Consider the following 69285-nt stretch of genomic DNA (forward strand, 5'->3'; position numbering starts at 1 on the left):
AACGTACACAACTACATACTCTCTCGCGCGCGCACGAGTATTGGTGGCTCGCACTTAAGTTCTCACTAGTATTGGTGCGTGCCACGTAGTACTCATGCGCTTGGCTTTGATTATTTGTGCGGTGCAGGTGCAAATGACGAACGTGACACGGCTGTGCGTGACCAAGAGCATCCCGACGGTGAACGGGCAGTTCCCGGGGCCGAAGCTGGTCGTGCGGGAAGGCGACCGTCTCGTGGTCAAGGTTCACAACCACATCAACTACAATGTCTCGTTCCACTGGTAAGCAAGATCGTATCATCGTCAGGACGACGTCGACATAGCAGCACTCTGCCGCCGGCGTCTCCACTGGCCTGCGTGCGTGCGTGGAACATGGTACATGCATGTGATCGATCGATGTACTCATGTACGTATTATTGCAGGCACGGCGTCCGGCAGCTGCGCAACGGGTGGGCGGACGGGCCGGCGTACATCACGCAGTGCCCGATCCAGGGCGGGCAGAGCTACGTGTACGACTTCACCATCACGGGGCAGCGCGGGACGCTGTGGTGGCACGCGCACTTCTCCTGGCTGCGCGTGCACCTCTACGGCCCGCTCGTCATCCTCCCCAAGCGCGGCGAGGGCTACCCGTTCCCGCGCCCCTACAAGGAGGTGCCCATCCTCTTCGGTCGGTAACGTAACGCCTCTCTGCTCGCTGGGCTAGTCTGCATCAATCCCTCACTCTGGAGGAGTGATCCGAGGCGTCTGGACGGGGAAACCTTTTGGTAATGTGTGAATTCTTTGCAGGTGAATGGTTCAATGCGGACACCGAGGCCGTCATCAACCAGGCCCTGCAAACTGGCGGCGGCCCAAACGTCTCCGATGCCTACACCTTCAATGGGCTTCCAGGCCCGACATATAACTGCTCCTCTAAAGGTAACATTTCCTTTCTTCAGAAGGACTAAATTAGGCCCATTGCTTTTACTTCTATTTACATGTTGTTTTTTTTTAAAAAAAAAAAGTAATGGGATGAAGATCAAGAAAGCCTTATGATTTTTGCATCAAAAACAGACACGTACAAGCTGAAGGTAAAGCCCGGGAGGACGTACATGCTCCGGCTCATCAACTCCGCGCTCAACGACGAGCTCTTCTTCGGCATCGCAAACCACACGCTCACCGTCGTCGAGGCGGACGCCAACTACGTCAAGCCATTCACCGTGAACACGCTCGTCATCTCGCCGGGGCAGACCATGAACGTGCTCCTGACGACGCCTCCAAACCCGGCCTCCCCGGCCTACGCCATGGCGATCGCGCCCTACACCAACACGCAGGGCACGTTCGACAACACCACCGCGGCCGCCGTCCTCGAGTACGCCCCGACGACGACGACGCTGCCGCCCTTGCCCCTGCCGGCCCTGCCGCTGTACAACGACACCGGCGCGGTGACCAACTTCTCGCGCAACTTCCGCAGCCTGAACAGCGCGCAGTACCCGGCGCAAGTGCCGGCGGCGGTGGACCGGCACCTGCTCTTCACCGTGGGGCTCGGCACGGACCCGTGCCCGTCCAACCAGACGTGCCAGGGCCCCAACGGCACCAAGTTCGCGGCGTCCATCAACAACAACTCCTTCTTCCGGCCCCGGACCGCGCTCCTCGAGGCGCACTACCAGCGCCGCTACGCCGGCGTGCTCCTCGCCGACTTCCCCACCACCCCGCCGCACCCCTTCAACTACACGGGGACCCCGCCCAACAACACGTTCGTGCAGCACGGCACCCGGGTGGTGCCGCTCAGGTTCAACACCTCCGTGGAGCTGGTGCTGCAGGGCACCAGCATCCAGGGCGCCGAGAGCCACCCGCTGCACTTGCACGGCTACGACTTCTTCGTCGTCGGACAGGGGTTCGGCAACTTCGACCCGGTGAACGACCCGCCCAACTACAACCTCGCCGACCCCGTGGAGCGGAACACCATCAGCGTGCCCACCGCCGGCTGGGTCGCCGTCCGCTTCCTCGCCGACAACCCGGGTAATCTTTACGCCTGTGGACGATCCGTCTGACATGCTGCATGCTCGCACCTGTGCTGACTTTGGTTGCGTCGTCTGGCAGGGGTGTGGCTGATGCATTGCCACTTCGACGTGCACCTGAGCTGGGGCCTGTCCATGGCGTGGCTTGTCAACGACGGCCCGCTGCCGAATCAGAAGATGTTGCCCCCGCCATCCGATCTTCCAAAATGCTGATGACTGATCGTTCATCATCCGAGGGGGGGTAGATGGGCATTTAACAAGGTTTTGGTGCACGTCTGCGTACTTTCTTACGATGTTTGAAACAATTTGGTCTGGGATATTTAATTGCAGTGTGCCGATTTTTGGCAAGTGCTTGGGATTTTGCGGTCCGCTTACAAATCCCTCTTTTGAAACATAATAAAATGTAACAATGTTTGTTCTCCTGTTAATCTTTTCTTAACCCCTTTCTGAACATTCAGCACTGGTGTGCTCACATTTTTTTTTAGATATATATAAGGTATGGTGTGTTCACATGGTCAAATACAAACGATGTCGGTATGTCATGAGTTGTGTTACTAATCCTAGTGTTATTTTTTTATGTCTCTGTATTGAATATCTGAATCCATCTGGCAAAAAAAGTTTGATGCCAGTATACCCGGCCGTATATTATATTTGTTACCTACCACAATGGGACTAACTGAACAATTGGAGTACATGAACATCATGCTGCCATTGCCAATGCCAGTCTACCATTTTATTACTTTTTTTTTCACGATCGGACCATTCACCCGTATTTCATTAAGAGAGAAAACGTTTACAGAGAGTTGACAAAGCAAGCCGGCGAGTAGCCAGCTTGAAACCAGAAGGAACCTAGCTACTGAGGAACAACAAGCAGAGATTACAAAGCATTGTTTAAAAGCGACAGTTGAGGCAAGACAGAGAGTGAGACGAAGCCAGCCCCGACCCAGTCTTGCGCTTCACACAGGAGCTTTGAGAGTAGTTCCTGGACATTACAGGCTTCCTGGTTGAACGTCCTTGCATTCCTTTCCTTCCATAGGATCCAAGCGACAAGCAACACCAAGCAGTCAAATGCCGGTCGGAGATCACCTAGAAGGGCTATCCTGTTGCGCAGCCACCAATCGATTAGCCAGGTGTTCGTCACCGGTACTAGCGCAGAGACGCCCAGGGGCGCAAGAACTGCAAACCAAAGCTCCCTGGCCAGTACACAGCCGGCTAGTAGGTGATCACAGGTTTCAGCTTCTTGACCGCAGAGGGCACAAGTATCATCAGGCTGCAAACCATGTCTTTTCCGTCGATCGGCCGTCCAAAGCCTTCGGTGAACCGCCAGCCAGAAGAAGAACTTGACACGAGTTGGGGCCTCCGTCTTCCAAAGTTCTTTAGCTCCAGGCAGTGACGAGGAGCCTACAAAGAAGGCCCTGTAGGCTGACGATGCGGAGTATGCTCCGTCTGCGTTCCAGGACCAAATGAAGCGATCCGCCCGAAGCGGCTCTAGAACAACACCGCGCAGGACGTTCCAGACTCTGAGGTACTTGCACAGCACTTGCACCGTTGGCGCACCTGTAATATCCCTTATCCAACGATCCTGGAGAAGGCCATCCCGGACTGACCTTTTCTTCCCGGACGCCGAGATGGCCGCGAAGAGGTTCGGAGCGTAGCTGCAGAGAGGACCGACCGCAGTCCAGGAGTCCGTCCAGAGACGCGTGGAAATCCCATCGCCAACGGCCACCCGCATGCTGGCGGATGCCATGGCCGCGACCTCCTTCTCGACCCTGGACGGGAGCTTCAACCAGGTTGCCTGCGTAGATGTCTTTGCCAGCCACTCCCAACGAAGGCGTAGCGCAAAACCGAAGAATCTGAGGTCCAAGACCCCTAGACCTCCCAAGTCTTTTGGCCTGCACACGATCGGCCAAGCCACTTTACACTTGCCACCTGCTACGGTTGAAGTCCCGGCCCACAGGAAAGCACGACGACGCTTGTCTATCTGGTCCATGGCCCACGCAGACAAACAGCAGGCGATGCTTGTGTGCACAGGTATAGCCGAGAGCGTCACCTTGGTCAGCAGTACCCGGCCAGCATTTGTCAGCATGCCTGCCTTCCAGGTTGGTATTCTTGCCGCAATCGCGTCTACCAGCGGCTGTTCATCCCATAGCTTAGCTCGACAAGCTGTAGCATGGGACCATTAACTAACACACACCTTGTCTTGTTGCGCATGGCGGTACAGAAACTACTGAACTTGTATATACAAAGCACCATCAGTCTATTGTCACAGTATCTATATATAAAGTAATACGTCTACTGTGATTGCCGTTAATCGCTATTGTAACAGTCCCGAACTCAGCTAAAAAAAAAACTCAGCTAAACTATGGGCATTTGGTTACCTGCACATGCCTTCATTAAATTACTTACAAAAAAACATCAGCCTAGATGCCTAATTCGTTGGATACTCACTGGACAAAACCTAATAAAACCGCGACAGTGAAAGCGTACTATTAGTACCAGTACAATTGCACAAGTAATAGATTAGGGTCCGGGGTCACATGCGATTTCCAAAGGGGAATCAGGATCGAGCAACTCAACAAACGGCGGTCTGCCTGCTCTAGTCTTCTTGACAATTTTATTTAATAATAGGATAGCATCTGACTTCGAGAGGTATGGGACAATTTATTATAATTCATCACACTACAGCGAGCAAACTAATTTTACAAAACCATCACGTAATTCAAATATGAAAAAAGAAGATGTGAAAAACACATTGTCACGTTCTCTACCCCGCTCAAAAAAAAGTGTTTCACAATAGCCAAATAGATCAACATATTGTTGCTGCACTTGTAAAAAAAGGATCTGAAACTTTTATCTCTCAAGTTATACCAATTATTAAATAAGTTTTTGGACATCATGGGGTGGACTAAGACCTAGCACCATATGAATAACTTTCTACAGCAATATATATAGTACAAGCGAACTTAAAAAAGAGGTGTTGGATTATTTCGGTAACTACAGAAGTAGTAAGTTGTATCTACGTTCCAATTTCTCTTTGCTAAATTATCTTAGAGGTTTTGAATACCTGAACCTGTCTTGCCCTGCTTTATGCGAGTTGCGAGATTGAGTCATTGAGGCCACGTCGGAGGCATCTATAGGAATCCAGAGGAACAAGTTACACACTACTCCTAGAAATGATGATGCACACACACTTGAGCTCCAAGGCAACACGACGAGCTTTGGTACGTGCAGGCGTGATCGAATAAAGCGACGATTCGATCGGACGGTTTCACCTAATTAAGCGATCGACTGTAATACATGTCAAAGTAATTAATATAAAGCTACATCCAACAAACTCCTGCGAATTCTTGTTCTTCTTGACTTGTATTTTACGGGAGATCCATGGTGCGTATGACGACGATGAGCTCCTCTCGCACGCATGGAGTTTAGAAGCAACACATGATGTGGCAGACAGAGATTTTGCTGCCGCGTCTCTTTTCGCCAATATTCAGGCACCGGCGTGGCGCGATCACACACGTGTAAACTGTTGGCGTCGCGCGGCGCGCCGCGTTGCTTGCTTTCTCGGTTCTCGCCTGCGAAAGAGTCAAAAAAGAGGGGCACGCAGAGCGCCAAACACTGCCGAGAAACACCGCCCGATCATCAGACCCTGTCGTGGATCGCAGCTGGAGCGCAAGCAAATTTTTTTTTGCTGTGCGGGTGTACAGTGGCACTGTAGAGTATGTACAGGGCGACACTGTTGCATGCTCGAGCGGATGTGTGTACTATACGCGCGTGCCGGTATCCTTCTTCCATTCGCCTCTCACGCACGCGCGCACTGTATACTCTGACCCGGAAACGTGTAGGTGTAGACCTGTCAGGTACTGTACAGTCGCTCGCACAGTGTCGTCGCCGTGCATGCAGGGCGCCGTGCCCCGGCCTTTTTCTCGCGTGCACGTACGCGCGCGTATCTTCGTGGCATTTTTCCCGTATCAGAGACGTATTTTTCCCATATCAGAGACCTGAGTTCCTGATCGGTATGACGTGAGGCGTCGCCGCGAGGAGTGACTAGTGCTGCGTCGCACAGTGTGTCCGTACGTAGGGCAGGTGGGTCAGAGAGGCAGCCACCTCCAAAAATGGCGCTGATCGGCAGGGACGAAGACAAACACGCCAGTGATGGAGACAGACACCACGTCAGGAAGCTACGGAGTAAAGCATCTCGAGTAATGCATGCATGCTCTCGGTCTCCATCGCTGCACGATCGGAATCGGAAGCAAGTAACGATTTTTTTTTTCCGAATGAAAGGAGTAGTATATCAGACAGTATTTGTCCTTGCTTCCACTGAAAAAGAAAAAGAAAAGGGAGGGAGGGGGAAAAAATCCGGCGTCCCGGGCCATGCACGTTGTATCTTTGACCGGTCCACTCAGCAAACCATCATACCCGTTTGGCCCAATCGGGGCTTTAATCAATGATCATCTCTCGGCAAGTGCCTCTGGATGCATGGATCTCTCCAGCATCACATGGCAGACAGAAGCTGTGCCCCATGCAGCAACTCTATTTCTTCTTCTTGGACCGGGGCACCGGAGCAGAAAACGGCTGATAGCTGCCGTTCCGTGCCAAAAGAAGAAGAAAAAAAACCTCAGCGCGCATGGGTGCAGAAAACGGCTGATAGCCGCCGTTGGTTCCGGTTGAGGCAGTGTACGTGTGTGCGGGTACGCTGTTGGTTTTGACCCCGACGACGACGGCGTCATGTAGCTACGAGGGCGCGAGGGCCCGCCCACGTCTCGGCCGCGCTGTGGCCAGGGTGGCCGACCGCCCGTCCATCGCCGCCTTCCCGAGGCGAAGGATGAGGAGGACTCCACTGCGCCTGTAGCCGAGCCGAGCCGAGCCGAGCGAGCGCGGCAGCTGGTGCTCCTGCTGCCGCTGCCGCTGCGGCTGGGATGGGAGCCCCAGCCCCCCCACCCCAACCGGCCGCCCGGTCCACCACCGCGCCAGTCTGCCCGCCTCGCTGCCGTGCCAGCTCGGTTCGCGCGCTACAGTGTAAAGCTGACGCCACTCGGCTCCCGCTGCGGACCGCCCCACCCCCACCTCCACGGCCCACGCATTGCGCTGCGAACAGCGAACCCCATCCCCCCACGCACGTACGGCCGCGAGCTCCGTCGTCGCGACGCACGGCACGACGGGCCGGCCGGTCGCCCGCTCGTGATCGTGATGCAGGCTTTGCGACTTGCGAGGAGGCACGGACGGGGGCGCCTCAGGGTGCCGCCGGCGCTCAAGGGAGAAGCGATCGCATGCATCGCGCTATGGTGTGGTGTGCACGGGCGGCGCGTCCGTGCGGGTGCGAGCGACCTGACCAATTAAACCTGCCTGGGCTGGGTGGCTTTACCTGTACTACTCCTACCCAATGCAGGCAAAGGTTTGGGGCTCCGCGAGCGAGCTTTTGACCTCCCGCACGGGCCACGGCGGCCCACGCACGGGGAGGGGACGGACGGCGACGGACACAGAGACATCAGCTGCTCTGCGGTTCTGCACTGCCCGTGCCCGTGCGTCTCCCCGTGTGCGTGTGGGGGCCTGGCCGCCTGAGGGGCGGCTGCCTGCTTCGTGCAATCGTGCGTGTCTGAAAGTTTGAATATCTGCATGCTGCATTGCATGCATGAACATGCCAATGCCATGCGTCTGTGGCTTCGCTAGTCAAGTTTACTGTTCAATCCCTACTTTTTTTAAAAAAAGCAAAAAAAAAAAAAATCGATTCAGTTGAGTGGTTCTTTTGTGTCAATATTGGAAGTGACCTAAATCTGCAGGCTTGTCATTTCTCCGACAGTTTGTTTGCTCCTCCAAGTCCACGTATTCGGCAAAATAATAATAATATTATTAAGAGAAGACAAGCGATATGAGAAAAATTGTCCCCATGGGAACGAGGCAGGGCAAAAGATGTAGCGGCAGCGCACCGCCGAGGTCAGGTCAGAAAGGCTGCAGAATTAGAAAATGAAAAAACGAGCGTGAACTCCGAACAGCAAAAACCCTGCATATACAACATCAAGTGGGTCCTTTTACTTGGGGGCGGGCGGCTACAGCCACGCACCAAGGCTCCACTATATAACCGGCTATGCGATTCCTCCGCATACAGCAGATCACACAGCTCACTCACTCACTCATCTCACTCTTCTACTGATAATCATCCTCGCTCTTCCCCCTGGCGAGAAGGGAAGACGCCCTCCGTCCATCCATGGAGCTCTTTGCAGCAGCCGAGGAGAAGCCGTGCAGGCTGTTCAGGAAGAGGAGCGGCGGCAAGGCCGCCATGGGCGGCGACGGCGGCAAGGGCCGATCCTTCTCCGGGCGGTGCGCGCGGCTCGTCAAGGAGCAGCGCGCGCGGTTCTACATCATGCGCCGGTGCGTCACGATGCTGGTGTGCTGGCGCGAGTACGCCTGAGTGTCCTGACGTGGGGGCACAGAGGCTGCGGCGCCGCATGCAGGATGCAAGCAAGCTGAGGAGGAGGAGCAGCAGCAGCAGCCGAGCAACGTCAAGATGCTCGATCCCCGTCTGCTCGTTTAATTAGGAATCAAGAACCTTGTGTAAAGAGAAGATTTTTTCTTCTTCTTCTTGTTTTCTGCTCTTGTAGTCTTGCTCTTTCAGCACTTGAACCTGTATTGTTGTTCCATTTGGAGCAGAGCTATGCAGGCTAACTACTAGATGATCACGGCAAGTGCTGGGCGTTTCTGCTATTCCAATGTAATGTGAGCATGTGACTATGTGATGAGCATCTAGTATACAGGAACTTAAGCTGTTTAGCTTCGTGCTGGTAACTGTGCGCCTGAGGCTCTGAGCCCATTGTCTGGCTCCTCCTCCTCGATGCCGTGCGGTGATTCCTCATCGGAGTGCGATTCCACTGTTGCTCTGCTATTTCTTTACGATTTCCCCCCTGTACGGTAATCCGTAATCCTGAAAAAGCGGCCAGAAAATTATCACCAGTTGCTACCGCTTCTCACTGCCAAATGCATGTGTCGGATCGCCGATGCTGACCCATAAGCATACGGATTGACACTGACAGGGTTTTACGGATAATTCTTACTGTAATTTATCTGGAGTTACCATAATGGCATGATGTAACAGTAGTCAAGGCCGAAGGTTGTAGGAGGAGCCAAAAGAGGAGGGAGGGAAACGGGGCGACAGACGCTGGCTGCAACACGACCATTCCCCGCGCCGGGAAGACGTTGCTGCTGGCGGACTCCCGAGGCCGGGGCGGGGTTTGCTGACGCGCTGCATAATTTACTCCCAAAACGACGCCTCCGTATCTGAGCGCTCCTGTCCCGGCTGTAGGCTATGGCCTGCACGCCACCGCTTCCTCCCACTTGGTCCAATTGCAATTGGGGCAATCCCTCTCAGCTCAGGGATCATACATTCATCTGCGCGTCTAGTAGTTACTACGATACATATACTAGCAAGCAGGCTACGACGACCGGTCCTCTACAGTCATCTACTATGAGCATCCCAAACCACTGTTCATCCATTCCAGGGCACCAGTATTAGCTGTAGTAAGCGTCATCATCGTCCATCCTTGCATCTGCAATGAGCCAATGACCTCTGTCAATTGACAGGAGAGATACAATTCTTTGGGAGGCCTAGCTCTGACCTAGTATGCCTATAGATTACGGCACCAGTTTTTGCATTGCTGCCACGCATATTCCCCTTCCCATGCTTCCTCTTCTTGCTCTGCTTCTCGCCCTTAAACAAACCTAACACGCTGCTCCTCTTACGTCGGGGCGGGTTTGCTTCAGCGATCCATCGATGCTGAAGATGCCAGGGACCCATGCCCGCTCACCCTGCCATGCTACTAACGCTTGCATCGCATTGCATTGCATGCGGCGCAGGATCATCAGCTGCACCGGCGCGCGCGCAGTGGCTGCCATGGCAGTGGTCCTGCGATCCGGGCTGTGGAGGTGGACTGGTGGAGCGCGAGTCCTCTCCTCGCTCCCTAGGTAGGCCTTTGCAGCAGGTAAACCAACCCCGGTGTAAGCCAACAGAGAGGATGCACGACGCAGGACCCCCACCTCGCGCACTGTCTCGATGCAAAAGCCCGCAGAGGCCCAGCACGGCCGCCTGCATACGGCTCCTGGATGGATGCCTCTGTGCTTTGTACCGCAAAGCCGGCCCTTCCGGAGACTTCATCCATATCCGACATGTACTGTTTCGGTGGAATGCTAAAAAAAATTAACAAAGAATTTCGAGGAGGACAGACATCAATTGCAGACCACATCATTCGTGTACGTAAACAAATAAATATTCTTGTTTTCATCGTCGTCATCAGTGCTACTATTTCAGTTTATGTGCATAAAAAACCTAGGCTTACTCAGCCATGATATGGCTTGCTGAGGCAAACTGTAGAAGTAAACGTTAGTGTTTCAATCCTGACAGACAAAAATGGTTGTGGTTTTGTACTTTTGTACAAGTTATAGTCATTGCAGGGTAGCCTAATGCTCGGTTTGTTGGCCTTCTGCACGCACGGCCCTTCTTGATGCAGAGCTAGCCGTTGCTGAGACTACGGATTTAACCGTGGATGGGGGTGCTGTTAAAGATGGTGATTAGGAAAGCAAAGGCGGACGCTGTTGCGCCTTCAGACATCCTTCCCCTTGTCGAGGGTATCTCTCTGCATCTTGCTGTAGCCAGCAGTAACCTGTGCGGCCAAGCGCTGCTGCTCCCTGATGCGAGACGATCATAGGTTTATGCAGTTCCAAAGGACTGTTGGCTTTTCATTAAAAGCACACAGATAAACGATAGTAAATCAACCATGAATACATACTGAAATGCAACCAACTCACCAGTTCATGACAATGCAAGAGTTCTACAGGTTTATCGTTAGCTGCACTACACAAGAGTAATAATGTACTTGTACCTTTTTTTTCGCGATCGGGTCATTCACCCGTTTTTCATTAAGAGGGAAACAAACAGCGAACAAACAAGAGTTCCCAGCACACTACGGCGAGGAGCCAAAGTGACCGGGAAGGGTTACAAACACCACAGCCAAAAGTTAATTACTTGTACCTTGTGTGCAGTTCATTATGAAGTTACGCTTTCAATGGGAGGTTTTCGACACTAGTCGCGATGACAGCTCCGTTTTCTAGCTTTTGTTTAGACTTTGTTTGGATGTAGTCGGATTCGCATCAATCCACATGTGTTGAGATGAATTGGAGTGGAACTTGAACTAAATTCCACCCCAATCCACTTCAACATATGTGGATTGAGGTGAATCCGACAACATCCAAAAAAGACCTTAGTTGTATTTTTTTTACAAAATGGATATTGTACCGTTTTTGTTTATATTTAACAAATATTGTGCAATCATATACTAATTAGACTTAAAATATTCGTTCTTTCAAATTAAAGGTAAACTGTACAGTTAATTATTTGTTATCTATATTTAAAGTTTTATATATGTGCCACAAAATTCGATGTGACGGAGAATCTTGAAAACTTTTAAAAAAAATTGAGAAAGTAAACAAGACCCTAATTTCAAATTGGAGAGGGGACTACCATCAAGGAACGCGATATACAGTAGCTGCCACAACCACGAAAGGGAATGCATGCTCTGATTTAAGGCATGGCCATCTCTTAAGCATTTTGTTTTGTTATCCCTCCTCGTACTGTTGTAGTTGTGCTTTGTTCGGCGATCGTGGGTCGCGTTGGTTTCTCCTTTTTTTTTTTTTTGCCTGCTTTCTCGTTTCAGGTGCGGGCAACCTTTTGGTTTCCTGTTGTTTTTACCGTTGTTGGTTCGTTGTTCTCTACTTCCTCTTAATTAATGAAATACGTGCCAGAACACGTTGGTTAAAAAATTATTGCACCGATTTGTTGAATGTTGAACACTGGAGACCTCGCGGGAATCAGATGTAAGCCACGGTATGTATATGGAGCTGCGGGATCACTAGGGACACCGTCTTACAATAATGCTTTTCGTTTTAATTTCACAGGCATTAAAATCCAAGTTCCTGAAATTGCTAGTCCAAACGTAACAGTAACATCATATTTCTTGCAGTGCAACTCTCATGCTTGAGATGGAGCTAGGGTGGCATGTATGCTGAGGAAAATCTGAATATCTATTTTTCCTTTTCGTGATAGTCAATTTCGATTTGTAGAATAGTAAAATTTGCAGGCGGTCTCAGAACTTGCATAATGATGTCATTTAGGTCCTTAAATCTCCAATTTTGATATTTGAATCCCCAAACCTGACACCAACTCTAGAATTTTGATATCTGGGACCCAAAACTTTATTTGGTGGTGATCCAAACGAACTTTGATCTGCTCTAGGCACTGGTGTGGCGCGTCAACTGTATGTTAACGTGAACCTGGCATGTGAAACCCATGTGGCAACGTCTCTGTTCTCGCTCTCAAAGCTCATCATTCATTCATTCTCCATTGCAAGCCAGACACCAGCTTTCAAACACCAAACCTGGTGAAGGCGCCTGCCATCACGATATGCTAGTGTGGCCAAGGCCGAGAGCAGATGTGTGCCAATTTTGCCCAGAGCAGATCAGAGTTCTTTTTTTCTTCCTTTTTTGTTCTTTTGTTTAGGTGTAATATGTGAATCAATTTTTTTTTTGAAACTGAATATGTGAATCAATATTAGCATCGCATAAGACAAACTTGGTTTACCTAGGCTCCAAACTCTCAAATTTTCCGCAGCTACCTCTGCACTCCCGGCCTCCCCTTCCCTCCCTACCTCTCTCTGTGCGCCTCGGCCCAGCCTGGTGCCTGCTAGCACCGGCATGCTTCTCAGCCCGACCCTACACAAAAATTGGCCCAGTAGGCCGTGCCTGCCCCGTCGGCTAGGCACGAAGCCTAGCTCGGCACGGCCCGTGGCACGCCGTGCTCTTCATGGCCCGGCCTGGTCGGGCCATGCCGTGTCGGGACGAGCCATCTATATTCAAAACTACTACTATGATTATATTTCATCCGTCAATAAAAGAATGCAATTATTAGATTCATACCGATTAAATTAACTTAAATTTAATTGAGTTTATAGTAAATAATATTAGTATTTACGTCTCTAAACAAAATTTATTTATGAAAATATAACTAATCTAATGATACTTATTTATATCATGAATTATAGCAATTTTTTATATAAATTTAGTTAAAATTTAAACTGTTTGACTTCTCAAAAAAATTACATTCCTTAGGGAATACCAGTTTTCTATAGCATTTTATCTGTTCGAAATTATGGACAGCATATATGCAAATCTGTGCGTGGCTGCGTGCCTTTACAGTAAAGGCAATTTTTTAGGGTCTACGTGCTGAGCATTGCTTATCTATACCGTTGAATATACATCGAGATGTGTGAAACAGTCGGGAGAAGTGTGAACACAGTTAAGAGAAGTGCAGCAGCACGAATCTCAGAGCACATTTAGATGATCCAGATAAATAATGCTGAACATTTTCGCAAAAAAAAAAATAATGCTGAACATGTACATGGTGCATTGCATTACTGGTAAAAAAGGCATACGCTGCTGGTCAACAGAGGTAGTACTGCTTTACGGTCTGCGCCGAGCCTCCGACTCCGAGTATTCCAGCAGGCTATTCTGGCTCTCGCTCAGGGTTCAGGCGTTGCAGGAAGTGATTCGGTAGTCCAGTCTTGCGTTGTTTACTTACAAAATATTTTGCAAAATATAAATAGTACCAATTTCGTTTGTATTTGACAAATATTATCCAATCATGGACTAACTGGGCTCAAAAGATTCGTCTCGTCAATTCTGACCAAATTGTGTAATTAGTTTTTATTTTTGTCTATATTTAATACTTTATGTATATATCTAAAGATTCGATGTGACAGAGAATATAAAAAATTTTGCAAAATTTTTTGGAAACTAAACAAGGCCAGTCCCAAAATCAAAAAGTTTTCAAGATTCCCCGTCACATCGAATCTTGCGGCACATACATGAAGCACTAAATATAAACGAAAACAAAAACTATTGAACAGTTCGCCTGTAAATCGCGAGACGAATTTTTGATCCTAATTAGTCTATGATTGGACAATATTTGCCACAAACAAACGAAAGTACTACAGTGCCAAAATCCAAAAGCTTTTCACAACTAAACAAGGCCTTGCATTGATTATACAGTAATGCTGTGCCAGACGATTACTACTCTGTAGGGTCATATTCCCAAGGTTCCTAGCCAACATGCAGAACTCCAGATTTCAGGCAAGGCGGCACAGCTAAACATAACAGCATCAGGCGAAAAATAGAAATTCAACACTTGTTGGAAACAAATAGGTGCATGGTATATGGTACACCTATATGTTCGCTTGAACTAGTACAGTGTTTTTTCTTCCACAACAAATCAACAAACAATAACATTTTTCAGCATCAACATAAGCTAAATTTCAGCGAAACGAATATCGACATGTATTTCTCAACAACTGTATACAAATAATCTTGGTTGATTGGTCCTTAACTCATTATGTACTATCTGACACAACAACACATGAGCTTTCAGGACCAAAAAAAAAAACAGTTTGGGCACAACTTTACAAAATAACAACCTTAAGTACAGTTTTCCTCGTCTCTTTTTTTCATATTTTTTTGGGTGTGTGTTAGTACAGCCTACTCTATTCTACTACACAAGCAATAATTCCTTCTTTGCTCAAGAATGTCCAAAACAGGGGAGGAAAACCTAAGTATGTCAGCATCTCTAAAAATCCTAATGACAGATGTATCTAGCAGTATCCTAAACACACTGGATTTGATGTAGCACACCCTTACAAAAGCTCAAGCATTGGAAAACACTCTCCTTTTAAGGATAGACAAACACTCTGGTTAAATGCTAAAAATCAAAACTGTGAAGAATAGCACATCTAGCACTTGTATGGGCACCTGAGTTTCTTTTGCAAATTAGCAGATACTATCCAACATGAGTGTACCCTTATGTGGTGTGCATCACATTGGTGAAGTTGATAGTGGAATGTCATATGATGTGCGGAAACGAACACCATTTCCTATGTTCCTTGATATTGGGCAGAGCCAGCACAACATGTTAGGACCTAGCACCTGTATAACAAAAATAAAAAAAATGTTGGAAGATCTGTGGTAATAATTGTTCACCTCCTGTATTTAAGCAATGAACCAAGAAACAACAATTTCAAGAGAATATATTTGTAACAGAAGCGTAATATGAAAATCCCAGTAAAGAAATGGATATGTGAAAAACAACATAAACCACACCAGATAACTAGATAAGGCATGCTACTGTCATCCTAGTCCTTTGAATAGTCAAATATTAAAGCCCAGTCCATGGGAATGGAGAAGACACGCTAGTGTTATAATCTGGGAAAGGATTTGTTTAGTTATTTACATACCAATGCACTTAGGCTGATCTCTCATTTTTTTTTTTGGCAAAAATCTTAATCATAGAAGTAAAGAATTGTTCTCACCGAAACTAGGTTCTCATAGACTCCAAGGTTATAAGGATGATGATAAATGTTTCCCGCCTTTTCAGCCAACCACGTAGCCCTAACTCCTTCATGATACTGCAAACCACCGATGTAACTACCATCAGACAAAATCTACATACAATAATATCATCAGAGACAGAGATCACATTTCTCAAACCTCGATAGTAGTCTTATTATGTAAGATGAGGTAAACATGCCAACCCAATAGGACCATGAGTGCTAACGCTAAAGGGAACAGAAGAACCCCACAAACAATCTGTGCAATATATAACATCTGTGTTATTCATACATAACTTCAGATAAAAATTCAGATGGTGATTGATTTGCTCGTAGCTGAAACATCCTTCTAGGGGTACTTACAATAGATGTTCTAGAAGAATCACTGCCTGGTTCTTCATCTTTAGGTAAATGCACAGCACCCCCTATAATGAGAACCTGGTGTAAACATCAATAACTTTATGCCCAATCTTTGAGAAGCTTTGGTTGCTCAAGAAAATCAAGGATAACACAGTACCATAGAATAGACACTTGCAATTACAGCATACAGAACAAAAACTAGGAAGATCTTGTAGTTCTCATGCCCAACACAGTTATTAATCCAAATACAGTGATGATCCTGCACAGGAAAAGTTGTTAAATGCATATTAGAATTAAGAATAAAAAATAGAGGAGTTGCACAAAACACTAGTCGGTACCATTCTTAGAACACATCTTTTGCAGACACGGCAATGGTGCGCTCGAGGAGGCTTATAATGGGAACATTTCTGGCAGTATCTCAAATCACCACCCTGCAACGTTCTGGTGTAAGTTAGCACACAGTCCCCTGTACTAGTCTGATTAAGTCACAAAGATTCATTTTTAATATTCCTGACAAAATGAAATATTAGGACGACACTGCACAAGATGAGATGGAGGATAACCAGCAATATGCAATCCGCTCAGACTCATGCGAGTTCATAAGTAGTGAGAGATAACTATTTTCCTAGTCCCACCGAATGATGCTTTTGTGCGGTCTGTTTGTAAGTCCGAGACTTCAAATGGAGTTGAGCTAAGCTATTTGGCTAAAAAACTGTCGTGTAACTGCTTTGACATTCTGGTTCTGACTGTAATACATGGATCATGGTCCCCCTAGAACTCTAAAAAAACTAGGAAATGCATGTGAAAGTGAATCCAAAAAAGAATGTACTCTTAGTTGTCCTTACACACCGAGATGTATTCTTCTGCAAAAAAACAATGCAATGAAGATACTGAACCGAAAATGGTGTGTAATCAAATTCAAGGGCAACTGCAGTACACAAATTCCAGGACCAGAATACAACTTGATGGTATATTAGAGTTAAGTATCAAACTAGCAATATAACTATGGCCACTGTAAGTACAAGAAAATGTGACTCTATTATCTTCCATATGCACTCAATTAATATGACAGTGCTTATTCAAGGAATGAGATCTTGTGCCAGGCTTAATAGGCAATATCGATATTAATTCCTTGGAGTCCTGGGAACGATTGGAGTATCGAGATTCTGAATTGACCTAGATTTATTTTATTTCTTTCCGAAGCTTACCTGATTGTTATGAGTTTTTTTTCCAAAGCAACATACTATGTCATTTCTTCTTGTAAGTCTACATATAGGACGGTACCAGGTACAGAGCCCTCATGCTTAGATCTAGACCGTAGTACCAAATTTATACATACGTACAAGAGAAGACTCCCAGTTCTCACTTGGTGTAATTTGGATACAAGTGTCACTCAATCCGAGTACCAACGGTGAATGGACAGTGCAAGGATTCAGAGCAAAGATGTTAACGCACACCTATACACAGTTCCTCACTCACCAAAACATCCCAACACCGAGGCGCTCCAATAGGTATAGGACCATTCCGTGATCCCAAATCTCGCGCGTAACTACGAACTCGCCGGACCTTGTTTGCAGGCAATGCCTGCCCGAAATCTAATCCCAAGATCTGAACTCGCAACGAAGTTTCTGATTATACACATATGACTACCATCGCACTACGTAGATCTAAACTTCGCAGCACGCGGCGGGAGCGCCCGCGAGATCTGGTGTGGTCCATGGACCAGACGGAGGGGGGCATGGGCCGCGAGTAGAGTACCTTGCGCTTGATCTCGTGGATGGGGCTCCCGGCGTCCTCGACGTCGGGCACGAAGGACGCCGGCACGCGGCCCGGGTCGCGCGATACGGCGACGGCGTAGGTAGCGACGCAGGCGGCAGCGAGCGCGGTGAAGACCGTGGCGTTGGCGAGCCCGGCCGCCGTGGAGAGCCCCAGCCACGCGGGGATCGCCAGGAACACCGTGGTGTAGTAGACATAGCCGATCGCGGCGAGCACGGAGAGTATGGGCACCGTGATGTACCCCGGGCGCCCCATCCGAGCCGCCGCCTAGTGCTCCTCTTCCGCCCGGACGGGGCGGCAGAGCATTCCGGGGGAAAGGAATCCCTGGCGGCGTCGGCCGGGAGAGGAGCCCGTCCGTCTCGCGCGGACGGTAGGCAGCGGGCACAGGCACAGCGAGCGAATTGGCTTGCTTTGTACTCCTAGTTAAGCTCGCTTGCTGCCGCGCTGGTGTTTGGCGCGGGGAGAAAAGTGCGCGGGTGGGAGAGGTGATCGCCGAGGCTGAGAGAGCGATGGGCTGAGTGCGGTGAGCTGGGGTTGGTAGCGCGTGGACGTCCGGGCGCGTGGTGCCGTGGCCGTGGCGCCGTGCGTCGTGGATGCAGTTGCGGCAGGGACGTCTGAACCTGCGTCGACGCGACGGCTGCGGCCTTGCGGCAGGGAGAGAGGAGAATGGGAGATGATATATTGATATACTCCGTAGTACATCATGACGATTGGAGTATAAAGCTACGGAGTACTGTTTGAATATACAATTATTTGTTTTATGGAATATTCTTTTATTGATTTTTTCAGTGGAATGGAATATAATTATTTATAATTACCGAGATATAGAAAGTCCAAACAGCAGACCCTACACTGCAACATGGTCCAATAAGGCCCATGTACATGTCAGTCGAGCTCACACTTTGGGCCGAATGTCGAACGGGGTAGGACGACATGATAAGCCCCAAAAAGAATCAAAGGTAGAATCCAACGCCGCGTTAATCTTTCCAAGAAAAGAATCGTTGATAGCCCTAGCTGTGAAATCTTTGGAGCAGTTGAGGAGAGTTTGAATCATATCATCTTCGAATGCACTGATGCCAATTGACTATGCTAATGCTTATGCTGAATGCTGTGAGAGAAAAACAATGTTTGTTCGTTAAAAAATACTGAGCAGGGCCAATTGCATTCTTGAACAAGGTTGGCCTACATCAAACTATCGGAATTTCCACTTGCAAGTTCACAGTCTACCGAAAATTCAAAACGTTCCAGCGACCAGCATGCAGTGCAGCATGTTCTTTGCTTTATGTTGCTGGCAATTGTGGAGGCGAAGAAATGGTGTTTTACTTCTGCAATGGGCTCACTTCTCCGCGACAGACGCTCATCTCTTGCTGTTCTGAAGCTAGAGTGCTAGACTTTGGCGTCCAAGAATGCCAAGGAAACAAAGGCACATCGCTGATGCTTGGTGCAAGATTTTTTATGACTTAAACACAAACGCTATGTAATATTTAAAGGTTTGTAAGTTCCTAAATCCCATCTTCATACCTCTCCATCTATAGCTCTCTAAAAGCACAAATTATTTTTTAGTTTCCATTGACTCCAAAGAGCAACCGAAGAGAACATATGTATGACACCATTTCTCTTTTTACTTAGCCAAAAATTTCCTATAGAATCTAAAGAACCTCCTAGATCTCTCCCAAAAACTTTTGAGAGGTCAGCCCACAACTATTTAGCAATTGCGCAATCAAAGAACAAGTGATTGACATATAGCTTGAGTTCAACTGAACCATTTCAAACATATCATGACCATCTTATACATAATGTACTTCATTGAAGCTTGTACATCTTCTACAAGTTGATATTTACATACAACACTACTTGTTCAGTAAAGTAAAGAAACACATCACTACACTAAGTTTACAGTTTACGCTAAACACCGTACATGCCACAGGCACGATCAAGGTTATGCAGGTTTTCCTTCCTTACATGAAAAAAGGATAAACATGTTCCAAACTTAGAAACGTTTGGCAGGTTAAGGTTATGGCCACTGAGGGAACAACTAACCCCCGAGCCAGAGCGGTTACGGTTCGCCAGGCCGCGTCACAGCATCAGGCCGAGCCGCTCGCTGGCGACGTCGCACTTGACAGGCGCGAGACCGACGCGGCCGCGCTCCAGGTCGTACTCGACCCACAGGTTCATCTGGTGGTGGTGCCCGATCACGTACGCCGTCAGGGGCACCATGTCCGCGTTCCCGAACGTGAGGCACCACACGCCGTCGGCTCCCCGGTGCTCGCCGGGGACCTTGTACAGCAGCCTGTCCCCGGCCACCGACATCTCCGCGCCATTGAACAGCAGAGTCACGGGCGGGAGCCTTGCCGACGGCGGCGGGCGCCCCGCGGGCACGCGGAAGCAGGTGTCGAGCGCTTCTTGGAATGCGAAGCTGGGGTCGTCGAGCGCGCGGAGGAGGGGCTTGGTTTGTTTCAAGAACTCGGCTTTGAGGGCGGAGTATGCGTCCCCGAGGAGGAAGGTGAACTGCGTGCCGGAGTCCACCATCGTCTGCCCTGCGCCGGTATGGTCCGGCGCGAGCACCGACGCCGGGATTGGCAGTGCCTTGCCGCCGACGCGGATGCCGAGGAGCTGGACGGAGTAGGCCACGCGGTCGAAGTAGGGGAGCGGCAGGGTGGGCTGATACAGTGGCGTGTAGTTGAGCGGCAGAAAGGGGAGGTCGCTGTGGCCGAGGAGCAGCACGCCGGCGTCGTCCCGGTCGGAGATGCAGTACGAGAAGCGGCGCGTGCTGGCCTGCGTCACGAAGGAGAGCGTGCCCCTGTTCATGCCCAGCAGACCGGCCGTCGCGACGCCGTCGGGGGAGGAGTCATACGCGGTGGACATGCAGCCGAACGCGGACCGCAGCGGCGGCGCCTCGCCGACGGCGAAAACGTCGGTGGCGAGCGCTCCATCGGAGGCGGACCCGTCGGCGTAGGACAGCGACACGTGGCACTGGCGCGAGGCCCCGTCGCAGGACGGCGGCGCAGGCAGGTCCCGGGAGCTGCACTGCGTGGAGCCGCAGGGCACGGCAGCGAACGTGGCCGAGGCCCTCGGGCGGAACGACTCCCCCATGGCGGCGGCAGCGCCGGCCGCGGCGCTCCCCTGGCGCCCCGTCGCACAGAGCAGCCAGGAGAGCTCGCTGCCGGTGTCGAGCACCATGGTGACGTTCTGCGGCGGCGTGCCGACGGCGAGCGAGACGGTGAGGCTGACGTTGTGGTGGAACCGCAGCTTGCTCGGCGGCCGCGGCAGCGCTCCCGCCGGCACCTGCCGCGCGCGCAGCGGGAACGCACGAGGCTTGGCGGCCGGCCTCGGCGGCTCGCCGGCGACGGACCACGGCCTCGGCACGGCGACGAGCAAGATGAGGACGCAGACGAACAGCGGAGGCGGCATGGTGGTGATTGCGACCTTGCGGCCGGGGGACTATGCGGGCATGTGATGCGAGGGTGGTGATGGGTTCTTGTGTTGGATTCGCGGGTGGGGTTTCTGTTTCGGCCGGCTCGCGGTGGATTTTATGGAGGTGGCGCGCAGCGCAGCGCAGCACAGTGGTCCGTCGAGGGGTGATGACGCGGAGACATGGGTCATGGGATGGCCGGATGGGGGCGAGGGGGGCAGCCTGCCGGGGCGAGACGCGCCACGCACGCGTCCCTCTCGCCGGGACGAAGCGGCCGCGTCCTTCTGCCTGTCGTCTTGTGGTTTCGGTACTGGCGAGCGCCAGCCGGGGCTAGTCACGGATATTTTTGTAGTAGCTTCCTGCCACTCTGCATTTTTCTGCAACACAGGTTTTTACCGCTCCAAGCTACTGTAAAGAGTACAAACGTCACGATAAAAGTCTACACGTGCCACAGAACATCTTCTTGCAACAGTAGGTCATTTGTCAATTCGGTGCCCCGTGCCAAGCATTGGTGCTGATTGATGAATATGGCGTGTGTTGTGCATGCGGACGCAGCATAGTGTCCTGGTGCACTGCGAGCTCGACAGGTATGGTCGTAAGGTTGGTTTGCGCTCTAGACGAACCGTACTCCGCTTAAACCCGACACGTTAGACTCACACTCACTTTGGTGGTCTTTCCGCACGGCCGGAACTTTGGCCTATTTTGCGCCGAAAACAAGCACCTTTTGCTAAAAGCACTTCGACTAATGTAGTACATCCCATGATTAATTCGCCGTAGGTACGTATTGTCCGGTACAAAAAAAAAATGAAAAGATAAGCCTTTGGCCGGTGGCATCATCGGCAATGTCATGTAAGCTCTGAGCTGAATCGACTGATCTTTTTCACCGTGAAATTGCAACAATTTCCAGTTGAAACTTGGCCGTCTACCAAGTGTCCAATCATCCCATCCGTGACAGTACGTCCATCCATCGAAGTTATGGTCTCATCTACCGCCACGACTCGGCACTCGGCAGGGATCCATGCATGGAAGCTCCCAGTGGTGGTAATAGTATACTGTATACGCGTACAGCTCGCATCAAAAGGGTGCGGTGAATGCGATGCCTGCCTTCCGTTCCAAGCAGGGGAGGCAGCGCATTCAAGCTACGTAACCAAAGCAAGTACCGCAGATTAAAGGCGAGCTCGAGCCTTTTTGCCCCGGGGACAAGTGCAAACCATTCGTTCGCCACGCCACGCGATGCGGTCTGCCCGTTTCGGCTCGCCGTCGCGCCGACCCTCGCTGGTCGCTGCTGCTCGAGTTCAACAGTTCACCGTCTCACGGTCTCACCCACTCTCACCTCTGCGGAGACTGCACGTCGGCGGCGAGCCGGCGACGGCGCGGCCTGGCCGAGCGACCGCTCCCGCTCCCGCGCTCTGCAATCTGAACTCGCGCGCGCGGCGGAAGCAATGCTCGCCACGCGCCGGTGCCGGGCGCCGCCCTAACCGGTGCAGGCCGGGAGCTTTGTTAGTAGCTACAGTAATCATGGCCCTCTATCTTACTCCTGACACTTTGATTATATTTTAATGGTCGGTGTGGTACGTGTCTTGGTTAGCTAGCGCGGGCATAAATTCGAAAAAACCAGTACCAGTACCACCACAGCACGCATACGACACTGCAATGTGCAGGGCACGAGTTAAAGAAGATTTCCTCCGCTCTGTCCTCACCACTCGCTTTGATTACTGTAAACAAAACCGCACAGAGAACGTGCACACCGGGCCGGGGTTAGAAGCACGAGTGGCCTCGGAGAAGGCGTGTTCGTTCCCCTGCTTCCATATACGGAGTACAAAAAAAAAAAAACAAAAGAAACGCCGATATCGTGCGTGGGGAACAACATGGAAGGTTGCAGCTTACACTAGGACCGAGCCCACTCGTGGCTGCACTGCACGCACCGATCCGTTGTTTCAGGAATTCAGGGTCCGCCCTGCGAGGAAGAGGAAGTTTTGCCATCCATGGACACTCCGATATACTCGTAGTGTAGGGGTAGCCGTGTAGGGGTAGCCGCAGCTGGAAACAGCGCGGCTGCAAAAAGGATACATTCCCAATTTCCCATTTACCGTCCACCTAGGCCTTCTTTAGTTCAAAATTTTTTTGAAAAATTGACACTTTAGCACTTTCGTTTGTATTTGACAAATATTATCCAATCATAGACTAACTAAGCTCAAAAGATTCGTCTCGTTAATACATGCGTCTAAAGATTCGATGTGATGAGAATCTGAAAAATTTTGTAAAATTTTTTAGGAACTAAACAAGACGATGCTACTGAATACTGATGCATGCAAATGAACTTTGAACTTTCCGAGATGATACCGATCCAGACATTCCGAGATGATACCGATCCAGACATTCAAGTAAATAGTACTAGTACTAGTCTGTACGTGACACGTCGAGCGCGCCGCCGCCCAAGTCGGCGCCCGTCCAAATGACTGGGCTTGGCCATGGTCCTGGTCCATGCCCCTGCTCCGCGGCGGCTGTTCGGTGAGGAAGACAGCGGCAGCTCTCGCGGACTGATCGGGATCACGTCGAACGTACTGGGAACTGGAATTATTAATTGGTCGGGGGTCACTAATCAACAACAAGGCCTTGTTTAGTTTCGAAAGATTTTGGATTTCGGTACCGTAGCATTTTCGTTTTTATTTGACAAATATTATTCAATCATGGACTAACTATGCTCAAAAGATTCATCTCGTGATTTACAGTCAAACTGTGTAATTAATTTTTATTTTTGTTTATATTTAATACTTCATGCATGTACCGCAAGATTTGATATGATATGAAATTTTGAAAACTTTTTGGATTTTGGAGTGAACTAAACAAGTTCCAAGCAACGAGCCAAAAGATAAGTAAGGCCCTGTTTAGTTCCTAAAAATTTTCTTTTCGTCTCGTTACATCGAATATTTAAACATATATATAAAACATTAAATATAAATAAATAATAAATAATTATACAGTTTATTTGTAATTTATGAGACGAATTTTTTAAACCTGATTAGTTTATAAATAAATATTAATTATTAAATAAAATATAAATGTTATGGTAGTTAAATCTAAAAAAATCTGTCGACTAGTAAACAAGACCTGATTACCCCTGCTGCTACTACTACTACGACAGTAGTAATATCAAACATAATATGATGAAGGTCGAGCGGCCCTCTTTGCTTCAACTTATAGTTTTATAGGCAGGCCCATCTCATCGATCGGGACTCGGACGTTGAACGATGTCGTCACTGACATGTGATGCATGCATGCGCAGTTCTTCCACGATTGTTCTGAACCGGGCCCGGAGGGGTAGGTGGAGTAGTATTGCAGCTGCACAGCGCGAACCGGCAGGCACTGCTGCTAGTCGAATGATGAGTGGAGTCATAAAAAATAGATTTTGATATTATAATATTTTTATTTATATTTAGTAATTATATATGTATGTATGTGCGGCGATATTTGATATAGCGAGAAATAAAGTTTCTATATTTTTGTTTCAAAACTAAACACACCAAGCCACGTAGTACGTCGACGGATGCGGTCATGCGGCGATGCGGATGAGCGGAAGGACTAGCCTCGATATCGAGCCAGCTCGCCTCGTCACAGCTCGACTCGTTAGTATTCTAGCTCGGCTCGGCTCGTTACACTAACGAGCTAGAACAGCAGCTCGGCTCGACTCGCTAAGTAGCTCGAGCAGCTCGTTTTGGCTCGTAAGCCAAACATTAAAAACACATTACAGCAAGATGCAACTAAGCAACAAACCAAAAAACAAAATAAACGATCCACAATTTAACTTGTAGACAAGAAACAAGCCAAGAATATATCAAATCATTCATTGATCCACAATTTATAAAGTTTAAAGGCAGTCCCACTGCACACCACAAGTCCAAGACCATTACATAATTTATCATCCATACAAAATTAATCAAAGATTGGGCTGGGCTAAGATCGCCGCATGGAGCATGGGATGCACGACCATATGACCATATGGGCCAAGCTAATTTGAGTTTTGGCTTGTGAATTTACTAGCTCATACGAGCTAACGAGCTGCTCGCGAGCTAGCTCGAGCTGGCTCGAGCTACCTTATTATAAAACAAGCTGGCTTGTTAAGAAACGAGTCGAGCTCGAGCCGAGCTATTAACGAGCGAGTCGAGCGAGCTACCGAGTTTCGAGTTTTTCGTCTAGGCTTAGGAAGGACCAAGGGGCGATGGCGGTACAGGTGTGGCGTTGGATCCGCTCGATCTATTGCACGGTTGGGAGTCGCTCTCGCGAGGGCAAGGCCCATGGCTGTCTCGGGCCGGTGGCGCTGCCCCAGGGGATTGCGAGCAATCATGGCGGGTGCGCCCGGTTACGGCTAGTTGTCGACGGAGCCAGAGGCGGCGGGCCGGAGAGGTCATAATCAAGGGATTGCAAACTGTAGATATCAGCTGGTGCAGTTCTTCAATATGCATGGCCTCTCCAACCCACCGGATTGAAGGATCAATCCTTTTACTCAGTCTTTCTTCAACCACTTAGCAGGGTCTTCTAGGATTATCAAAGTCAACAGGCATTTAAACACAACAGCCCACACTTTAGAACGTCTAGTTGCGCAGCTAGAGTAAATAAGAGGGTGATGTATTTTTCTTATATAAACATAAACTCGAGCTATAATTATGATGAAAAATTGATTTATTCAATGACGTTTAATCTTTTCGTGGGTGCATGTGCACCCACTGTCTTATATCGGCTACAGCTCTACATCGTTAGATTTTCACAATTGTTGTACTCATGTGAGCTGTGACTACTAGTGTTCTGTAATGTAAGCTCTGTAATCGGTAGATTTATCAGATGTAACGATTCTCACAGCTCATGCAGCCAATAATAAATCCGTTTGTTGTAAAAGAGACTGCCTGCGTGTGCTTTGTGCGTGCAAAAAGAGTGTGGGCATAATTTTGGCATTTTTGGAGATTAACTTTTGACGTGTGCTTGTTCAGCTGAATTGAGGCCTTGTTTAGTTTATTTCGAAATCCAAAAGTTTTTCAAGATTCTTTGCCACATCGAATCTTGCGGTACATGCATGAAGCATTAAATATAGACAAAAACAAAAATTAATCACACAGTTTGACTGTAAATCGCGAGACGAATCCTTTAACCCTAATTAGTCTATGATTGAACAATATTTACTACAAACAAACGAAAATGCTACAGTATCGAAATCCAAATTTTTTTCACATCTAAATAAGGCTGAACAAAGATGACCCGCGCCGGATGCAAGGCATTCCTTCGTCACTCATCAGCGCACAGTCTGCCGGTCATCGCTTATTCTCTCTCTTTATGAAACATTGTCATGCATGAAAAATACATGTGTGGTAAGCTATTAAATGTTAAGTAAGCTCTCATAAAACTTGTACTAAGGCTGACTTTATACACTCTGTTTTGGGTCAGCTTGGGGGGGGGTGTTCTAAAAGGATCTCCACCTGTAATATATTCCACAGATGCCGGAGAATCGGATGGTGGAAGGCTTCATTACAAATCAAAGGTTGAGGGTTGAGGAGATAGAAAGAGTGTTGCCGCGCGCATCTCCATTGCCGCAGCGTTACTCGAGGATGCGGCAGTTCCATGCTTTTGATCAATTCCTTGCATGCTGAGTTGAGTCTTGCCGCATCTGCCTCCATCCTTTGAAAGACAACATCCTTACACACTCTTGAAACCCACTGTTTTAAGGGGCAATATGCTCGAAACTCCCACATTCGTTGTTGTGGACATAGCAGAGCATCACCAACCAAACCATCTGCACGGGCGAGAAAAGGCACTAGGGCACGACTACGCCGAGGAGCCGCAGGGCACCGAGCAGGGTCAGTGGTGTTGAGGTGCAGTAGGGCGGGAATTGAGGCACCGAGCAGGGTCGGAGGCGAGCGAGGCATCAGTCAGGATAACAATAGAAGGGAAGACGAGGGGAAAACAAAAGAAGGAAGAAAAAAATGGGTAAGGATGTGAAACTGTTTTACCATTTTTTAAAAAATAACAGCTTTAGCTACATCAGTGGGGTTGCTCTTTGAGCTGGGGAAAAAATGCTCCACAAGCGAAGAAAGATGCATCAAACGGACCCTAAGATTTCAAACAACATTTGATTTTGAGGCCTTGTTCAGTTGCCGAAACGAAAAGTTTTCAACAACTGTACCACTTTCATTTGTTTATGCAAAATATTGTTCAATTATAGACAAACTAGGCTTAAAAGATTCATCTTGTGATTTAGAAAAACTGTAAAATTAGTTTTTGTTTTTTACTATATTTAATAGTTTAGGTATGTATCATAAGATTCGATGTGACCGAAAAATTTAAAAAGGTTTTGTATTTTAACACGCCTGAAATTCGGCAAGCAGAGACCGAGCATGGTAGTACTAGAGTCCAGCCGTCCAAGTTGGCGGCCTGGCGGTGGCGGGTGCTCAACAGCGCCCACGCTTGACTTCTCGCACCGCCGACCATCGCCCGTGCTCATGCCCGCGCCGGCAGGGCCGGCTCCACTGACCACAGCGGCTATTCGGAGAGGACGACACGATCGATCGAACTATCGCAGGCTGATCGGCGCGGTCCGTAGCTGACCGCGAATCAGCAATCATAACGAACTAAACGCTCCGAAATGATGATCATGCCGACCGCCGCTGACGAGCTACCAGGCGTCACGAGACACAAATGATTCGCTGGAGATAGGCCCATCATCATGAGCAACGCCATGTTTACATTTCCAAAATTTTTTTGTAAAATATGAATAATGACACTTTCGTTTGTATTTGATAAATATTGTTTAATCGTGGACTAACTAGAATCAAAAGATTCGTCTCGTCAATTTCGACCAAACTGTGTAATTAGTTTTTATTTTTATCTACATTTAATACTCCATACATGCGTCTAAAGATTCGATGTGACAGGAAATTTAAAAAATTTTGCAAAATTTTTTAGAACTAAACAATGCCCAAGCAGTTCAGCTTCAGCACGGTACCGGGCTACCGGCGAACAGGAGATACCAGCCATCGGACCCTTGTGGTTGGGTAGGTGGAGTGGAGCACGTATAGTGCTGCACAGCCGGGCACTTCTGCTACTCGACAATGCATGCAGTCCATGGACCGTCCGTCCATCCATCCGTGTTCCGTGCCATGGTCCATGTTGAAGGATGTGGATGGGCGGAAGCACGGTGCAGGTGCAGGTGCAGGTGCAGGTGCAGGTGCAGCGCTGGATCAGCTCGAATGCTCGATCTAGGCCTTGTTTAGTTCCAAAATATTTTGCAAAATGGATACTGTAGTTTTTTCGTTTGTATTTGACAAATATTGTCCAATCATGGACTAACTAGGCTCAAAAGATTTGTCTCGTCAATTCCGACCAAACTGTGCAATTAGTTTTTATTTTTGTCTATATTTAGTACTTCATGCATGTGTCTAAAGATTCGATGTGACGGGGAATCTGAAAAATTTTGCAAAACTTTTTGGAAACTAAACAAGGCCCTACACCTGCTTGCACAGCTGGCTGTCACTCTCGCGAGGCCATGGCCCCCATGGGTAGCTGCTGCGCCTGCGCATGCTGCACAGTCGGGCTGCCCCGGCCAGAAGTTTTCGATCAAGGCCTTGTTTAGTTCCGAAAAATTTTAGGAAATCGACACTGTAGCACTTTCGTTTGTATTTGACAAATATTGTCCAATTATAGACTAACTAGGCTCAAAAGATTCGTCTCGTCAATTTCGACTAAACTGTGCAATTAGTTTTTATTTTTATCTATATTTAATACTTCATGCATGCGTCTAAAGATTCGATTTGACGGGGAATGTGAAAAATTTTGCAAAATTTTCTGGGAACTAAACAAGGCCCAATCATGGAGGGCATGCGCCGCGCAGTTGCGCGTAGCTGTCGGGAGACGCAGGAAGCACCGAAGCAGCAGCGGCTCGGCTGCCCCCGGTGGCCCGGGACCCGGCGCTGAGCGCTGCCTGCGTGCGTGCGTGCGCGCGCCGTGCGCGAGCGCAACAGGTCATATCTGTACCGCACTGCACGGGGCCGGGGGCTTAATTTGGTGCCCGTCGTGGGACCTTTCGCCGTTATGATGCTGCGACGTGGCCCGAACGGCAGAGATCATCATGGTTTGGAGACAGGGGACCTGTGTGTGGCCCCTGAAAAAGATCCCATGGCCTAGTTGTACACTTGCACTAGCCGACTCGTTCGTGTCCTGATCGCCCACGGGCCAATTGCTTTCGGTGCATGGGCCTTGTTTAGTTTATAAATATTTTTAAAATTTTCTCGTCACATCAAATCTTTATGAGCCAAAATTTCAAGCCAAACAAGGCTTCACCTGTTGATCAAGCGTTAGAGCAAGTTTAATAATACAGCCCACTTGATGACTGTAAGGTTCTTTACGGCCTTTTTTCAGCCCACCCATACAATAGTTAGCTATTCACTATTAATATATGACCCACTTATCTCTCTCATAAAGTTTTTTGGTTATTGTGTCTAAGCTGGCTGTAAGCTTACAGCCTGCTTCTCCTCTCTCTCCTCCCTTCTCTCCTCCACATCAGCATTTAGTCAGCTTACAGCTCACCATAATACTTGCTCTTACCGGCATCAGTACAAGATTTCGGGCGTTGAAATGGAAGGGAAGCTACTCTGACTGTTTGTTGGGCCGAACATGCTGTTGAACAGAAGAATTTGTACTAACTGTGCTGCTATCGTTTTTGAACAAAAGCAGAACTTCAAGACACACTGTCATCAAGTCAAGATGGCCGAGTTGGTCTAAGGCGCCAGTTTCAGGTACTGGTCCGAAAGGGCATGGGTTCGAATCCCATTCTTGACAATTTTTTTCACATTTGTTTGCTCATTTATTTTTTTTCCTTTCTTTGCTCAATGCATCGCTTTGGCATTATTTTTTTCGCCTTACATGCTGAAGGCATCGCAAGAACATTTTTTAATATAATAAAGCTTACTTTGTTTAATATATATCATTTACCTCTTTTTTTTTAGTTTTTGTCTCAGTGTTCTTACTTTGCATTTTTTGCTGAATGCATCGCTGAACCTTTTGAATATAGTGAAGGTTAATTTGTTAGTATATACCATTTACCTTTTTTTTAGTTTTTTTTGGTCTCGTACAGGTCACCTTAGTGTTCTTAATGCATGGTTGAACCTTTTTAATATAATAAAGCTATTTTGTTTAATATTAATATATATGCTTGGACTTGGTAGAAGTTGAAACGTTCCTCTCTTCCTGAAACTATACACAGCAGTCGACCATGGAGAGGTTTGCAGTTTTCTTTGGCCTGGTTTAGTTTTCAAAAAATATATATATTTAATCTGTCTAAATATTTGGTACGATGGATAATAAATTTTAACAAACGCAACCAAACGAGGCCGACGTCGTCGACGCACTCAAGGGTGATGGAGCGCGGGGGAGCTGCAGCGGGTGCAGCCGGTGCCGGCGACAAGTTCGCCCTGAGCACAGGGGCGCCGGAGGCGACTGCATCCGGAGCAACAGAAAGGCTGCCGCTGGTGGCTGGTGCTACTGCTGCGCATCAGCATCACCGACACTTCTGAGTACGTAAAACATTTATCTAAGCGGCCTTGGCCCAACATATACTTCGCCCTTCCTCCTCCCAAATGATTATCCGATTCTCGGCCTGACTCGTATATGCCGGACAGTTTCTAGCCCAGCCCATTACTATATACAGCTGCTAGTGAGAGTACCAAGGCGTTGGTACGGTACAGTTTCGATTAGAAAGGCTGGATGAGTAAAACTGCCTAGGATATGGTTTAAGCCAAGGATCTCAAAGGATATGTTTTAAGCCAAGGATCTCAAAGGAATCCAATAGAATGAGATCAAGATCAAACTTAACATGGGTTGGAAACATGCAACAAATGATTGAGACTGCCCAGCAGAAACTGTGCTCATTTCAGTTTAGACTTGGCCACGATATTATGCGGTCAGGGGATTTATCTGGTGGAGCTAGTTTGTGGTGAGGCTCCTACAGATGTACTCGGTTTGAAACCCGCTAATCTGAAGGGAGAAGGGGTATTCGCTAACGAAGACTCGACACTTTTAATGATTGACCGAGGGTGCGAAAACAATAATCATTTTGTCTGAAGCGAGTGGTTGAAATGTTTTCCGGGACCCATTGTTTGACAATGATTCTTTGTTTTCTAGTTAGAATCAGAAACCATTTCTCACTTCCAAATGGAACTTTAATATGAATTTTTAGTCATAATCTTTTGTGTACAGTACGTAAAGAGTTTTGTATAGTCCAATGTTATTGTAATTTGTTTAGACCATAATTCACCTCCTCTCTAGGCCATCTAGTTATTATTTTTACTATACTTGCAAGTGAACTGGATATCTTTTTTCTATAATTTCCTATTTTATTGTCCGTTTGACTTATAAACTGGCTGATTCGATGTTCTATAGTGAGATGAATTATTTTACACTCAAATTCTAAATTATAGATCATTTTGTCTAGTCTAGACATAGTGTATATCTTAGCTCTAGCAAAGTTACATATCTAGAAAAACTAAAATAACTTATAATTTAAGATGAAGGGAATAATATCTTGATTTCCGTACAATCTTGCCTTTGTCAGTGCACTATTAGTGTAAGATAAAATCATGCGAAATAAACTAGTCCTAACAATGTACTTTTTTGTCAATAACTTTGTTAGAGCATCTAAATAGATGGTCTGAAACTCTAGATTTTTATGAATACGTTTAAGGCTACTCTACAAACTTTACTCCGTAAACTCATCATAGAGCAGCTTCACACTTCAAACACGGAGCAGAGGAGTCGAGCTACGTTTATCCTGTTTATCCTATTGCTTGTGATGTACAGGAGTATAGGAGTACAAAACTGGCAAACAGCACATGAACACGGATCACAGCCTTCCATTTCCTGGAAAACCACAAGGCGTCCCCTGATGGGCTTATCCATAATTTACCCCCCCCCAAGAATGGAAGCTTGTTGCGGTTTTTTCTTTTCATGGAGTCCTCGTCAGAGTGGCGCATGCCCGCATCTCCCCGTTCGTCGCAGCTCGCACGAGCGAATCTAGGGCCAGACACGTGGCATCCACATCCATGTGCTCGGGGTCCGCTTGGGCTCTTTTTTTACGGCGGGACCCACCTTGACCCTAATCCAAATTAAAGAGAAGACCAAGGACTACTCACCAACAGTCATGCATATTAATGGATAATCTTAAATCTTAACCCCTTCACTAAAAATGGTAAAAAAGGAGTAAATTCTGTACAGGCGTGGGGCCCGCAGGTCAGGCAGAAATAACTGCGGTGCCATCTCCTGCGCTGAAGTAATAAAAGTTTTGGAGTTATAAAACCCTAGGGGTTCTTGCGTCAGTTTACATCTCCACCGTCGGCGTCTGGATCCAACGTTTCCTGCGCCGCGGAGGCTCGTGCTTATCACTCCGCCGTCTCCTTCCTCGGGCTCGCTCCCCCTCTGCTGATTACTGTGTGCTCTCTCTCCTCTCCCCATCCTCTTCTCCGAGCAGCTCGAAGCTTCCGGCGCCTGGAATGGCGGAATCGCTGCCCGATCAGTGTCCAATCTGAGCCTGGGCGTCCCCGAATCGTGCCTCCCCGTCCCGATCTTCCAGAATCCCGAAGAAATCGGTGTTGGAATGGAGGGCTCCGCACCGATCGGGCTGCTGCTGCTCGATTCGATGGTGCTTTGGCCTGGGGCGTCGGGAGAGCCGCATCTTCTGTGACTGAGCTGTTTTTCTCGTGCTGGTTCGCGCAGGCTTGGACCGTGCAGAGCGGCGTCTTACGCCGGGAGGAGGTAACTGGGGTGCGGCGTCTGTACGGGATTTCCATTGGGGGTTTCGGCGTGTTCATTGTCTCATTCTTTGTGGTTTCTGTTCCTAGGGTTTGTTGAATGATGAGCACCAGCGCCGTGGCTATGCGTGGGGAGATTGGCGGCGGGGGCGGCGAGGGAGGGGAGGAAGAGTTGGAGGACGAGCTCGAAGCGCTGCTCAGCTCCGGCGCCGGTGGCCAGCGGCGGCGACCAGCGGACGCGGGCGAGAGGGAGAGAGAGCGTGAGCTCAGCATGTTCCGGAGCGGCTCGGCGCCGCCGACCATAGAGGGTTCTCTGAACGCCATCAGCGGCCTGCTCCGCGGTGACGGGGAGGTGGCGGTGACGGCTGCCCCGATTCCTGTTGCTGAGGCGTTGAACGGGCATAGTGACCTGCTCTCGGAGGAGGAGCTCCGGGCCGATCCAGCCTACCTGTCTTACTACTACTCTCATGGAAATCTTAACCCGAGGCTGCCACCACCGGTGCTGTCCAAGGAGGATTGGCGGTCAACCCAGCGCCTGAAATCTGGGGTGGTTGGGGGGATTGGGGACAAGAGAAAGCCTATTCAGGAGGACGCCGGACAAGGGACGGCGACTGCAGTAGGGAGGTCTCTGTTCTCACTGCATCCTGGTTTTGAGCGGGAGGAGGAAGCCAGGAATGATGGGGGTGGTGCTGCAGAGTGGGTGGATGGTGGAGGGGATGGGCTCATTGGTTTATCACTCGGGCGGCAGCGTAGCTTTGCAGATATACTGCAGGTCTGATCTTATTTGCGTTGCAAAACTTGCTTCCTTTTTTATGTTGAATTTTAATTCAAAAGAAAGTTTCTAGTCTTAATAGCTTCTACTTGGTGCATTATTCTGGTAGCTACGCTGCTATTAGGTGTTAACTTGTTTTTTTAGTGGTCTTATCCCATTGAGGTTCAATTTTAGTTCCAGTTTTTTGATGTGCTGTTCTATTCAAACTATTTTCTAGATGGTTTGGGCTCCTATAAGTTTCTGGTACCTGTTAGTCACAATTTATATGGAGTAGTGTGGGTATTTTCTTACTTTTGGTTGAACTGGTAAGTCAACACAGTTCTGAAGAATCAACACACTTGACTCATTCAGTTTAATCTGGGTAACAGTAGCACTTATGGGTGTAGAAATTTCTCTGAGTCTGTGCAAGTTTTGAATGCCTCTGTCTTGTGTCAAAGTGCATGCTTTCAGTGTCATCTTGGGATTTCTTTAACAAGTTCCCTCATAAAGTTCAAGACAGGATACAGCGTATCTTCGATACTTGCGTGTCCATGTAATGTTGCTATTAGACAACTATTATCATTTTTTTTATCTTTCTGTTTAGAGTGTGCAAGCTTGAATTTATACAACAATGCGTGTTCTTACCATGTCTACTTTATTGTTTTGTGCTTCCATCTACCCGTGTCTTTCTACACCTTCTATCGTTCAGGCATCTTGTTTAGTTTAATATGCGTTGTTTCAGGACAATATTGGCCGCAGAACACCTAATTCAGAGCATCCTTCCCGCACGGCCAGTCGCAATTCTTTTCTTGACAATCAGGAGCCAGTGAATCCTGCTGAGAACCAATATTCTATACATAATGATATTTTGGATGTGCATCATCCTATTGGGAACGTGCAAAATGTCAGTGGCCTTCACAACCTTAACACATCCACATCTCAAACATTTGCATCTATTATGGGTTCATCTGTTTCCAGAAATGCTACGCCAGATCCTCATTATGTTGCAAGGGTTCCTAGCCCTGGCCTTCCACCAGTTGGTGTTAGGATCACTTCCAATGATAAGAAACTGAACTGCTCCCCATCACCATTCAACACCGTATCTTCAAAAGCAGTTGGGACTGATGATATTTTATCTGCATTGTCAAACATGAAGTTATCAAAAAGTGGTTCTCTGAACGATAATAACAACATCAGTCGATCGAACTTTCAGAGAGATATAAGTGATCAGCAGAAATTTTCACTTGACTCACAAGGAGCTCAAGTCCATAATAAGCAGCATTCTGTGATGTTAGAAACCGATGATGGATATTTGGGCATACCATCGATGTCGCAACCATCTAATTCTTCGTTTGCTGACGTTAATAACAGTGTTGCTGGTCTAGCAGAGTTTAGAAATACTACCAACACAAGGTTAGATGGACGTTCGGAAATGCAGAGATCTTCTAATTTGTCTGCTCGTTCGTATCAGAAGTCCCCATCTTCTTCTAATGAAAGCCCAGGTGGTTCTCCTGCTCAACATCACAGTTTTGACAGTATAAATTCAGCTTTTTTGAACTATGGGCTCAGTGGATACCCACTCAGCCCAGGATTGCCTTCTATGATGCCCCCTTTGTTTGAGAGTGCTGCTGCTGCATCTGCTATAGCTTCACTTGGTGCAGATTCAAGAAACCTTGGAAACCATAGTTTATCTTCATCTACTTTGAGCCTAACTGATGCGCATAACCTTGGTCGGGGTGGTAATCAAGCTCCCACTGGTCTTCAGTCTCCTCTTTCTGACCCCTTTTATGTCCAATACTTGAAGGCAACTCAGTATGCAGCACAGGGAGCTGGCAGCTACGGTGATCCCTCCTTGGAAAGAGGTTACATGGGTAACTCATATGCTAATTTAAATGCAGTTCAAAAAGCTTATATTGAAGCCTTGCTTCAGCAGCAGAAACAATTTGAAATGCCACTTCTTGGTAAATCAACCACTTCAAATCATGGGTATTATGGCAATTTGGCTTTTGGCATGGGCATGGCATACCCAGGAAGCCCATTGAACAGTCCTGTTGCTTCTCAATCTGGTCCTGGCAGTCCACTTAGGCTTGGTGAGCGAAATCTGAGGTTTCCATCTAACTTAAGAAACTTAGGTGGCTGGAACTCTGATCCAAGTGGCTACATGAATGAGAACTTCCCATCCTCGCTTTTGGATGAATTTAAAAGTAACAAAGCCAGAAGTTTTGAGCTTGCTGAGATCGCTGGGCATGTGGTTGAGTTTAGGTATGCCTTGTCACATTGTACCTCTTCGGAATACTAATATAAACATCTCAGATTTGTTCAATGGCTCACTAATATCCTGATGAGCATTGTCTTGTATCTATTCCCTCCACAAATCTACATGTTCAGTAATGGTGTGGACCTTCAACCTTGAACCCCCACCACACCACACACACACACAACACAATTATGCATCACTACTTCAAAGATGCTTTGGTCACTGATTTTTTTTTTCAAACTTTGTATAAGGATTAAGGTTGAGGACTAGTTTGGATGTGTAACATTTGCTGATCTGCATTGATTCTGCAGTGCTGACCAATACGGAAGCCGTTTCATACAGCAAAAACTTGAAACTGCCACAGTTGAAGAAAAGAACATGGTCTTTGAGGAGATCATGCCCCATGCACTATCATTGATGACTGATGTATTTGGAAATTATGTAGTACAGAAGGTATTCTTCTCCTACACTATCTGAAGCATCTCTCTGTTAGGATGGGAATACCTCATTGTTTCACCAGTTCTCCAAGCATGTTTCAATGTTGATGAAGTATTTCATGACTTACATGTCTTATTTTCCTAGTTTTTTGAGCATGGGAGTGCAGAACAACGGAGGGAGTTGGCTGATAAACTACTTGGACATGTATTAGCTCTCAGTCTTCAGATGTATGGATGCCGAGTTATCCAAAAGGTACTAAATGATTATCGTCTGTACATGCTAGCCACTGGATTTAATCATGCAAAGAGTTCTTTCTTGCGGGGCCTCTCTCTCTGACCTTTTTCCTTTTAAAACACACACTTTGGTTACCTAACCCAATCTATATGCACATCACTGAAGGCAATAGAGGTGGTTGATCTGGACCAAAAAACAAAGATGGTTACTGAGCTTGATGGTCATATCATGAAATGTGTACGTGATCAAAATGGAAATCATGTTATCCAGAAATGTATTGAATGTGTCCCAGAAGATTCTATCCAGTTTATAATATCAACATTCTATGGTCATGTTGTTCCATTATCAACCCACCCATATGGCTGCAGAGTCATACAGGTATACCTTTAGTTTTGCACATACATGCAAGTGTTCTATTCCTATTGTTAATGAGATTCACAGTTTTCTTTTCTCTATACAGAGAGTACTTGAGCACTGTGCTGATCCAAAAACACAGCAAATAGTTATGGATGAGATATTGCAATCTGTATGCATGTTGGCACAGGATCAATATGGAAATTATGTTGTCCAGGTTCAATGCTGCTTTCCAATTTTTTGAACTAGCACTTTTATTTCCAAACAAGAATAGCTATAGATATTTCTACCTTGGGTTCTTGTATTGCAGTAAATATTTACAATATCTGTGGCATACAACCATAATTATGTATGTGTTGTTTTGTTTCTGTTTTGAGATCCTATTTGAAAAGTTAGTTCTTGACAAGGCTTGCATCAGCGTTTCAATTGGCAACCTGCACTTAGCACTGTAGGGGAGGTCTTGGTCTTGTTTTTTTTTTTTGGTTAACTTTTTTTAAGACAATGTAAACCAGGGCCAGAATAACAAAGCTTCACAAGTTTAACGTGGCCCAAAGGAAAAGATTGTAATAACTATAGAGACATAAACATTAGAGTAAAAACAATCAGTGTTCTTGATCCACATAAGTAGCCAAGTAGATGGAGCAGAAACTTCAAGCAGGTTCAATCCTTCAGCAGACGCACATCTGCCTAAAATCATTCTCTTCCAATTGTGTTTATTAGGGTAACTTTGTCACAGATGCATGTTCCTTTGGAAATAAAGATGCCAAAACTCTAGAGGGATCTGCTCTTCGAATGCCTTACTGAAGGAAAACAATTGCCTAATAGATTCTTTCTGTTAATTAGTCCTGAGTTACTCTTGTATTTGAAACCAGTTGATGGTAAAGTTGGCATGTATTGTGTCAATTTTCAGCTAAGAACTGAAGAGAATTATGTTGACACGTTTCTATATCTTTTATAAATTGAAAAGCTTTGAGAGATGCAGCTGAAGTGACTTTTCAGCTAATCTTTTCTGGAGTTATTTCAATATAATTCATACAAAACCATTCTTCACTGTCGTAAAATTAGGCATTAACACTTGAATGTGCTGACCATCTTGGCTAGCGTTTATGGTGTTAACCAGCTATGCTTGGCTAGTATTTTGAAGCATGCTTTTGGTGAAGCATGTAAGTAACCGTTTTTACATCAACATAACATCAAGTGGATATCTCCAGGATGTATTCTCTTCTCCTGAAACCTGCTAAGGATTGGTAATGTTAATGGCATCATGTTATTGTGGAAAAAAGGTGTTTTTTCCTTAGAAAATGATACTACTCTACCTGGTTGTCTCATACAAATGGCATCTCACTAACTGGGTCGGATACATTTTGTGGTTGAAAGGGTCTTGTAAATTGTATCTACAAAAGCTAAAACGTCTTATAATTTGAAATGGAGGGAGTATTTATGATCTCTCCAGGCAAACTGACACTAATCCAAGAATATCTGCTATCACATGGCTACTTTTACTCGATTTGTTGCTGTTAGATCAAAAGTTCTGTTAGAAAAACCTCCTGTCGATGTTACCAGCAATCAGTTACCATACTGAGATTCCATTCTCATGCAGCATGTTTTAGAGCACGGGAAGCCTCATGAAAGATCCATCATTATTGAGAAATTAGCTGGACAGATCATTCAGATGAGCCAACAGAAATTTGCCTCGAACGTGGTTGAGAAGTGTCTAACATTTGGGGGAGCTACAGAGCGAGAAGTTCTCATAAGTGAAATGCTTGGGACCACTGATGAGAATGAGCCTCTGCAGGTGATTTTTTTTTGTCTTATTGCTTAATATGATTATGACTTGGAGTTTAATAATTCTAAAATAGCAAGTTTTACCGGTGTGAAAAAAAAATTAGCGTAGTTCTTAAAACTGCTTGTGCGGTTGTGCCACCTTCTGCATACTCTGATGACTGGTGTGATTAGCATAGTAATTGGCACGTGGTCCCAGACATAATAATTTTGTTCACATCATAAAGTTGTGAATAAAATATATTGAGCTGATCACAAGGGGATTTTCAATCCTTTTTAGATGGCATATGAAACCCAACAGGTTTTATGTATTTAAAGTTTTTTTTGAACTTTGAAGTAGTAATCTCAAGAACTGCGGGAAAAGATATGATATTTTGGATTCTAGTTTGTCAGTTTTGCATGGCTCCATGCTAATAAAGTAATAATCTAGCAAACGCTGCATAAACAAGTTCTATAGTTAGGTTGTTACAAAATAATCTTGCAATTTTTTGTCGGGTTACATATCATGTTTGCTAAAAATGTCAGCTTATTTGCTTGCTTCTGAAAAAGAAGAACTCAACACAGACTAATCCTTCTTTCTCGACCTATTACAGGCCATGATGAAGGATCAGTTTGGTAACTATGTTGTACAGAAAGTACTCGAGACTTGTGATGACCAGCAACGTGAGTTGATCCTGTCACGGGTAAAGGTTCACTTAAATGCTCTGAAGAAATATACATATGGGAAGCACATAGTTGCTCGTGTAGAAAAACTTGTTGCCGCTGGTGGTAAGTTTCCCCATCCAACTTCATTCATTGAAAAAAATTGCTGTTTATTTCTTTGATTAATTGGTATTCTTTTGTAATATCTAACGATTCTAACTTGATTATCCTTGCAATCTGAATCCAGAGAGGAGGATTGCACTTCAACCGCAAAATCCTTCTTAATGGCGTAAAGATGACTATGTACAGCTAACCATGGCTAGACAGATCTACCTTCTGCCTTCTGCTTTGGGCTGCTACAAGCCAAGTTTAAAAATAAACATGTTGTACTACGAAGTCTGTACATTTTGTAGTTTGAGCTTATAGTCATGCAAAGATGAGGCTCAGACAGTTTTAATTTTACCAGATGTCAGCTGCGGAGAATAGGCGTTCTGTATAAGTTGTAGGTGTAAAGAGAGGAAAGTCTATATTTTGTGACGAGACTGTACAAATCTGCGATCCTGCGAGAGTTAGCATCTGCTTAGGATTAAATTTTATTGCCCACCTTGTTATCACTAATGGATGTTTGTAATACTGAATAACTGATGTAAGGGTTCCAGCTTCTGAAGCTAGATGCGTGTTTTGAATGGATCTTTGTCAGATCCTTCGTGTTCTGGGATCCGACTGCCTTTTTCGCGACCTTGGCTTTTAGTTCAACCAAAAACTAAAAAGTTTTCAAGATTTCTGGTCACATCAAATATTACGGTATATGCATGAAGCATTAAATATAGACAAAAATAAAAATTAATTACACAGTTTACCTGTAAATGAAGCATTAAATATAGACGAAAATAAAAATTAATTACACAGTTTACTTATAAATCGTAAGATGAATCTTTTAACCTTGGTTAGTCTATGATTAGATAATATTTGCTATAAACAAACGAAAGTGCTACAGTAGTAAAATCCGAAATGTTTTCACATCTAAACAAGACCCTCATTAAGGGGATCTTTAGTTAAAAATGTAAAATGCCAACTATGTGGTGTTTAGTTCCAAAAAATGTAAAATGTAAATGCTAAAACTTTTAGGGTTACGTTTGTTGATTTTTTTTGGGCCTTGTTTATTTCCACCCAAAAACATAAAATTTTCAAGATTCCTCGTCACATTGAATCTTTAGACGTATGCATTGAGTATTAAATATAGACGAAAATAAAAACTAATTGCACAGTTTGGTCGAAATACGAGACGAATCTTTTGAGCCTAGTTAATCCATGATTAGACAATAATTATCACAAACAAATGAAAGTACTACAGTGTCACGAAAGTTTTTCTTGCAGGAACTAAACACAGCCTTGGTCTTTTGAGATCAAAATCCAAAATGGAGAATTATTACTTTTTTATCAAAAATCCAAAATGGTTTTTTTTAGCCGGGCCAAAATTTAAAATAGAGAATAATTACTTTTGTGGCTAAAATTTTGTATGGTGTTTAATTTTATTTTGTAAAATACTAAATCAAAACCTAAAATTTTTTAAAACAAGGGGAACTAAACACCCGAGGAAGTGGGTTCTGACTCCTGAGAAGCAACATGCCAAATATTGTTTTACAGTCGTTCGTTTCATGACATGTCAGAGTTTTGTTTAAGCGTTGAGCTCGTACTTTTCCATCCTTAATAAGGCGTTGTTTAGTTCACCCTAAAAACCAAAAAGTTTTCAAGATTCTCCGTCATATCGAATCTTGCGGCACATGCATGAAACATTAAATTTAGACGAAATCAAAAACTAATTGCACAGTTTACCTATAAATCACGAGACGAATCTTTTAATACTAATTAGTCTATAATTGGATAATATTTACCATAAACAAACGAAAGAGCTACAGTAGCGAAATCCAAAACGATTTTGCATCTAAACAAGGCCTAAATCATAAATGGGTCGTATTGAAATATGAGGCCGTTGTAAAACTCGTGGCCGTATTTTGATTGATTTACAACAAACGGATTTATTATTGAGTCTGTTTACAATTAGTAGTGTTTTTCTCTAACAATAAATTAGCCATCAGTAATTTTAGCAATGACTTGATTCAGCATTGAAACAATTTGTTGCGCCCACTGAAACGATCGTCGGTTAGAGATCTTATTCTTTTTTCCTTTTCTATCTACTGTATTCATTATTCAGGAAGGCACTGGCGTTCATGGCCATGCCAAACCGTTTTCGTGTTTCAGCATTCCAAGTCTCCAACCCTATACCCGTCCGCAGATGCGAGTTGCGTCTACGGCACCACTGCGCCATGTGAAGGTTGGCAACAACGCTCATTTTCGGACAGTTCCGAGCCATCCTTTCTCTGCTGACACAGCAAACCAGAACCCGGGACAGGCGAACCTGGGAGTTCGGCTGCCAGTTTTCACGGCTGTGGGGTGTGGTTATCACTATGCCATAGCATTTTTTTTTTGGGTACAATCTAATTTATGCCTAGCCGATGCAGCAGCCACAACGAGAAAAATACCAGCCTAACAGACCGGGTAGAAATGAACCATCGCCATCACGGTTCAGGGTTCACGCAGGATTTTTTTTTTTTTTGCGCGTACTATCCGCAGGGAAAGAATATATGGAGCATCTAATCTAAAGTACTTTCTATCATAACATGGCAGACTTTTGTCTAATTTATTATAAAAAAATACTACTGAATAATAAATTGATTTGGCTGATAAGACCAAACGAACAAGACTAGGTAAGAGTTTAATATGACATCGTGTCTCTCACATCAGCTACATACGAGTAGTTCGCACGACGGCTGCGTAGGATGATCCGCACTGATTTTTTTTTTCCCTCACGCAGTAATGAGGGACGCCGGCTGGTCGACCTGCCGAGGCCAAAACCAAACCCAAACACTCCTCTCCGCTGCACACTCGACTGGCCGTCACGGCACTGCGAAGCGTCAAAACTCCCTTCGCCGCTTCGCGGTCCTTCACTCTTTGTTTAGATGTAATTTTTTTTTGCAAAATAGTACTTTATTTATATTTGATAAATATTATTTAATTATGAAATAATTAGACTCAAAAGATTCATATCATATGTTATAAATAAATTATAGAATTCATTATTTTTTAGTTTATATTTAATACTCTATATATACCATAAGATTTAATATAATTTGAAATCTAATTCGTTTTGTAAAATTTTTTAGAACAACAACAAGGCCCAACCGCCCAAGAGAAACACCATGCACTCTCCGTTGGACTCGCTCCGCACCCACGCCTACCTGTGAGCACCTGAGCCCACGGATCGCCGTGACAACGTCAGAAAACCAGAAGAAGCCTGCGCCCGCCCGCGGCTAGCCTACCCCACCCGCCCCGGGGCCGGGGGAATATGTTATGTTATCCCCTCGCGGCGGCCGGCCCCACGACCCCACGGCGCGCTCCGCCCTGCCCTCATCCTCGTCAACCCGCCACACGGACATGGAAGACGACGACGACGCCGGCGCCGGCGCCGGCGCGTGCGGCCGCGTGCTCGAGTGGGAGCACGGCCTGCCCACGGAGGAGGAGCTGACGCCGCTCTCGCACCCGCTCGTCCCTCCGGCGCTCGCCGCCGCGTTCCGGATCGACGTCAGGGGCACCGGCACCGCCTTCCCCTCCTCCCCCGCCTTCGACTGCCCCGTCGTCTTCGCGCACAACTCCCCCACCTCTCACCTGTCCTTCCGCTGCGAGGACGAGGACGAGGACGAGGACGATGAGGGGGAGGGGGAGAGGGAGGAGGAGGGGGAGGACGCCACCTCCGGAATCGGCGGCTCGTGCGGAGGCGGGAGGGCCGGGAAGAAGGCGCGGATGGTGTGGACGCCGGAGCTGCACCACCGGTTCGTCGAGGCGGTGGCGCACCTCGGCGACAAGGGTGCCGTACCCAAGGCCATCGTGCGCCTCATGAACGTCGAGGGCCTCACCCGCGAGAACGTCGCCAGCCACCTCCAGAAGTACCGCATCTACCTCAAGCGCACGCGCAGCCCCGGAAAGCCGCAGCAGCCTCCTCCGGCCTTCCCGCCGGAGTACGGCTCCCACTTCAGGACCCAACAGCTCTCTGACACCTCCAGCCGGAGCGATTACAGCGCGTTCTCCACTTCTGCCGCCACAGCGAGAAGCTCGAACGCGACAAAGCAGTAAGCTCTATGGTTTTCAATTTTGAATGCATACCGTACCCAAAAAAAAAGAGAGTAAACCATTCGAAAAATATTTGAATTCATTTCGAAATGTGAAATGATATTCTCGTCGTCCAAACTAACCTGTTCTGAGACATTCAATTCAAGTACACAGTTTTTTTTTTGGGAGAAACATTCAAGTACACAGGTGCAGAACCTCACTTTCTTCTCAACTTTATCAAGCCGTGGGCCGTGGCCCATGTATGTTTGTTCCAAGTTCCATTGCACGCTTACATTCGGGTCTCTATTTGATTTGCATTGGCTGTTCGGAGATAAAAGTAGTATCCTTTTCCTTTGCCGCCTTGATCGTTTGGCTGATAAGCCATAGCACAAAGTATTGTTGAAAAACATTGCTGAATGGTTGACTTGTTTTGATTACTTTGTAGATTTTTTTTTGGCAATTTATGGGTAGTTTGGCACTCTAAAGCTAACACATATGTCAGCACTCTATATTGGGTTATTTGAAAGCTATCTTTTATGTTTGGCATAGATGACCCATCATTGTCAAATCAAAAGTTTATCAGTCAGATAGGAGAAATTACTAGTACCAGTTTTCAGTAAGTCTCGTGGTGGTCAGATAGTGGAGGCAACTTTGTGCCCGCGCTGCAAACTTGCCTCAGAGAGTTTAGTTATTTCAGTTCTTTTGGAACTTGTGTTGCCTTAATATAAGATACTGAGACTTTGTTTATGTGATGCTGATGTGTTGGGTACTTGTGTGTGTGTGTGTATCGGTGGTACCAGGGTAAGGCTAGTCTCAATGCATAGTTTTATAGTTTATAGCACAGTTAACAAGACTATAAACTAGGTAACCGAGCCATTTGAGTTTTAGGGGGATGAAACTCCTCTCTCATCTTATGAAACTCCTTCATTTAATGACCCTGCCAAGTCAGCAATTTTGCTTATGTGGCACTCTATTTAATGTGCATGACACTCTCATGAAATATGCATTGAGACCCCAAAAAATTGGCCTCGCAACAGGAAAGGGCAGGATCTGGTTTCTCAAGGAAGTGTTCAATTTTCCAACTTCCTGTATTTTTCAGAATTTTGGATTTCTTCCTTCTGCAGTTTTGGGTTTCAGTTACAAACTAGAGCACTCGTGTGTGGGAAGGGTTTCCATCATTAGAGATGCTTTGCTGTGATGGTTTCGTAGTATTAAAAAGCATAGTAGGCCGTGGATTTCTGATATTAGTGTTTGCACTACTGGCAACGAGCCTACATGAACCCTTTTAGTTCAGCAATGCGGCAATGCCCACTTTCTTTTGAAAGGGGTGTGTAGCAATGCCTCTCACATTCTTGGAGCTAGACAAGGCATAGCGGCTACCAGCTACTCTTACAATTTTCCACTAATGCCGGCATTTCTTTTTTGAAACTAACATATATGGTGACTGATTTTCTTTGCCTTGATTTTATGGCAACTGCTTAGCTCCAGGCTGTGGGATGAAAACGGGCCAGACAAGCGTAACACATTCTGAGAAAGAGCTCATGGAAACTAGCACGCCGTGTTCACTTAGCCTGTAAGATGTTTCTCAGGGAAGAGGTATTGTCCAAAGTGAAGCGAGTGAAGTACAGCAAATAAATGAGTAAATGACGATGTTGCCGAAATCATTGGAACATCGAGCGGTAGACATATATGACTGAAAGACCGGTAGTACAGCAATGCCTACTAAAGTTTTGTGAGATTTTCTATAGCTTTTGTTATCTGAATGTAAAAGTTAATTTGTGTGACTCAAGTATTGTAAATTCTCCATCACGTCTTACACTATGAGACTAGTGTGCAGTTATCCTAATGCAACACCATAATGCTAGTATTTTTCTTATTAAGCTGCTGACAAATTCCCTTATTCCTTATGTCATAGTTGGATTTGGCAAACTCGAGAAGTTTCAGTGTCTGCAATATTGTGACCATGTACAGCCTCCAAAGTTGAAAACCATTACGCCATGGTTCCACCAAGGAGTGCATCTCTAGTAGACTTGATCATGGACCACTTGACCTAACCAACCTATATATATATATCCGTAAAAATTCTGATCCCCTTTTCGTTTTGTCTTATGTTGATGTTTATACTGATTTATTATGTGAGAAAAATATTGTTCGTTCACTAAAAAGTACAATTAAAGTATTGTGGGCACGGCCGAAACACTTGACCTGACAATTTTTTTCCGTCTGACTCGATCTCGACCCGGCCCCAACATTTAATTAGGTAACTCCAGGGGCAAATCTCGGCAGTGTCACCATTCTGGCTTCTCATTCGGCATTGGTTTCTTACTAGCAAGAAGTCCTTTTTTTCCGCTATAAAACCAATGCCGAATGAGAATCTCAAGTTGGGGCCATCCCAAGTTCATGTTTGACCATGTAACTATAAAACCAAAAATATTTGACAATCGTAATATTAATGCTGAAAAGATTTAGTCATAATCTAGCTGGTTTCAGACGTGGTTTTATATTTTCTGAAAATATAAAAACCAGTCTATTCTGTAAAATCATAAATAAAAAAATTAAACTAGTACTAAATGTTTCTAAATATATAATGTCTATTGGTGCTAGATTTGGAGTTATTTAGGTGGTTGATCCTACTGTTTCATTCATTATAGTCATGTCGTTATTTATTTAAATCATCGTTTTATGTTATATTAAACCTATAGATCAATCAAGAGAATCCATACTCAAAATAGAGTACCAAACATGTTTAACTTAAATTTACCATATTTATCTAGTAATGATACTTTGGTGATCAAATATTTCTGAATTTAAAGTTGCATGGCCAAAAGCACATCCAGAAAATAGTTTGGATGGCCAAAAGGATACCTCTCCTCCCTTTTATTAAGGCATTGTTGATCCAAGGACTAACAATTAATTGACTAATTTTTAGTCCCTGACGATTCAAACATGCAGACTAATTGTTAGTCTTGTCAATTAGCCCACATATGGGAGCTAATAGGATTAGTTGTTTGTTCTAGTGCATCTAAATAGGACCTAAGGGAGGGACGATAAACAGAAATTTCAGTATTACCTGAGACCTGTGGGCTGTGGCTGATATTTCAGGTATCCATTTTTTTGGACTTTCCTTTGTCTTTCCAAATAATTCTCTGGTACGATCTGAATTTTGAGTAATCCTGAACGCCCGCTTTATGTTTGCAGTTGAAATACGTGTATGTTCCACGAAAGAAAACATTCCAAACTACTCGCAGCACACAGTCAACTGCGGATTGCCGTCCGAGGAGGCCTCGTCTAGTCGTCTCCACGGGCAGACGGCGAAGGCGTACGTGGCCGGCAGCCGGTGGCCCGTGCTCCGTGCTTCCGTTGTGGTCATGTGCAGACGGTGTTTTTCTCTTCGACTAATCAGCGAACGAGTGGAACACGGCAAAACCAGTTTTTAGGGCTTGTTTAGTTCGCAAAAATTTTTAAGATTCTCCGTCACATCAAATCTTTAGTCCGTATATATGGAGCATTAAATATATATGAAAATAAAAACTAATTACACAATTTACCTGTAATTTGTGAGATGATTTTTTTTTAAATCTAGTTACTCCTTGATTGGATAATATTTGTCTAATAAAAACGAAAATACTACAATAGCCAAAACTAAAATTTTGCTAAGTAAACACGGCCTTAGCCTCCGTGTGCGGTCTCGCACGGCTGGTTCCAACGCCTCTTCCGCGGCGAAGCGTGCCTGGCACCGTGCTCGGTTTCGCTACGCTCGCCGCTCGGGGAGGCGGCGGCGAAGGGCTGCTGAGCTGAGCTGCACCACGTGAGCTTCCCCTCATTCTCTTGAGTGAGTCCCCCGTGACGTCTACTCGTCGAGGGTTCAATGGGAGCGGGGCGCCGCCGTCTGCGGATGACGATGGGGCGCTGCTAGGGCTAGTCCACCTTGGCCAAATCCTGCCCCCGCGCGGCGACAGAGCGTACGTTTCGTCAGCCGGCGCTGTGGGCTGTGGCAAACTTGCAATCGTAATCCTTGAGCCCCTGGTATCACGGGAAAGCTAGATCGACCCCTGGCATAATCTAAGGTCTCCAAAACACAGCTAGTCATCAGCTAGGCATGTTGAATTCTGAATGAAATAGTGTAGGTGAACGTCAGAAACCAGCTGTCTAGCATGACATTACAAGCAAAAAATGAGTCGGAAGCCTCTGAGTTCATCGGATCTAGCCGACTAGCACTCATCTGACCTGAAGCCCTAAAATGGACATGTGAGTGTGAAGCGATTGAATCCATGGCCACAAGCATGTGCAGCTTATTATTATCGCGAGACTTTTAGTTCACGTAAGCGCAAATTACCCGGATCTGGCTGCCTGCCTGGCATTATTCAGTCGAACTGCATGCGTGGGTGTAGTCTGAGATCATGGGATTTAGCTCAATGCGTAAGGAAGGAAATGGACGGAAGATAATCTAATGTTTAAAGATCAAGAGGTCGTCAGTAACGTTTATCATATTTAGCCAATCATTGTTGTAAGGTTGGAATGGCTCAACCACTCTTTGACTAAAGCAATTGCAAAGGCAGTTGACAGGCCAAGTAGCTGCACATAGATTTCCTTTTAAGTCTGATCTCCAGAGTTCCAATCATAGTCAAAATTTAAAGATACTTGGATTGTGAAGTGAGAAGTGTCATTATCTGAGATCGATGGTTGATGAGTTGACTTGGCCGGTGTTGTAAACAAAGAAACAGTAAATACATTCAAAAATCTGCAGCTATTGTAACATTTTTTTTTGGCGAGGACATAAGGATGGGTGTTGCTGCAGCGTGAGGAAACAAGGAGATGATTCAGAAATCAGAAGACGTCCAAAGCATTAGAGATGATTCAGAAATCAGAAGACGTCCAAATTAAGCAATAATAGATTAATAGACTTCTCGTAATTATTAAAGTGTGCAATTCCCCTTTATATGATAATCAACAGTTGAGCTTAAAACTCTCTAAGGATTGGCTGTACGTTGTTGCTAAGGTCGGATTTTCCCTTAAAATCAAGAATTACCAAATAACTTGCCCTATTTCACCAAAAATAAAAAACAATCTACAGCTACTTTGACATAATAAATCTGCCACATTTTTGTCAACTGCCTCGTGGCACCGACGCGTGGAGCTTCATTATCATGTGGTCTTGAGGTTGCATACTTTTTAGACTAGTTGTTAACATAGGTTTATGTTTGCTGTACTTGATTTACGAATACATTTTAATACTCCACCGAAAATCGGTGCCGACTAGGTCCGTCCTTTAGTTAGATCCTCCGATTGAAACAACAATAAAGAAGAAGATCAGTACTACTGCTTCCCTGGGCAAACAGAAAAAAAAAAAGCTAAGGAAAAAGAAAAAAAAGGTCAGCACTTAACAAATCATGTAGGCAGAGCATAATGATTGGCGGGTTCGGGTGTGTGCGTGAGTTGTATGCGCATATTTGCATCTGCGCGTTTCTTCCGAGTCGCCTCCTGTTCCTGTGTCCTCCTCTCCTCATCTCATATATACTAGTCGTCTGCATGCCCCCATGCCCATCCATTCTGGCCGTCAACTGCATGCACAGCCCGACCAAGAACACAACAACAAATGCGGCCAGCGCCGAGTGCGTCTTGCCGATCCCAGGCAGTAATATAATACGAAGAGATAACGATGGTTGACTGAAATTAAACCCCCAGCTGCACGATGCGTGCTTAGAGATAAGCCTTCGCCCTTCGCACGCACACAGGATTAGCGACTGCTCGTCACTGATGTTAGGGTTTAAAAAATTATGTCCTTGCTGTAGCCTGAGCCCGACCTACCTACTAACTACTGGTAGGCTGTTGCTGCTTTGACCAGCAAAATTAGCTTTTGTTTCTGAGGCATGGTTTGCGCAAATGCGCAATAGAGTAATCAAAGTGTTGTAATCTAGCTTCGAGCCATGTGAATTACGCCATTCGGCCTCTCTGAGTAGGACGGCAGCAGGGGGCATTTCTTTTCTTTTCTTTTTTTTTTTTGCTTGTAGGTTCTTCTTTCGAGATGCCTTTAGAAATAATGCTTCTTTATGCTCGCCTAATCAGTGAGCTAGCAAATTGTTTATGGCCTAATGCAACTACTAATCTGCGGTGATTTGTATAAGCATGTGAACGTAAAGTGTTGGGCGTGATGCCATTAGGAGCAATGGAAGAGTGTGTAACTGAATTCAGTTAGTTACAAAACGGGATTTGAAAGCCACGGTTTTCTTACTTCGGTATAGTACGTACACCTTCGTAGGCCAGTCCCAATTACTACTTGGCAACCATCCATAAAACTCATAGTATTAATTCGGTTGCCATGTATACCGTTCTTTTGTCTTATAAATCATATTTTTTCTGACACTTAGCAGAGTTTTTTTCTCATAATAAATCGGCGAATAATACTTTTAGCCATAATTTTTTAGACAAGCAAACATGCTAGTTTTATGGATGGCTGCCAAGTAATCATGAGATGATTGAACAACCAACTCATATGTTGAGTTATCTTAAGTTGTATTATAGTAATTCAGTTATCCACAACTTGTACAATCAACAAAGGTAAGCTTGTAAATTGCATAGAAACACTAAGTCGTACTTCCACGGTCCCCAAATAAATCAATTTTAGAGTTATCTTAAATCAAATGTTTTTTAAGTTTGACCTAATTTATAGAAAAAAGTTCAAAGATTGGTGACACTAATCATACTAGTATCATTAGATACACACCGTGTAATATATTTTCATAATGTGTACATTTTTAGTCATAAATATCGTTGCCCTTTTTCTAAATTTGCTCGATTTTTAAAAGGTTTAACTTAAGACAAATATAGAAATTAATTTATCCTCATAGTTCTATAGTTCTAAATTTTTCATCATGAGACGGTTGCTTCATAAAACAACTGCCTCTTTCTCTCTCCTTCCGCTCGCTCCTTCATGTGATTAAAAATTTTGCGTGCTATTGCATGAGATGACTTTTGAAGCTATTGATATGTAGCAATGTACCTACTCGAAGAAAGAGAACACGGTGAAAATCTTTTCTCATTGGAAACACGGAGTTGGCTCTCATCCATCAACATACCAAGAAACTCCCACTTTAATTAGCATTGGAGCGGCCTCATCAGTTCTACGCTCATCTTTCCCCTTCTTACCGGATCTACTGCTAGCTCCCGCACACTCCTCCACTCCCAGCCCACAACACTCACATGTCAATCCTCGCATTGTCGTCTACAACACACGCTCCCAATTTTTTCCTTGAATATTTTCCCTCACACACAACCTTCATGGAAGGGACACAAGTGTCACCTATGAGGGTTGAATTGGCATTTCCTACCATTTAAATGAATTGACAACAAAATCACCCAGAACTTTGTTTTTTTAGAGCCATCCAGAATTTTGTTGGGAAGTCAGGAAATCAAAGGACGGGTTACAAACTTAGACCGGATGAATTTCAAAGAATCAATATATACTATTACACAATCCTTACTTTCTCGTGACATTTATGTATTACACCGGACTCTGTCACCAGCGTGAGACCGACGGGAGAGTGGGGAGCGAGGCCCCAATTGTCGGCGTCAAGCCGCTGACAGCCACCCCAACGCGCAAACCAATCAACGATTTCGTTTCAACTATTGCTGCTGCTGCTACTACCGTACAGTCGTGTGTTTGTCTCCTTCCTTCCTAACCCGTTGAACGCACCACCATTCTAGCTTCTACTTCTACTACTCCCGGCCCAAAAAAATCAACTCTTCAAATCAAACCTTTGACAAACGCACGCAGGCGAAGAAGAGGAACAAGAAGAAAAAAAAAACGCCCAACCGCCACGTCCGATCCGATCGAGCGAGAGCAAGAAGGCGTTGAACGGTTCAATTCATTAACCGAGACGGACGGAGCCTCGCCGGCGCTCCTCGTACCAGCAGATGCAGCTGAGCGCGACGAGCACCTCCACGATGGCCGCCTCGGCTTTCTCCTTGTCCGCCCACCGCAGCGTCTGCAGCGCGTACACGCGCGGCGCGCCGTCGAACCGGCGCGTCCGGTCCATGTTCCGCTCCGCCTGCCACTGCACCGTGTCGCGCGCCATGGGGCCCAGCCACGCCATGATGCGGTCCACGCCGTCTTTCCACCCGCGCGCCAGGGCCTCGTCCAGCGGGCCCGGGTCGCGCCACCACTCCCGGAGCTTGGACCGCACCGCCGCGCGGAGCTTCGCGGGGAGCATCTCGTACATCTCGGCGCGCTCCGCCGCGGCCTCCTCCTGACGGCCCTCGGCCTCCATCCGCAGCAGCTCCTCCGCGGACACGATCACGTTCGCGTACTGCTGGTCCAGCCCGGCCCCGCCGACGCTGCGGGACGGCGCGTCCAGGAGCTTGCGCCAGTTGGTGGGGGACGACTTGTGCTGGCCCGGCGGGGGACGCCCGATGATCGGGCACGAGTTGCTCGTCATCGGCGGGTGCACGCGCGACGGGCCGTCCCGACGCGTGATCGGCCCGGACGACGCCTTCGCCTTCCCCGATCGCGGGTGCAGCAGCTTCGACAGCCGGGTCTGGACGCTGTCCGTGGTGGCCGACGGCAGCGGCGGCGGGAGACCTGGCACGAATGACCCGAAGATGGAGCAGATGCGGACGAACACCGCGCAGGCGGCGCGCGCCATGAGCCCCACGGCCTTCTTGTAGCTCTGGTTCCACAGGGACTCCTCCTTGAGACGCTTCACCTTGAGCTGCTGCGTCTTGAGCTCCTGCCGGAGCGACTCCGCGCCGGGTGAATCCCCGGCCATCTGCTGCTGCTGCTGCTGGGCCGCCGCCGCCGCCGCCGCCGCCTGCTGTGGATGCTGTGGGATCGGGCCGCTGAGGCGGCTCCATCCCCGGACGCTCAACTTCCGCTCGGCGGACTCCAGCTCGTCGAGCGCCTCCATCTCGGAGCAGAGCCTGGCCGTGGCGGCGACGAGGCGCTCCATCTTCTTGGCCTTCACCTTGAGGCCCTTAGCCACAAGCGGGTCGAGGCGCGCGTCGGGGGCGCCGGCCTTGAGGCAGGCGTACACGCCGCCGAAGTCGATGCCGCAGCGCAGGCCGAGGCGCGCGACGGCGGCCGCCGCGGCGTCCAGCGACACGACCAGCTCGGCGCAGGCCAGCCTGAGGAGGAACACCTGGTCGGTGGAGTTGAGGTACGCCACGCCCGGCGAGCGCATGGCGTCGGAGCGCAGCCTGGAGACCTCCTGGTCCGACAATGAGCGGTGCAGCGACAGCAGCTTGGACATGGCCGCCGCCGCCTCGAACGCCAGGATCCCCAGCGACGCCTGCGGCCCCGCCGGCAGCCGAAGGTCGACGGGCAGCCATGGCTTCTTCTGCACAACCATGGGTGAACTTTATCGAGATCTCTCAGCTCACTTTTCTCGCTCCGATCCTGCAACGCTCTCCTCGATCAATGGCGTGTTATTATACCACCGGACATGAAGAAGAGATTCCGGCCGGTAGAGCTTCAACAGGGCTGTCGGCGGCCGAGGCCTCGCTGGTGCTGTTGGCTGGTACTCCACGATCCCCTCCACGCGGTTTTGCGCCCGGTACAGGTCTGGTTGGGTTGGTAATTCGGTATGGGTGACGGACGGCCGGAGCCTCTTATATATCGGGGGGTCGGCGCTGGTGGTGCTAGCTCTTTCGCGCTGGGGCAGAGAGGAGGGAAAGGCGCCCGCGAACTTATTGCCGCTGCCCCTGCGGAGAATAGATAACAGGAAAGACGGAGAAGGAGACAGAGGTGGCGATGCCGCGATGGCGACGGCTATGTGTGTGTGTGTGTGTGTGTGTGTGTAAGTAGGCAAGCACGAGGAGGAAGACACGGTCGCCCCGTGGGAATGCCTGGCCTCAATGGTAGGCGCGCGCTTACCAGAAGACGGAGCGTTGGTTGAAGCGTTTGATTGGGGGAGCGCCGGATTTGTTTATTTCCGGGACCGGGTGGGGTGGGGGTTCGCGAGCCAAGCTCGTGTGTTATTTTAAGAGAAATCGGTTTGTCATGGCTCAGTCCGAGGTTACGGACAAAGTAAGTTGCTTGCTTAACCCACTGGATTTGAGGGTTTCTACCACTACAAAACAATGCTCTGTGTGCGACCAAAACTTGATTCTGATTGGAGTACAAGACCAGGATTCAGGAGGGCCGATTCCAGCGGAATTTTTCTCTTCATTTCATTTTACAGGCTTTTTTGCGATATTACTACTGTTTCTTTTAGTTTTCTTTAGACCAAACGCATGTCGGTCCTGCTTTACTGAAACTATGGCCTTGTTTAGTTCACCCTGAAAACCAAAAAGTTTTCAAGATTCCTCGTCATATCGAATCTTGTGGCACATACATGAAACATTAAATATAGACGAAAATAAAAACTAATTACACAGTTTAGCTGTAAATCACGAGACGAATCTTTTGATTAATCCATGATCGAATAATATTTGTCACAAACAAACGACTTTTCCGAACTAAATAAGGCCTATGCTATGCTGGAACACAATTGCACAAACGACGTACACATGGTGGCGGTTGACCGTTATCTGGAAGAACGGCCGGCGGGAATTCGGAGGTTTTACTATGCGTTCGTTCAAACCCGAATGCGCGTGGACATCGCTTGCTTCGTGAGTGAATCCATATAGCTGCGTTCACATAGTGTAATATTATCGCCCATGCGGCCATGCCTTCTTCTGGTCTCAACTTAAATCCCTGGAAGCTAGAGCACATGGCCGCAACGATCTTTCGGTTGAATATTTTGGGCATCTAAGCAAGTGCATGTTTTGCTTAAGAATTAAGCTCCGATATACGATTAGTATAGCTGCATGGAAGAAAAGTGCCAAGGTAATTCGTAAAGCCATAACTCTGTCATTAGTTAATATTGTTCTATTTCTCTTGTAAAAAAGAAGAGCCCCTAGTAAGCCTAAACTGCGTAGCACAGGGAAATTTAGAAAAATATGCTACGAGGATCTTATTATCTTCTACCTTTAACCTCTCTTTTCCAAACTCATATAGCTGCAAATTTGTTGATGACGTTTAGAAGAGGCTCCATGCTCCAAGCGGCGGTGGCCAGGGGCGAATGGCCCCCACCTCCCTCCATCTGGCCTGCCCTGTATTATGGACCTGTTTAGCTCTCACAGCACGTCTGACGATCAAAACAAACGTCACACATTTGGTATGACCTGGCACAAAATCACATAGGAAAGAACACCACACTTTTGACATATCTAGCATGTGGCAACAACAAAACACACATAGTTTAGGTGTGGCATGTTGCGACTACGAACCAAACACGTCCTAAATCTATCCTGGTTGTCAGACATAACTCTATCCGGTCTGTCCCTCTAGATTTTAGAAGGTTTTTTTTAGCAAGCTCTACAACGTAACTCCATGAGAAATTTCAACGCCAAAAGTTAAAACATATTACGATAGGTATACGCTCCGTATCACTCCAAAAAAAATAGTGTTTTGATTTCATGGTAAGTCAAACTCAAAGCAACTCCCTTTCTTTCAACCGGTTTGGGGCAAAAAAAAAAGTTATCCACCTGTCACTAGTTAGTGGTTATGTAGATACTGGTTCGTTCTTTTCCCCTTCTTTCCCGTTCGCAACATCTTCTCCTCCGCAACGTCGTGCTCCCATCCGCGCCACCGAACAACCTCATCGTTGTCTCGCTCAATCGTAGCTTTTCAGCGTAAGCTCTACCTACCAGCCCCACGCCTCAACTCTGTGGCTAGCTGCCACCACCATGCCTCCCCCGAAGCCACAGCCCAAGCCCAACCCCAACAGGTGGGCGCGCCGCGGCCACCCCCTACTGGTGAGAAGAAGAAGATGCAAGCTTACTGTCTATGATGTGTGGGGTTTACTTGTAGGTGAGAGAAGTTTTTCTAAAAGCCTTAGCTAAACAACTCATGTGTCATTGAGGATTGTTTTGCGTCATCGGCTAGCGCTCTCATGGGTTGAACAAGTGTCAAAATATGAAGGTACTGCATCAAAATCAAGATATTATTACTATCTAATTATCTTTCTTTGGGTATCACTTTTGCAACCTTTGGCTTTTAGTATATTTTTTTTTCAAGATATGAAACCACAATGGACAATTAAATAGTGTAAACAAATCTCGTAAAAGCTAAATAATAACATTCAAGCAAAGGCCATTCAAGACTTGAAATTCTTTAAGTACGAAAGATGAATTACAACAAATGTTGTAGAAAAACTAAATAACAACTTGTGGATATGAAACCATAGTGGACAATATCATTGATGAATTATAATGTTTGGAACTTCTGCCCAGCACTATTTCACCTCACTGAGCTAGGAATTGAAGTAGGCGGCGTGTATGGATCCCTAACCTTGCTTACCACGGTTCCTACACCGGCAAGCTTTTCCTTGCAACGACTAGGAATAATTGCTTGTGTTTTAATTTTCTATGCATATTAATGCAATTATGCATATGGTGATACATTCCTTGTGCCACACACATAGAATGGATGCTCTAAATCCGTGAGCGGCCTACCAGACACGGGTGCAAAAACTTCACATGTGTGGTGTTGTGAGGATGATCATAGAATAGGTATATATAATAACATGTTAGGGTCTCATCACGGAACGAGTTTGATTTACCCACAGCACACATGTTAAAATGTTAGGACTTTTATGATACAAAATATGTATCATTAAATTCGTTATGAAATATATTAGCAAATCTAGATAGTAATTGAGAACAATGTATACCTTGGTAACCCAATTGTTTGTGCTTTATTTTGAAATCAGACTAGAGCGCCGACGTGCATGGCTTTTGTCTAGGACGGATTGAGAACAAGATTTTTTTTTTTACTGATGTTACCATATACACGGTATGTGCACGTTGTCCATCGAGAGAATAGCGCCAATTCACTGAACTCGTTCATTATTTCTCCAAAAGAGGCTTTTGTTAGTTACAGTAGCTAGTTAATTAGTTGGTGACCCAAATCAACGGGGTAGGATGCTGCTAATGGCAGCACAGTATGTCCCCATGAGGCCATATGACCCCATTTCTTCGAACCTATCGGAGTTGAGTTTTTTTTTACTGTGGTTAAGTTGCCGTGTACTTAAATGTGTAGTCGTTGACAGACAATCAAGTCGTGTTGACGACGAGGGACGTGTCTCGGATGCTAACGTCTCCTTCCTTGCTAACTTTCCATGCCATTCGTCTGATCAAACACTTGTGGTTTTCAGGGCTTGTTTGGTCCGATTTTATTTGGCTCCGACTTCTTAGGGGTGTTTAATTGGGAGTGATAAAATTTAATAGACAATCTAGCATTTTCGTTTTATTTGATAATCAATATTCAATTATGTACTAATTAGGCTAAAAAGATTTGTTTCGTAAATTATTCTCTAGCTGTTGTTTTAGTTTTTCAAATAGTATATACTCCTAATTAGTACAATAATGAAGTACTAAATACTCGATGGATAAATAAAATCTTATAGACTACTTAAGCTCAAAAGATTCGTTCAATTATGAAGTATTTAGTACTTTATGCATGTGTCCTAATATTCAATGTGATGGATAATATTAAAAATCTTGTGGAACCAAACAGGCCCTTACTATCACAATTACAATGCAAGGAGAGACCAGAGTCAACAAAGTAAATGATAGTGATTGGTGATTCCATCAATTTCTACCTCTCTATAGTTTGTTTTGTGAAGAAAACAGTTTTACTACAGTTTACCAAGGAAACGAATCCGGTCGAAGTTTTTTTTAAAAAAGGAGAAACAATAAGCTACTCCGCACTACATCATCAACTCTAACCTACTGATACCGCTAGCTACTCCTAGTTTCAACCAGCTACGCTGTGAACATATGACGAACACAAAGGAGTCCGGAACGTACGTGGACACAGGAACGCTAATGGCAAGTGTGGCATCATGCATGCCGCAAAGATTTCTCCGATCCTCGCTCCGTCCAGTTCCTTGATTTGACCCGACTTTTGGGGTGGCAAGCCCGGCGGCGGAGACAAGACTCGGCGGAAGCTGCCGCGGTCTGGTACCAGCTGAGCTTGACAGGCATGGCCGAGAATAGAAAGATGGCTCCCTCCCGCCTCAAAGTCTCAAAGGCCAACTCCGTGTGGGCTCCCCGGCCCAACCTGCCGGGTCGTTGGCGCGATTGCGCTGGCTGGACAAGTCGACAGTAGAAATCGTACGCGTCGACAAAAATTTCATGACATTGGAAACCGCAGCTGCAGTTTTCTACAGGAATATAGTTGCTCCGGTCTCTCGGCAATGACAGTGACGATTCAAAAAAAAAAAAAAAACTCTCACGTCCGGAAAAAAACTCCGAACCTCATGTTCCACCTGTATATAGGAGTCCGTTACCGGATGAGTGGGCCGGTCAGACAGATGAGGGTTTTTTTTTTCACATTTATCGAACTGCTGGTTAGACGATTCACGGTTGTAATCATAGAATAACTAGACTTAAAAGATTTGTCTCGCGGTTACAGACAAATTATATAATTAATTTTTATTTTTATCTATATTTAATGCTCTATGCATATACCGTAAAATTCGATGTGATAGATAATCTTAAAAAGTTTTTGATTTTTTTTGGGTGAACTAAACAAGGCCCTAGTGACGCTCGGCGAGGTTAAAAGTGGAAAGGCGAACGGCATTTGATGCGAAAGTACGCACGTAAAGTGAACTAGTCCACATTTACGGTCCCGGTTTTACGTCGGCTAGTCAGCCAGGTAAAAGTTCAATTCGTCGCGCTCCAGGCTAAAACAGGCGCACGGTGACGACAACGAGCGTAGTACCACGGAGTGGAGTTGTACGTACCACGGACGTTAGCGTCCCCGTCAGCGTTTGCGCGTGTCCCCGCACCGAGCATCGCTGCAATGATTTCGATCGGGTCGCCCTCTTGGTTCGTCCACCACATCTGTGAAACGGGTAGCGAGAAGGAGGGCCGACCGGCCTTCCAACCAAACCAACTCGTAATCCTAGCGAACAAAATTGAAAAGCGTCGTTGTCTGTCGATCGGAGCCGCGCGGACTGACATGACATACACACGGAGTCACTCAAAAACGAGTGAGCAGGAGAGAAGAAGAAGAAAATATGGTGGGTTTGTGCGCGTGTGGCAGCGGGAGGGAGCGTTGCACTTGCAGGTCAAAGACGAGTGAGTGGACGTTCAGAGTTCAGACCAGAACCGAAGTGAGAAAGCGACGGCGGCGCATGGCATCGCATCGCCGGGGATCTACGTACAAGTGGCAAGTGGAGGAAACGGCTACCAAGACCCACCTCATTCTAAACATCAACGTCCTCCATTCCATTAGAACTGTAAATAAAAACGAAAAAGAAAAAAAAGGTAAACAAACCAAGGGCAGGGCCGCAGGGGACAACCGGACAGGAGAGGAAAGCGAGAATTCTGGCCGGTTCGCGGCGTTAGGCTTACGACCTGCGATTTGTCTGCCTCGTCATCGTCGTTGTATTGGACCGGATTATTGCTTCTTCTCATCACCAGCTAGCTGCTGGTGAAAGTGAGGTCCAGGGTCAAGCGTCTTTTGACCCTGGCTGAAAGTGAGGCGCTGCACGCGACGTACCGCTTCATCAGCTCGACGCGGAATAGCTTGTCTTTACTTCAAGTTTTCATGCAAAGTTATCAAAAAAAGTTTTCATGCAACTTCTCTTCAGTTGCCCGGTTGGCAATTTGAAGGAGGTAAACAGGTGGTCTTCAATGGTTTATGCTTGACCTTGCTCTAACCATTACAGCAATTTGCGTCTCATAGTGCACCGCATGCATACGTCGACGACTCGCTCCCGGAGTCCCCGGTTCCTACTCCTACGTATCGGAGACGTCGTGTTGGCACTCGCCATCGTATGAGGAGAAGCACGTTCTGGGTAACTCAGAAGGGGCTGCCAGTGACCAGTGTTGCTTCACTTCACTGGCAGAAGTATAGAACTAATGGGCTTCATCCGTAGCATCGATCGCTACATGGAAAGGATATTCTGCCCGGGCCGTGCAATTATTAGCCCATTAGGTCATTAGTGTATGCATCTTCACTCCGTGGACTGTGATAAGTCATGGGCTGGGCTTGTATGTATCCAAGTCTTGTTAATCTGTTCGGGGGTGCTGGACCCAAGAGGCCAGAAATACTGGAACCTGTTTTTTTATTTTAACCAAAAGATACTGGAATTTTAAGAACAGCACGACCTATTTTGTAATGCAGTTTATCAGCATAAATGCTCGAACGAAATTCAAAGTTCCTTAACAAAGCATATAATCGAACCTAGGTTTTATTAATGTGAAATCAAATTTAAAAGCGTTCAAAACAAGCTATTTTCTTTTCATAAATGCTAAAGACAATGCACATGTATGTCATGCATATATCTTATAATGCATGAAACATAGAACATACTGTCGTTGGACAGTTTGAGAGTGTTTTAGATTAAATTATTTCAATAAACATTGCAAAACGTTAATACATGAGTTATGAAGTAAGATATATGATATGCTTGATCTCTTTTAAGATTATGATGCCTTAATGCTTAATAAACAATAAAAAGTCCAAACCTAGGTTCGAATCTGCCTACGAGATAGAAACCTGAGTTCTGAGTTAAATTAAGTACACATGCTGAGGTGCCACTTTAAATAGTGTTTAGATAAATACTAGAATATATACTTTATCAGGTGGAAACATGAAAGTTGTACACGTCATGTACTTTAACTTGACCCAATACGAAAATATGGAAGAAACATCAAGTCGTAAGCTTTGATTGACAGAAAATTCGAAACTCCCGGTGTTTTAGGTGCCTTTTTTCTTTGCTTTTTTACCATATTATTTATTTTATTGTCCCCTTTGTTTTTTTTTTCTCTCTCGCTTTTCTGCTGGGTTTAGTTCAGTTGTTTTCTATTAGAATTTCACTAATAATTTAAAACATAGTCGGCACATTCTATAAAAATGCTTTTATAAAGCTGAAGTGTGGATATCCACTTTGTTTTGCCATACTCATACTGTTGTCTTAGAATAGTGGCGATAACCATGCACAACAGAACAATGAATCAATGATGTGACCAATTTTCAATCCTTTGGAATTGTGAAACTGATGGAGAGAAAGACATGGCAATATGTGGAGAATGAGAAAAGGAGGGTGGTTCTCAGGGTGGTTGTAGCTCATGAGTTAGCTGTGTAGCACTCAGCTTGATGTTTGTTTTCATATGTTTTGGTTCCAGTTGTCCACCACAATGTAGGAACTAAGGAGATTCTTTTTTCTTATTATTAGTAGAAAACAAAAAAACTCAAGTTTTCGAGTGTTTTTTCCAGAACACGCGCTACATTGGATTCTTGGAATTAAATTCATTCTAATTTATAATTTAGATATTGATTAATTAAGCTAATAGAGTTGTATATTGAATATGTTTGTACATCAATTGTTTTATTGTAGGGAAGTGAGTTGAAGGATGTGCTATAAGTTGGAGAATAAAATTATATCATAACGATCTATAGAATTCATTTTCATTTCTCACCTTATGAATTTGATATAGGTATATTTGTGAGCATGAAAAAATCATGGAATATTAAATTCGAAACTAAATAGCCTAGTCTATTATATATATTTTAATTTCATCAAAATGAAGGGATCCAAACGCCAGAATTCCGAATAGAGAAAGCAAAAGGCAGGCAGTCCTGCATCATAGCATCGTCACTGATAGTGATTTTCAAGGCGTCAGCCATGGTGTTTGAGGCAAAATTCTTCTTCAGTGCTCGTTCTCCCTTTGTCCATACGTCACGCTGTTGCAGCATGGCAGTTGCTTCTTCCAAGTAGAGTGACAAGATTGCATGTATACATACATGACGGAGTAGGTGTAATTTTAGTTCTCTCCGTGTACTATGCTCGAAAGAGTGAGCAAACTTTTATGACGCCAGAGACGCCACGCCACCAAGAAATTGACTTGTACGACTTGCAAAGAGCCATCGCTAAATAGCTAGCGCACGACGACGTACTTTGGTGGTGCATCTGCACAATCCTGCTTAACTACGCACTGGTAGCCTAGTCCTTCGACCTTCGCTCGGTGATGACCACATGAGTACATGAAAGATGAGTAATTTCTCATTGGCGCATTGACTGATCTGATTTGAGCCGCTTTTCTTGACTGCAGATCATGCTTGCCAGGTCATGGCCAATCCGAAGGGAGCATGAAGAAAACGGCGGTCACTGTGTTCCTTCTTTCAACAGGCTGGTGCTGCACTGACAGGCAGGCCGCATGTACCACTGCAGCTACCACTCCATACTGTTGGTGAGTACTGTACGGAGTACATGCGCCGAGCTACGGTGTACGGGTGTCAAGTGATGATCCATCTGGACGCGTGGCCGCGGCACCGTGGAAGTGCGCGCCGGGCGAGTTTCCCCCATGCCGATCCGACGAGCGGTGACTCAGCACCGGCCGCCCCACATTCGGGCGTGGCCGTATGCAGTGCACCGGGCCACCGGCTGGCTCCGGCTCTCGCCACTTCGGCCGGCACGCGCACTCCGCAGCGTGCGCCACAACGGACTCCCAGCCCCGGCCGCCCCTGCAGCCAGCTTTGCAGCGGCAGATCTCGGCACGGCGTGGCTTCTCTCTCCGTGCGCCCTCGCTTTTCCCCAGGTTCACCTCCCCTCACCACCAACGTGGCCACGCCAGCGCCCAACCACCGCCCGCCCCCCCGCCCCGCCTCCCCCCACGCAAGCCTTCTACACGTGTCCACCCGTGCCGCGACCGACCACCCTCCCACTGATTGCGACCGCCCCCAAACCACGTGTCCCTTCTCCGTGACTACACCCATTCGCTCACGCTCCCGCCCTGGCTCTCTCTCCCTGGCATGTGGGCAACGCTTCCACCGGTCCCCACATCTCATTGGCCCCGAGTCCTGTGGGCTCCAGCAGAGAGTGAGTGAAATGGAGCCCCAGATATTTTCTGGGCAGCCCAAGAGACAGAGGCCATGTGGTGGGGACCACACTAGTAGGCATCAATTAAATCAGCTGCCGAGGCGGACTGCCCCACCGGGGAGCGCCACGTGTGTGCAGCACGGGGATTAGGCGATAACACCGGCGTCGTGGCCGCCGTTACCATCAACCTCCTCGCGGGCCCCGCGCTCGCCCGCCTCGGAGGCCCGATGGACACCACGTGTCGACCGCGCTGAGCAAGATGCCAACACGCGTCCAGATCCTGCCGGGACGGACGGCCACGATGCGCCGGACCAGGACCACGTCGCAACAACTGTACCTGTCGAGGCCCGCTGCCCGTGACGGCGACGGGCACCTGCCCCTGCCCGCCTCGCCTCCTCTTCCTCCCTCCCCTCTCTTTTCTACTGCCCCCGAAGCCTTCGTGCCCGTTTCGCTTCGCGTCTGCGCTGCTGCTGCTATTTCCATTTCCTTTGCATCCATTTCCGGGGGGACAGAGCGGAGGGGTCGCCTGCGTTGCTTCGCGTGGGTAGCGTGCTTCGTTTAGTAGGCCTCTCGCCAATTTCCGAGGTCGACGGCGACGTGCGCTCGGCGGACGGGCAGACAAAATCTAGAGAGCCTTGGGCTTGTTGCCAGGCGCGCCTGTACGTAACGTACGCGCCGTTGTGGGAGACAGCCACTTGCTCTCGCCTCCAATGGCCGAGATCTGCTGCGAGGAAGCCAAGTCCACGCCGGCAACCGCCGTGGCTGCGGCTTCAGTCTCCGCGGCGGCCGCCGCCGTGGCAGTCGCCTCCTCGGCGTTGGAGAGGAGGCGACGCAGGTTGGAGATGAGGAGGTTCCGCGTCGCGACTGATCCCGAGGCGCCGGTCGCGGAGGACGTCCGCGCTACCAAGCGGCAGAGGCTGCTGGCGCGCACGGTGTCCGGCTCCTGCCCCGACGCGGGCTCGGACTCCGACAGGCCGGCCCTGCCGGAGCGGTTGCCTAGGTACGGGGTCACCTCCGTCTGCGGCCGACGGCGCGAGATGGAGGACATGGTCTCCATCAGGCCGGACTTCCTGCCCGGCACCAGCACGCAACACTTCTTCGGCGTCTTCGACGGCCACGGCTGCTCCCACGTACGGCATACACGAACATCTAGGAATTTAAAATCTCTGTAGAGTTCTGTTCTGTATGCTGATCGCAGTTTCGCGCTATTACTGTAGGTAGCGACGCTGTGCCAGGACATGATGCATGAGGTGGTCGCGGACGAGCACAGGAAGGCTGGTTGTGGCGAAGAGACGGCGTGGAAGGGCGTCATGGAGAGGAGCTTCGCGCGATTGGACGAGCAGGCCGCCAGCTGGGCGACCAGCCGCAGCCGCGACGAGCCCGCCTGCCGGTGCGAGCAGCAGATGCCCTTGCGTTGCGATCACGTGGGGTCCACCGCCGTGGTCGCCGTCGTCAGCCCCACACACGTAGTCGTCGCCAACGCCGGCGACTCCCGTGCCGTCCTCTCCCGCGCCGGCGTCGCCGTTCCGCTCTCTGTCGACCACAAGGTCTGTATAACGCTGCTCTCGCGCTCGTGCATCACTGTTCACGCGTTCGTAACTTGTCCACGAGCTTGACGTGCTCAATTTCCTGATTCGTCCAGCCTGATCGACCTGACGAGCTGGCCCGCATCGAGGCGGCGGGCGGCCGCGTCATTTACTGGGATGGTGCTCGTGTTCTCGGCGTCCTCGCCATGTCTCGAGCCATAGGTGAGCTCTAGTTTGATTTGCCCTTGCCACTGTATAGTTTTGGGGCCACTCACTGGATTTGAACTGACGGGCTTATGGGCGCGCAGGCGATGGATACCTAAAGCCGTTCGTGTCGTCGGAGCCGGAGGTAACGGTGACGGAGCGCACCGACGACGACGAGTGCCTGATCCTGGCCAGCGACGGCCTGTGGGACGTCGTGACCAACGAGATGGCGTGCGAGGTCGTCCGGGCGTGCTTCCGCAGCAACGGCCCGCCGCAGGCGCCGGCCGCTCGGCCGAACGGCGTGGCTGCCCTCCCGGCAGCCGACGCGGACGACGAGAACGGACCCGCGGTTGTCAAGGGCGTGAGCAAGGAGGATTCCGACAGGGCGTGCTCCGACGCGGCCATGCTGCTGGCGAAGCTGGCGCTGGCCCGGCGGAGCGCCGATAATGTTAGCGTGGTCGTCGTGGATCTCCGCCGAGGCATATGATGATCCTTGGAGCAGAGCAAAATCATATGCTCCATGATTGCTTTCTTTTAGCCCTTTTCGAAATCCAACCTAATTTCTCCCCCATTTTTCCCATCCTTCTGTTTTGATTTAGTATTAATAGTAGTTACTAATCAGATGAATATAGACGCTTCTCAAACGAGGTACTAAAGCTAATCAGGAACAAGGAACAAAAAAACAGCGAATTGTTGGATCCTGGCCTAGCATGAACAGATGCACAATGTAGCGCCAATCTTTAATCACAACTTTTGGGCCGTTGATTAATAACATGCTAAAAAGTGTTGATTCCGTCCTTTGACTAAACTAGATTAACGGGGCGATGATAAGTGCAGAAATTGGCGCATCACCACGCAGGAAGCTTGAAAAGGAAAAGGAGTTTACTTCTGGAGTATACTGACCGTGACTAGTGCTAAGAGCACGTTTAGCGGGAGCAGATTGTGATTGGTTGGCCCCGGCAGGCGGCCAGATTCGGAGACAGATTAACAACGGGCACGGCAAGATGTGCTGATCTATTCGTGGGCCCGGCCGGCGGGATGAGTGAACGGAAATAAAAAACGGGCATCTTTCCACAAGCGGAGCCCCCGGGGCCTGAATGATGCGACCCACGAGCAATGGTTGGGATCGACGTGTCCTGCCTCTCCCTTTCCCTTTCCCTTTCGCGGCCCTCGGCGTCGTGCGTTGGCGACGGAGCAATTGCCTGTGTCCGTTGGGCGATCGACCGGTCGGGTGGCGCCGCGAAGCCATTATTGAGGCCTGCGCCGCACCAGCAGCCGCGCCTTTTGGCCCTCCCGCTCCCGCGACCGCGATAGCTGCGCCCTCGACACGTCTGGACTCTGGAGCGCTACGGCGGGGCGGGGGGCGTGCCGGCACCCGGCAGTCCGCGCCGCTCGCACATGGCGCGGCTGGTTGCCAGGAGCTGGGTGTTCCGGGATGTCGGAGAGACCGTTGCGCCAGCATGGTGGTGGTATGGTGGGCGAGTGACTGTGTGCTGAGTCGACCTGAATTATTGATGCCCGTACGCCAAATTCCCACGAATATCGGCGGTGGCCGTTGGCGCAGGGGCAAGTCGAGCCGCCGAGGAGGGAGTTCTGGAGACGCAAGGCAAGGCAAGGCAAGGCAACGCAACGCAACAATCCTCTCTCTCTTTTTTGCTTCCCGCGAAGTGCCGGGCACGTATGGGGCTGGGCCGGCGAGCCGGACGTATAATTCACACAAAAGCGAGCGCATCGCCGTCGGAGATCTAGCAAAGGAAGATATCCCATGATATGCCCGGCTATCGGCCTACTCCATCTCGAAGGAATTGGGACGGGAAAGAGAGGAAAGCCATCGACCATCGTGCTACCGAAAAGCGGATCTGGAACGCTCCGTGCTAGTACTACGTTGCTGCGTGCTCATTTGCCGCATGGCTTAGGCGCGCGTCCGCTCCACATCCAGTCATCCATGCTTTTGTTATCCACCATCCGGTCATTGAGATGACGGGCGTCAGGCATAAACCTACAAGGCTACAAGAACCTTAACTAGTGGTACTAGATTAGATAAAGGTTTTAGGCCACCCGTTAGAGTCCATGGCCAGTAGTGACTATTCTGAAAATTCTGAACTGGAGTTAATCACAGAGATTGACAGAAGTAAATATTTTTCTCTAAACTATGAATTGAAATTGAATGTCTAAATGTATTACTTATGCTCACTAGCATCTGAGAATTCGGGGACCTGCGAAACTTTAAATGGTAAATCAAATGTCAAAATAAGACAATAACAATGTAAACTGTCATCTACTTTCTCTGTTCTAAATTATATAAGTCACTTTGTTTTTTTTGTTGCTATAAATTTAGATATAATAATATATCTAAATATATAGTAAAATAGATGAATCCAAAAAAAAATTAAAATGACTTATAATTCAAAACGGAGGGAGTATGTTGCATAAAATAAAATAGTAATGGACTCATGGAAGATGAACGACCCATTAGAACTAGACATCGAGTAAGAGCATCTCCAAGAGAATAGGTAAATTTAGATATGCATTCTGACTCTCCAAAATAATTTAGACTATCAAAATAGAAGTGTTCCACAGCAGCTTGTCTAAAACGGCTCTTTATTTTTTTTAAATGTACCGCATATATTGCTTTTGTTGCATGCCGCTGGATTCACATACCAAACGGAAGTAGCATCGAGCACGCCAGGCGATGGACTGTGGTGCTGTGTCATGGTGTACGCGCGTTGTCCGATGATGACGAGCCCAGTGGACAACGGTGCTGAGTCCACCATCAGTGAGCGTGAAGAGATGCGTCACTATATATATCCGAAGATGGCGAGCTCAGTGCTACGATCCTGCTTCAAGCGACGACGAGCATTGTCAAGCGCAGCAGTCTGCGCAATGGAGCGTGGCAGCATGGGGCTGGCAACAAGATCACGGGTACGGACGTACGGTGGACCATTGCAGTGTGCCAGCTCCGCAGAAGAGCAGCGCGCGGCGCTCGGGAAACACTGGGGCGGCCGGATGGCGAGCGCAACTTGCTCGCTTGTTCTGGAGAGCGACAAAAGCGGAATAGCCTTCTCTTTATTTTGGAGAGCCATATGACGAGGCTCTTGGAGCCAGTTTTTCTTAATTTTACAGATGGCGAGTGGGATACCGAGGCTGTTGGAGATGCTCTAATTTATCTTCTCGAATTGTCGTTTGCGAGAGCCATGAAGTATGATGCACGAAGACATAGCTTAGGTCTCTTTGCTACACAGATGCTAGTTATATAATAAGGACATGCTATAAGTGCTTGAAATTGTGCATCTAATCAGATAATGATTCTCATTCATTGGATCTAAAACAGATAGCTTTGGAGCTCATTCTTCCTTGGTTGTTTCCTTTCCATTGTTAGGTGCCTTTGGTGCTCCGTTTTTAGGCGTTTGCACTCTAGGGAGCATGATATAATAAACTAGCAAACATACACATGCATTGCAATGAGACGTATAACTTGTTGCATGGTTACTTGGATTTGTTCAAGCCAATTATAATGATCTATCTTTATTAGATCTAACCAAACAATTCTAAGGCTCATAACAAACAACAAGGACTGATCCATTATGGAAAAATGATTTGAGACTGGCTCACCTTGAATATGCGTGTAATTGTATGTATTTATTATGAGGTGAAGAAAGGTAAAAGACAAGCTATAATCTCTAAGAGCAAGGTCAATAATAGAGGCAAGTGCTTGGATATAAGTCAAGTGATTAGAGCCAAGTTATACAGTAAGTTGTCTCATGTTTGTCTCTAAAACATCTTCTCTTTCCTATTCCTTCTCACAACACTTGCTATTTGGGCCCACATTCTCCACATCAACATTAGCTTGGCTATAAACCTATTATTGTACATGCTCTAATGCTGAGTTAGGCTTGATCGGCTAGGCACCACATGAGTGGGGTGGCGCCAAGCCAGCGACAAAGTTTTAAAGCTCAAAAAAAGAGGTCGGACTAAGGGATGAAATAAGAGAGGTAACGATCCTAAGATGGACAGATGGAGGAGAAAATGGCGATGAACCAAAATGAGGGCATGAGGAAGGGGGAAAAATCTTCTTTAAATATTAAATATTAGATGTATATATAGATTAGGGTACTTATAATAACATGGCCCGTTGAATTATGTGGCTCCGAGTGGTCGAAAATGGTATAATCAATTTAATTGTTCAGCCTTTTTTCTATTTATTAATTATGAGCATGTTTGGTAGGATACTAGATTCTTGTAGAAATATTTTGGATCCAAATTCTCTTGAGAAATGTTCTATAACGAATCATAATCATTTTATAAAACTGTTTGGCTAGCTTGCTGAAAATTCTTAAATCTAGAAGAACTAGAATCAGGAGAAACCAAGTTTTGGTTGTTTCTATAGACTAGTAAAAAACAAGTATCAGTAAGTAATTCTCTCTGAAATATATATCTCTTTACGATGTTTGACAACTATTCTTGTGATTCTATCAAAAAATCAGTTTTTTTTATAACAAAATCAGTTTCTTGTTATCAAACGCTTTATACATGTATACAGCAGAAAGCCTGCTTGATGTGCACTACCTTTTTCACCTCTAATTCGATAGTTGGGCTTGGGCCTCTACAGTATTAGCCTCAGGGTCTTCGTATATTAAGTGGGTTTCAGAGGGACGAAGCTGTGCGTTATTGGGCCGACACATAGGCAAGTAAGATCAGGCAAAAGTCTGTTGAGAAACAATATTTCTCTCTTTATATGGTGTTTGACAAAGGCACGGCTACGCCCTTGAAAGGGCTGATGTAATCGAGCTACATAAACCTTTCAACATATGCCGATGTCAATCAATCAATTCAAGAAAAAGAAAGAAGATTGAACCCCACACGGCCTAACCGACATGTTAAAAAGTTATATGTCCCTTTCTTTTGCTGACAAGGAGAAACACCTTTCTTTTCTAAAGAAGAGAAACAACTTTCTATGACTTGCACGTTAAGATATGCCCACTCATAGTCGCATCTACCTACAAAATATTGATACACGTTTTTGAATCTTGTTAGGCATACACGTTTGGGAATTAGAATGAGTGGTAATACTTTGGAATATATCATTCAAACGGTAGCACTCATTCAAGATAATACTTCCTCTAATAAAAAATATTATCCTAAGTCACATTATTCCAACTTTGACTATCAATGCAGAAAATAATATATTAAATAAATAGTTTATATATTATGAAGCACTTTTTTTATAAATACAGTGATGGTAATCTTTACAGGCCAAGGTTAAAAGGCGCAACATCACTATATTCATTATAAAAAGTACTTAAAATAGATAACTT

The 69285-nt window shown here is 46.7% G+C and overlaps 7 protein-coding genes and 1 non-coding gene across 11 annotated transcripts in view; 5 read left to right on the forward strand and 3 right to left on the reverse strand.

The window, feature by feature from the left end:
- LOC8060081 (putative laccase-5) overlaps positions 1-2437 on the forward strand; it is a 2630-nt gene extending 193 nt beyond the window's left edge. Inside the window, exons 1-6 of the mRNA XM_002456577.2 lie at positions 1-3; positions 128-279; positions 420-664; positions 784-912; positions 1048-1995; positions 2077-2437. The exon at positions 1-3 is cut by the window's left edge and continues 193 nt beyond it. Of these exons, the coding sequence (XP_002456622.1) occupies positions 1-3; positions 128-279; positions 420-664; positions 784-912; positions 1048-1995; positions 2077-2207 (1608 nt within the window). The 3' untranslated portion in view covers positions 2208-2437. The remainder of the gene's footprint in view (positions 4-127; positions 280-419; positions 665-783; positions 913-1047; positions 1996-2076) is intronic.
- Positions 14343-18186, reverse strand: LOC8060082 (probable protein S-acyltransferase 16). 3 transcript variants are annotated; one of them, XR_002451664.1, is made up of 7 exons: positions 17528-18186; positions 16108-16200; positions 15927-16028; positions 15773-15834; positions 15570-15668; positions 15392-15487; positions 14343-15008 (listed from the first exon to the last, which is right to left on the reverse strand). XR_002451664.1 is itself a non-coding variant. In XM_021457985.1 (7 exons), exons 1-7 carry the CDS (start codon positions 17740-17742, stop codon positions 14898-14900), a joined length of 801 nt encoding a protein of 266 aa, XP_021313660.1. In that variant the 5' UTR covers positions 17743-18170; the 3' UTR covers positions 14343-14897. The 3 variants fall into 3 exon arrangements, 2 of the variants coding, with proteins under 2 accessions (XP_021313660.1, XP_002458750.1); XM_021457985.1 differs by having other exon boundaries at positions 15773-15847; positions 16108-16210; positions 17528-18170; XM_002458705.2 differs by having other exon boundaries at positions 15773-15847; positions 17528-18169.
- LOC8058895 (aspartic proteinase PCS1) lies at positions 19293-21118 on the reverse strand. The gene has a single exon (XM_002458706.2). The coding sequence runs from the start codon at positions 20954-20956 to the stop codon at positions 19622-19624; it is 1335 nt and encodes a 444-aa protein (XP_002458751.1). The 5' UTR covers positions 20957-21118; the 3' UTR covers positions 19293-19621.
- On the forward strand, positions 29700-29780 carry TRNAL-CAG. The gene has a single exon. It is a non-coding gene; the product is annotated as a tRNA-Leu (tRNA).
- On the forward strand, positions 32323-39922 carry LOC8058896 (pumilio homolog 2). The gene is made up of 10 exons (XM_002456578.2): positions 32323-32747; positions 32834-33515; positions 34237-35756; positions 36063-36204; positions 36334-36441; positions 36589-36801; positions 36884-36994; positions 38378-38572; positions 39153-39327; positions 39449-39922. The coding sequence occupies exons 2-10, from the start codon at positions 32844-32846 to the stop codon at positions 39484-39486; spliced, it is 3174 nt and encodes a 1057-aa protein (XP_002456623.1). The 5' UTR covers positions 32323-32747; positions 32834-32843; the 3' UTR covers positions 39487-39922.
- On the forward strand, positions 42514-45248 carry LOC110433282 (transcription factor PCL1-like). 2 transcript variants are annotated; one of them, XM_021455078.1, is made up of 2 exons: positions 42514-43388; positions 44851-45248. In XM_021455078.1, the coding sequence occupies exons 1-2, from the start codon at positions 42613-42615 to the stop codon at positions 44897-44899; spliced, it is 825 nt and encodes a 274-aa protein (XP_021310753.1). In that variant the 5' UTR covers positions 42514-42612; the 3' UTR covers positions 44900-45248. The 2 variants fall into 2 exon arrangements, with proteins under 2 accessions (XP_021310753.1, XP_021310754.1); XM_021455079.1 differs by having other exon boundaries at positions 44857-45248.
- On the reverse strand, positions 50788-53291 carry LOC8060083. The gene has a single exon (XM_002458707.2). It carries the CDS (start codon positions 52710-52712, stop codon positions 51237-51239), a length of 1476 nt encoding a protein of 491 aa, XP_002458752.1. The 5' UTR covers positions 52713-53291; the 3' UTR covers positions 50788-51236.
- Positions 62691-64668, forward strand: LOC8058897 (probable protein phosphatase 2C 9). Its single transcript, XM_002456579.2, has 4 exons — positions 62691-63370; positions 63458-63787; positions 63883-63988; positions 64075-64668. The coding sequence occupies exons 1-4, from the start codon at positions 62951-62953 to the stop codon at positions 64455-64457; spliced, it is 1239 nt and encodes a 412-aa protein (XP_002456624.1). The 5' UTR covers positions 62691-62950; the 3' UTR covers positions 64458-64668.

The sequence above is a fragment of the Sorghum bicolor genome, chromosome 3 (assembly GCF_000003195.3).
Source record: "Sorghum bicolor cultivar BTx623 chromosome 3, Sorghum_bicolor_NCBIv3, whole genome shotgun sequence".
NCBI lineage: Eukaryota > Viridiplantae > Streptophyta > Magnoliopsida > Poales > Poaceae > Sorghum > Sorghum bicolor.

What these genes read in the sequence shown, in the direction of transcription:
- LOC8058895 (XM_002458706.2), bottom strand. Translation starts at nt 20,956, where the DNA reads ATGCCGCCTCCGCTGTTCGTCTGCGTCCTCATCTTGCTCGTCGCCGTG.
- LOC8060083 (XM_002458707.2), bottom strand. Translation starts at nt 52,712, where the DNA reads ATGGTTGTGCAGAAGAAGCCATGGCTGCCCGTCGACCTTCGGCTGCCG.
- LOC8058896 (XM_002456578.2), top strand. Translation starts at nt 32,844, where the DNA reads ATGATGAGCACCAGCGCCGTGGCTATGCGTGGGGAGATTGGCGGCGGG. An exon ending in ATGGCTGCAGAGTCATACAG is followed by an intron (nt 36,802 to 36,883) that starts GTATACCTTTAG and finishes TTCTCTATACAG; the next exon opens with AGAGTACTTGAGCACTGTGC. An exon ending in ATGGAAATTATGTTGTCCAG is followed by an intron (nt 36,995 to 38,377) that starts GTTCAATGCTGC and finishes ATTCTCATGCAG; the next exon opens with CATGTTTTAGAGCACGGGAA.
- LOC8058897 (XM_002456579.2), top strand. Translation starts at nt 62,951, where the DNA reads ATGGCCGAGATCTGCTGCGAGGAAGCCAAGTCCACGCCGGCAACCGCC. An exon ending in ACGGCCACGGCTGCTCCCAC is followed by an intron (nt 63,371 to 63,457) that starts GTACGGCATACA and finishes CTATTACTGTAG; the next exon opens with GTAGCGACGCTGTGCCAGGA. An exon ending in CGCTCTCTGTCGACCACAAG is followed by an intron (nt 63,788 to 63,882) that starts GTCTGTATAACG and finishes TGATTCGTCCAG; the next exon opens with CCTGATCGACCTGACGAGCT.
- LOC8060082 (XM_002458705.2), bottom strand. Translation starts at nt 17,800, where the DNA reads ATGGGGCGCCCGGGGTACATCACGGTGCCCATACTCTCCGTGCTCGCC. An exon ending in AAAGATGTGTTCTAAGAATG is followed by an intron (nt 16,029 to 16,107) that starts GTACCGACTAGT and finishes TTTCCTGTGCAG; the next exon opens with GATCATCACTGTATTTGGAT. An exon ending in ATAATAAGACTACTATCGAG is followed by an intron (nt 15,488 to 15,569) that starts GTTTGAGAAATG and finishes GGTGGTTTGCAG; the next exon opens with TATCATGAAGGAGTTAGGGC.
- LOC110433282 (XM_021455078.1), top strand. Translation starts at nt 42,613, where the DNA reads ATGTTATCCCCTCGCGGCGGCCGGCCCCACGACCCCACGGCGCGCTCC. An exon ending in AGCTCGAACGCGACAAAGCA is followed by an intron (nt 43,389 to 44,850) that starts GTAAGCTCTATG and finishes GCAACTGCTTAG; the next exon opens with CTCCAGGCTGTGGGATGAAA.